The 70,976-nt window shown below is 44.8% G+C and overlaps 6 protein-coding genes and 1 pseudogene across 6 annotated transcripts; 3 read left to right on the forward strand and 4 right to left on the reverse strand.

Moving 5' to 3' along the window:
• Positions 4,399–6,243, forward strand: LOC110432284. The gene is made up of 4 exons (XM_021452380.1): positions 4,399–4,422; positions 4,808–5,274; positions 5,362–5,510; positions 6,200–6,243. Exons 1-4 carry the CDS (start codon positions 4,399–4,401, stop codon positions 6,241–6,243), a joined length of 684 nt encoding a protein of 227 aa, XP_021308055.1.
• Positions 18,940–20,784, reverse strand: LOC8058796. Its single transcript, XM_002467524.2, has one exon. It carries the CDS (start codon positions 20,286–20,288, stop codon positions 19,347–19,349), a length of 942 nt encoding a protein of 313 aa, XP_002467569.1. The 5' UTR covers positions 20,289–20,784; the 3' UTR covers positions 18,940–19,346.
• On the reverse strand, positions 27,035–28,084 carry LOC110432286 (ATP-dependent DNA helicase PIF1-like). Its single transcript, XM_021452384.1, has one exon. It carries the CDS (start codon positions 28,082–28,084, stop codon positions 27,035–27,037), a length of 1,050 nt encoding a protein of 349 aa, XP_021308059.1.
• LOC8058798 lies at positions 29,504–45,462 on the reverse strand. Its single transcript, XM_002467526.2, has 8 exons — positions 45,338–45,462; positions 44,033–44,125; positions 43,232–43,352; positions 32,446–32,526; positions 31,218–32,350; positions 31,065–31,130; positions 30,903–30,971; positions 29,504–30,818 (listed from the first exon to the last, which is right to left on the reverse strand). Exons 5-8 carry the CDS (start codon positions 31,813–31,815, stop codon positions 29,815–29,817), a joined length of 1,737 nt encoding a protein of 578 aa, XP_002467571.2. The 5' UTR covers positions 31,816–32,350; positions 32,446–32,526; positions 43,232–43,352; positions 44,033–44,125; positions 45,338–45,462; the 3' UTR covers positions 29,504–29,814.
• LOC8058800 lies at positions 33,425–42,723 on the forward strand (annotated as a pseudogene).
• Positions 45,021–46,183, forward strand: LOC110432288. Its single transcript, XM_021452396.1, has 2 exons — positions 45,021–45,146; positions 45,343–46,183. The coding sequence occupies exons 1-2, from the start codon at positions 45,021–45,023 to the stop codon at positions 46,063–46,065; spliced, it is 849 nt and encodes a 282-aa protein (XP_021308071.1). The 3' UTR covers positions 46,066–46,183.
• LOC110433475 (expansin-like A2) lies at positions 55,838–58,059 on the reverse strand. The gene is made up of 5 exons (XM_021455689.1): positions 57,280–58,059; positions 57,031–57,140; positions 56,708–56,898; positions 56,437–56,572; positions 55,838–56,241 (listed from the first exon to the last, which is right to left on the reverse strand). Exons 1-5 carry the CDS (start codon positions 57,440–57,442, stop codon positions 55,993–55,995), a joined length of 849 nt encoding a protein of 282 aa, XP_021311364.1. The 5' UTR covers positions 57,443–58,059; the 3' UTR covers positions 55,838–55,992.

Consider the following 70,976-nt stretch of genomic DNA (forward strand, 5'->3'; position numbering starts at 1 on the left):
TAATAAAAAGATGCATAATCATAAAAAACCCAAATAAAGATTTTGTGCATATATATATATATATATATATATATATATATATATATATATATATATATATATATATATATATATATATATATATATCTTTGCTTAGTTTGCTAAATAAATAAATAAATAAAGTTTGCTATGAACCCTCATGATAAACTCTCACATGGAAATGATGAATAGTTGCTCTGCCATGACTAGTTCTTAAAATTGAAATCTCTCTCAAGTTTAGGCATGACTGTTATGAAGTAAGATTTGCTCTAAACGTGAGCTTGTGGGAAGAGTACTTGATCTAAAGTCTAAGTCGTTAACGGATATGATATGGGAAGGTTGAGCTGCTATTTATCTGTTCCTAGAGATGCTAGAATTCTGGAGAATTTTATCTTTGAAAAATCTTTAAAATAACACATGATGAGTTCCTATATGATGAGAGTTTAAATTTCTACCACAGCCATATATACATGCTTGCTAGACTTTGAGCCACATATTTACTTTTTTTCTGCTTATGAGCATTGAGTGTGGTCAAGCTGTGTAGACCCTAAGGAGCTTGTCATGCGGTTAAAATCAAGATTCACTTGCACGTTCACTCATACATGCTACTTCTACTCCGGAAGTACCATCCACATATATCCACTCATTTCCATCTCCAGATTCACCCAAAATTATTCTACTCCTAATCTGGGAGAGAATAGCCAAAAACATTATCCTATCCCTGTTATTCCCTGTGAAATAAATGCTCGAGTTATCTTGATTACTACCACTTGCTATATTATTTAAGGAGATGAGTGCTCTAAAAAAAGAAAAAGAAATAATAATAATAATAATAATAATAATAATAATAATAATAATAATAATAATAATAATAATAATAATAATAATAATAATAATAATAATAATATACGAGGAAATAAAAAGGGGCAAGTGCCCAGAACCTCGAAGAAAAGAAAAAGGTGAGACGAGAGGTAAAAATGGACAAGTGTCCGACAGTAGAATTAGGGGTACAAGATACCCACCTGAGAGGAAAGAAAAAGAAAATATAGAGCATCTCATTCTCTCCAAAAAGCTTCAAGTGCAAGAAAGGTATGTATCCCCTCAAAAGAACAAAAGTAGAATTAGACTTTCACCATTATTATCACCATCATCACCATACACCATTCATTCGCCACACATGCACATCTTGATTTGACTTATTGACTTCTTTCTCTGGATCCATGGTTTGACTATGCAATAAATGTCTTGTAACTATGTATTAGCTGTCTCCCACCTATGAGCTCCAGATATCAAAACCTTATTAGAGTAGGGTGAGAGAGAATGTAATATCACTATGCATTATAGCAAAAATACCACATACTTTGAGAGAAGGCATATACCATTACTGCCTTAGTAAGGATCCAGAAATACCACAAAAGAGAGATTTGAGAGAGTCATATAAGGAATCTCTGAGTTTTATTTGAAAATCTACAAAAACTCCAAAGCTATAGCTGATCAAGAATAAGAGACATGGCGCTTGACTTGACCGTTCTATCTTTTAACTGCTCAAGACACAAGTGACGGTTACAAGCCCCATGGTGAAAGGTAAAATAAGTAAGTTTTAAGTCTTAACAGTTTATTCTAACTCAGAGATGAGATCTTGCTTGAATGCGTGTGTACTTTTAAGGCATGAAACCAATGCAGAAACTCTTGAGTTCATCCTTGCTCAGGGACGAGCAAGAGGTAAGCTTGGGGGAGTTTGTTGACGGTCCTTAAGTATCAAATTTAATTATCAAATAAACAAAGAAAAGGATCCAAATGAAATCAACATCTAGACTTAGGGTTTTATCTGACAAAATTCCACGAGTTTTGGTGTTTGTCTATTTCTGTTGGGGGTTATCAGGAAATAAGGAAGAAAGGCCCACATGTCAGGATTACATAGAGATATCAACGCACCGCGTAATTTTCTACCATCTAGAAGACTCCAGAAGCCACGGGAAGGAAGCGGAGGCCGAAAGGGGCCAGGCCCAGGGCGCCCGCCCTGGTGACCTGGGCGCCCGCCCCCTGCTGGATTGCAATCGGGACTCTCTTCGCACGGGATGTTCCACTGACCTATTGGATCAAGGAAAATATAGTACCACCTCGCCTACCAACCCAAAAATGCATAGAGGAGGAGTACTATATAAGGAGACCCCCTGGCCCCTAGAGGAGAACAAGAAATTATCATAGAGATTGAGGGGTGCCCTCAAAGGAAAACCTCTTCTCTAAATAATATTTCTTTTTAGGTTTAGCAACCAATGTAAGTAGAAATAGATCTTCTAGTTTCTACTAGATTGAGAGAGATAGAGTGGAGGTGTAGATCGAAGAAAGGCCAGCCTGTCGGTGTCTACTCCGAGTTGTACCTGCGGGATCAAGTCTCCTAACCCGAGGCTTGCTTCTAAGATTCTTGAGTAATTCAACTTCAAATTCTAGTAAGTTCTTGTTTTATTGTTCTTTGGTTTATGAGTTTACTTTAATCCTCTTCCGGTTGAGTATTAGAGTAATCATTGCTAGCGTAAACGTGGTGTTTAGGCTAGGGTACTCATAGATATCCCCTGACTAGCTGGACCGTGGTAGTAGCGAGGAACGTGACATTTCCGAGTTACCTTTGTATCCCATATCTTGTTAGCAGGACGGGTAGGTTTATAGGTGCGGGTCGAACATCTTTTGTGTTGTCTAGATTCCGTGAGCCTCCCCAATAGAACAGTAGATCATCCTTACCAAGGTTAGAACAAGACTACGGTTGCAGTCTTCTCTATACATCACTCACATCGAGAAACATTCTTTGTAGCCTAAAGGGGTAGTAGCAATAGATTTGGTTAGTCAGATGCACCCTTTCTCCCAGTGGTAAAAATATAAATACGATAACTCTGGATAACCTCCCGGGTGAAATGCTCACCGATATCCGTGCGCTTGCGGATCATTTCCTTATTGCGTTACCAAATATCAACAATCATGGAAAAGGGCTTATATGCAACCAACACTTAGACTTAGGGTTTTATCCGACAGAATTCCACGAGTTTTGGTGTTTGTCTATTTCTACAGGGGGTTATCAGGAAATACGGAGGAAAGGCCCACACGTCGGGTTTACATAGAGATATTAACGTGCCGCACAATTTTCTATCATCTAGAAGACTCTAGAAGCCACGGGACCGAAGCGGAGGCCGAGAGGAATCAGGGACAGGGCGCCCGCCCAAGTCCTGAGAGCGCCCGCCCTGGAGTTCTGCCCATTCACGTCCAAACTCGCGGATCGTGCTCCACCGACCTAAGGGATCAAGGATAACCGTTCAATCAATGTCGGTTTGATCCAACGGCCCATATTCACTTGAAGGGACTATAAAACCAGACCCCCTGGCCCCTGGAGATCATACCTCTTCTACAGAATCAAAGCTAGGGTTTCAATTCTTCATCCAAGTAGAGAGGATCCCTCTAGTTCTTCTAGTTCTACCTCTAGTTCATCTAGATCTAGTTCTAGTTCATCTAGTTCTAGTTCTAGTTCTTCTAGTTCTAGTTCTAGTTAGTTCTAGTTGTAATCTAGAAAATAGGGAGAGAGAAGAGGAGAGCGGAGGAGGAGCCGGATCTGTCGGATCTTCCTCAACATTATACTTTTGCAGCAACTGGTTCGTTCTTCATCGTTCTCCAAGTTCTTCAATTCATAATTCCTGAGTTCTTTAATTACTTTTATTTACATTCAAGTTATTTATTGGATTCCCGCTTGCATCAAGTGCTCTAGTCTTTATAACGCTAGAGTAGTAATTAATAGATTAGACGTGGTGTTTAGTCTTGCAATTACCTGGAATTGCACCCAATCCTACGGATTGTTGTGGTAGCCCTAGGGTAGTGACAGCCCTAACGGTCGACGTATTCCACCACGTTCGGATCGGTGTTTGTAGGACCGTAGTCAGACCTTCCTAGCCCCCTTCTCATCTCTTTGTGTGGTTAGTGCTCTGATGTCCCGAAATAGATAATCTTGAAGTAATTCTTGATTCTTAGAGCAACTAGAGAACTCTTAGGAAACTTCCTCTCTTCCCACCAAAAATAATTATATAGTTATCCTTGGGCGATCTTAGATCTTAATTAGTACGCTCACGTTCCCTATGGAAAATCGATACTCTGGAATACTCCCAGGTGAAGGCTACATCGGTATCCGTGCACTTGCGGATTTTTCTGTTTGCGTTTAAAATACCCAACAGGAAGAAGGGAGCGGTCGGAGGCTCCAAGATTGCAGGTGGAGTATGCCTCAATCTTCGTGACGGGATGAAGAACCGGTATCTCAACTGCCCGTGAAATACTTCTCTCACCGAATGGTACAAGAAGTGGTTCTACGTCAGGGAAGAGCCAGGCAGTTCCACATTCTGCGACATGGGCTACATTCCCGAGAAGAGGGTCAGTTGGACAGACCGCCCAGAGTTCGCCGGTCAGGTAGAAGACCTGATGAAGCTTCGACTGGTCGCGTTTAGACGGGCTAGGAGTGGTCGGCAACTTCATCTGTCGTCGGGTGATGCCCTGTCAGAAGAGGGTGCACTCGGCGTATGAGTACGCTGGGAGCCAGGACCCGACCAGGATGAGTCCTAAGGTCTTGGAGAAGGCAGAAGAGCAACAGCTGTTGAACGAGCTGTTCAACTTTGCAGACAACAGCTTCGTTCGAAGCGGTGATCGGGTGCAGGCCTTCAAACTGGGGCGACCAGTTCCTAAGGTAATGTTACTGACTGATGTTACCTCCTTAGTTCTTGTTCTTCTAGTTGTTGACTTGTCTTTGATTGTGTTGCAGATTGGAGACGTTGACCGGTGCGCGGTGTACATATCGCTGGCACCTGGCATGGAGAATCCTGCGGGGGTAGACCCGCCGGAAGACGACGCTGCTCGGTGTGCTCGATACACCAGCAGCGAAGAGGAGCAGAACGATCCTGCCCCGACCACCGAAGACAGAGTGGCGAGGAAAAGGCCACTAGCAGCAGACCCCTCCCCTGCAGAAGCGCTGCCGGCAGAGAGCAGCCAGGCGCCGAAACGCCGTCGGCTCATCCGGATTACCGACGACGATGAGGAGGAGGAGGCCGCGCCTTCTTTGGTCCGGAGGCCACGCAGTCGTCCGGAAGTTGCGCCGGCCACCACTGGTCAGGTGACCAGCGACCCGCCTGCACCGCACGCCGGGCCGACGCGCCTCGTAGAGGCGGGAGCGCAGGCACCGACCGGTAGGACCAGGAGGAGGTTCACCGCGACACACAGGCACTCTGACCTGTAAGTTTTCAATCTTACTTTCGTACTGCAATAGTCTGCATTTTGTTGTTGTTTCTGACATCGTTTAAATGTCGTCTTGTTGTTTAGTGTAGCCTCGGACGTCGACCCTGACCACGTTGCTGGTCAGAGGGCGGCCGAGCCTGTAGCTGCTGTTGGGGACGCCGCGCCACAGACCACGGAGCGGCCTGCGGCGACAACCGCTGCTACGAGCGCCGAGGAGCAACCGGCCCCGGCAAGTGCCACAGCGAGCACCCCAACGAGGAACGAGGAGGCTGCGAGGACACCTCCCCCACATAACGTTGTGGAGGACGAGAGCAGAGCCCCGACTCCTCCACCGGTCGAAGAAAGGGGAGTCCCAACACCGCCCCGAGCAGGAGCCTCGTCGCCCGTAGGCTCCCCTGGCCTGGACCAGGGGCCAATGATGCCTGCGACCACAGCCGGTGGCAGTACGGCGAACGAGGAGACCCGGGCGGCCTCTGACTATGACGTGGAGGAGATCCAAGGTCGTCCCCGTGATGGCCGCCAGCACGTCTATGTGTGGCGCCAACGCGGGGACCACTTCATCGGGCATGAGGAGCTTGCGGAGACAGAGGAGGCCACGAGGGTGGAGCGCGCGGCAAAACGTCTCGTGGACGAGGTTAAGGCAAGTGGTCCTTTGTGCTGCTCGACACTTATGTGTTGTGTTCCTGGGTTCAACATGTGTTCTTCTTTGCAGGGCGCAATGAAAACGGCGAAGTACTTGAAAAGGTGCTTCGACCAAATTGAGGGATAAGGTGGCCGAGATGAGTGCCCAGGGAGAGCGCCTTCTCGACCTCACGCGGTGTTTGGCCGACCAGTATCGGCAAATGACAGGTCGGTCGCGTACTCCGAGCAGCTGTATGTAGCTGCGTGGTTAGTTTTGTTGACCGGGGGATTGTTCCTGTAGACTTGGAGGAGGAGGTTGCACGCCTCCGGCAAGAGAAGGAGTAGCTCGGCCAGGAGCTTGCCGGGGCGCTGGAGACCGGGCGTCGAGCTGGCGAGGAGCTAAGCAACAGGAATCGGGAGTTGTCTGGTAATAACCGTGCCACCCCTTTTTTTATTTGGTTGCTCAACGTTCCTTTCCTTATTCTTGAACTGACCTCCCGCTTGGTTTGTAGTGCTCAAGGTGAATACCAAAAAGCATTTAGACGAGCTGATCAAGGACCGGGACTCCTGGAAGACCAACTACATTAAGCTTTGGAAAGGAGTAGCCCCGGTTCTGGACTTGATCAGCCCCGAGCTCCCTGAAGACCAGCCTCGCGCGCCGAGACTGACGCCAGTTGAGAAGGCGCAGCGGGCGTGGGACTGGCTCCAGCAGTTCGTGAAGGACACCGGGGAATTCGCCGGCGCGCACGTCCTCAGCATGGTGCGCGCCCACTATTCTCTGGTCGACCTGTCCAGGCTGGAGAGAGGGTACCCCAAGGAGGTTGGTCCGCAGGAGGCAGACGACCTTCGTGCTAGCCTGCTTGACTTGTCGTCGACAGTGATCGGCGACATCAACCTTTGCCGGACGGCCACTCCCCCCGACCAGCCGGGATCAGACAGGTCGGCCAGGGAGTTGTCGGGAGCGTCCATTGCCGGAGATGGGCGGTCGACGCCTGCGGTCTCGACCAGCCAGGCGCCGGTGGCCCCGACCCCTTCGTCTAAGCAGCAAGGCCGAGCGAGTGATCAGCCCGAGCAGTATGCCTGTAGGATTGTCTGTAGTAGACTAGGAACCGCCCAGCGGGGTGTTTATTGTAAACTCTGTATGTAAAGTTTGTAATAAAGTTTGATTTTGTCATGGTCATGATTTTTGAGCGCTGTAATGTTATCTGAGTGATGTATCACTGTGTTTGATTGATAGTCGTTAAGAATCTTTGCCGCAGAGGGAGATTGTTGTGCTCGTCGAAAGCTCTGCGTGTAAACAATATATAGCAAAAAGGGAAAACTTTTATGATTTCTAATTATAAGAAACTTACAAGCAAAAGGTGCTGGAACTTATGGATAGAAACGGCGCAGTTTGTCTATGTGCCAAGAATTAGGCACGCGTGTTCCATCTGGATACGCGAGTCTGTAGGATGTAGGACGTGTGACTTCGACGACCACAAAGGGACCTTCCCAAGGTGTGGATAACTTGTGCGCTCCTTCCTGGCTTGTTTTCCACTTGAGTACCAGATCACCGACCACGAAGGAACGGTCTTTAACGTTCCTGTTGTGGTATCGCCTGATGGCTTCGAGATACTTTGCTGTTTGGAGACATGAGGTTAGACGCCTTTCCTCCATGCAGTTGATTTCAAGTTCCCTGGCGATGTCGGCTGTTGACTGGTTGAAGTTTTCGACTCTTGGAGATCCAAAGGTTACATCAGATGGGAGCACTGCCTCGGAGCCATAGACCATGAAGTAGGGTGACACGCCTGTATTGCGACTAGCCTGTGTCCGGAGACCCCAGACCACAGTCGGTAACTCTTTCATCCATCGTCTAGGTGCTCTGTCGTTCTCGGTGTACAACCTTTTCTTTAGGGCACCAATGATCATTCCATTCGCGCGCTCGACTTGGTCGTTTGCTCGTGGATGAGCTACTGACACATACTTTATGACTATGCCCCTGTCATCGCAGAAGTCCCAAAACGTAGTGCCAGTGAACTGAGTGCCCAAGTCAGTGATTATACTATTGGGGATCCCGAATCTGTGTATGATTTGATTAAGGAACTCCATAGCCTTCTTGGAGGTTGCTTTGACCAGTGGCATGTATTCGATCCACTTTGAGAATTTGTCGATTAGCACGAAGACGAACTTGAAGTTGCCGAGAGCCGGCTTAAATAGTCCGATCATATCGAGGCCCCAGCAAGCGAAGGGCCAGGACGAGGGGATAGTTTGAATCTCATGAGCAGGTACGTGGGTCCTCTTAGCGAAGAACTGGCATCCTTCACAATGTCGGACCAGTTTCTCGGCATCGGCGACCGCGGTTGGCCAGTAAAAACCTGCTCGGAAGGCCTTCCCGACCAGTGCTTGAGGCCGCGTGGTTGCCGCAGGATCCGTCGTGTATGTCATCCAAGAGCTTGATGCCGTCATCTTGGGATATACATTTGAGCGGCACTTCGGAACTTGCGTTCTTTCGCATAAGTTTGCCATCCACCAGTATGTAATTCTTGGATCGTCGAATGAGGCGCTCGTTCTCCGTTTTATCCTGATAGCCCAACCCGTCCGATATATACCTGATGAAAGGGGTGCGCCAGTCACGGCCTGTGGTTGTCGGAGTAGCGTCGTCTATGAGCATTGCCTCATTAGGTTGCTTTTCGACCAGGTCTGTGCCCACACTTGGCTCATGGATGTCCTAGACGAAAACACCTCGCGGGATCTGGGCCCGAGATGACCCTAACTTTAACAGCGCATCCGCTGCCTGGTTCTTATCCCGGACCACGTGGATGTACTCTATGCCATAGAAGTTGGATTTCCATTTGCGGATTTCTTTGCAGTAGAGGTCCATCTTCTCGTGGGTTGCGTCCCATTCCTTGTTGAGCTGGTTGATAACTAAAGCAGAGTCGCCGTGGACATAGAGGCGTTTGACTCCCAGTTCGACGGCTAGTCGTATGCCGTGTAAGCATGCTTCGTACTCGACGACGTTGTTTGACACCGGAAAGAGGATTCGAAGGACGTAACATAGTTTGTCCTTGTTAGGCGACACGAAAAGTATCCCAGCGCCGGCGCCGTTGATGTTCAAGGACCCGTCGAAGAACATTGACCAGTGGTCGGAGACGTCGGAAACGAGAGGCTCGTTGAGGTCCGTCCACTCTGTGATGAAATCGACCAGGGCCTGAGACTTGACTGTGGTACGGCTCTGGAAATCTAGGGAGAATGGGCATAATTCCATTGCCCATTTTACAATTCTGTCGTTGGCATCTTTATTGCGCAGAATGTCCCCTAGAGGGAAGCTAGTGGTTACCAAGACCCGATGGCCGTCGAAGTAGTGCTTTAGCTTCCTTGACGTTATTAGGATGGCGTATATGAGCTTCTGTATTTGTGGGTATCTGGCCTTGGACTTGTTTAAGACTTCGCTTATGAAATAAACGGGTCTCTGGACCTTGTAGACGTGACCTGGGTCATCTCGCTCGACCACTATTGCCGTGGAGACAACCCTGTCGGTTGCTGCAATGTAAAGGAGTAGGTCTTCATTGGGCTAAGGTGCTGTGAGAACAGGCGATGAGGTGAGGAAAGTCTTGAGCTGGGTGAACGCAGCGTCAGCTTCCTCTGTCTAGGAGAATTTTTCCGACGCCTTCAAGAGTTTGAAGAAAGGGAGGCCTTTTTCTCCTAGTCTTGAGATGAAGCGGCTGAGGGCGGCCATACATCCGGTGAGCTTCTGAATATCCTTGACATTCTTAGGTGGTCGCATGTCGAGCACTGCTTTTACTTTTGAAGGATTCGGTCGTATGCCGTCGCGGCTGACGACGTTGCCGAGTAGTAGACCAGAAGGGACACCAAAGATGCACTTTTTGGGGTTAAGCTTCCACTTGTATTTGTTTAGTGCCTTAAAGGTTCGGTCTAAGTCGTCAATTAGAGTGCTTGCATCCCTTGTTTTGACGACGACGTTGTCTACATAAGCCTCTACGAGGTCATCACGAATCTCGTCGTGGAGGCATTGCTGGATGGCTCGTTGATAGGTGGCTCCAGCGTTTTTGAGTCCAAAGGACATGGTCGTGTAGCAGTATGCGCCGAAAAGGAGTAATGAAAGACGTTTTGATCTGATCCTCTTCCTTTAGCGAGATCTGGTGATAACCAGAGTAGCAGTTGAGAAAAGAGAGGAGTTCGCATCCGGCCTTTGAGTCGACCACCTCGTCGATGCGAGGGAGACCGAAAGGATCTTTAGGACAGTGTTTATTGAGATTAGTGTAGTCAATGCACATTCTCCATTCATTATTCTTTTTGCGTACAAGAACCGGATTGGCGAGCCAATCGGGGTGATACACCTCTTTTATAAATCCGGCTGCTAGAAGCTGTGTTATTTCTGTCCTAATAGCCTCCTTTTTGTCACGAGCGAACCGTTGTAGCTTTTGCTTGATGGGTCTTGCGGTCTTCGAGATGTTTAAGGAGTGCTCGATCAGGTTTCGTGGGACGCTGGGCATGTCTGCGGGTTTCCATGCGAAAACGCTCACGTTGTCCTTTAGAAACCTCACGAGCGTGTCTTCCTATTTAGGGTCCAGATTGACCCCGATGAGGGCCGTCTTCTCGTGGCTGCCGTCGACCAGCTGTACTTCCTTGTGCTCTTTGGATTTTGAATTTTTCCTTGGATTCTCCTGCTCGGGTAGTCGAAGCTGGTCGGGTGGAAGCTGCATGGCTTGGGCCACGGTTTCTGCCATGCGGATTGAGAGGTCGATTGCCTCGGTGATCTTGAAACTTTCCTCCTCGCAAGTGTATGCGGTATAAACGTTGCCTCTGACAGTTAGGACGCCTTTTTCTATTGGCATTTTAAGGACCAGGTATGAGTAGTGCAGAATGGCCATGAACTTTGTCAGCGATGGTCGCCCCAGTATAGCATGGTAAGTTCCATCAAAGTCGGCGGCCACAAAGTTGACGAACTCTGTTCGAAAGTGGTCAGATGTTTCGAACTGGACAGACATTGTTATCTGTCCGAGGGGTACTGAACTTTGACCCGGCAGGACTCCCCAGAATTGAGCGTCGTAGGGTTTTAGCTGTGCCGGAGCTATCTTGAGGGCAGGCAAGCTGTTGCGAAAGAGGATGTCAATGGAGCTTCCTCCATCGACGAGCACGCGCTCGAACCTGATGCTATTGATGCAGGGATCCAAGATTAGAGGGAAACATCCTGGCTCCGAGATGGCGGCCCACTGATCCTTCCTACTAAAGGAGATCTCCCTGTGCGACCAGGGGGAAAATTTGGGATCGGCGATCAGGCCATCCGTGTTGTCTATGTTGAGGCAGGCTCTCTTTAAGAGCTTTCTTTCTCGCTTAGACTCGATGGAGACCTTACCCCAGAAGATAGAGTGGACCACGTCGGTGGGACTGACATACTGGTGTCGTGGGTCCCTATCCTGGTCCTCGTCCTCGTCTTCGTGATCGCGCCCGTTCTGTTTCCCGTTTTTCTTGGCGGAGTCTTCTTGAGCAGCCCGCCGCGTATAGATGTTTTTGAGGACGCGACACTCCTCCATTGTGTGGTTGGACTTTGGATGTAGTTGGCATGGTCCCTTCAATGTCTTGTTGTAGTCTTCTTGGTAGTCTCGCCGCCCGTTTGGACGCTTGACCGTATTCACCTCGTGGTCGTGGTCACGAGGGTGCTTGCCTCTGAAGTCATCACGATTGTCACGCCGCCTATCCCAACCTTCTCTGTGGTCACGGTTGTCGGGGCGACGATGGTTCCTGTTGTCGAAACGACCACAAGTGTCGTCTCGGCGAGGAAGCTGGTCGGGACCTCTTGCATCGTCCCGGATGAGCTTTTCTGCATCGTCGGCGTTGGCATAATTTTTAGCCGTGGCAAGGAGTTCGGCCATTGTCGTTGGCCTTTTGCGCAGTAGCTTGTTCCTCAGTGCTTCGTGGAAGCGTAGCCCTTTAATGAAAGCAGATATGGCCTCGTCGTGGGAAATTTTCGAGATTTTGAGGCGCATATCCGAGAATCGTCGGATGTAGTCGCGCAGAGGCTCATTTTTCCTGTCCCTTATCCTCTCGAGGTCATACTTGTTCCCGGGCTGCTCGCAGGTAGCGATGAAGTTGTCGATAAACGCTTGGCGGAGTTCTTCCCAAGAGTCGAAAGAGTCCTCGGGCAGGCCCAGGAGCCACTGATGACCGGCCTGGTCGAGGATGACCGGGAAGTAGTTGGCCATGACGTGCTCATCTCCTGCTGCTGAACGAACTGCGATCTCATAGAGAGTGATCCAGTTTTCTGGGTTCTCCTTGCCGACGTATTTTTTGAGTTTCTCGAGCTTGACGTTTCGGGGCCACACGACCTGGTGGAGGTGTGAGGAAAATTGTCTCAGGCCGGGGGACCGTGCGTGGCGTCGTACTCAATGCGACGTAGGTTTTCGTGCGCTGCTCTTTTCGTGGCGCGCCTGTTGATGCGGTCCCGGGCGTCCTTGGGAGGGATGTTGTGTCGTAAATCCCTATCCTGGTTCACTTCCTGGCCGCGGCCACGATTCTGCTCGCGGTAGCCGCCAGCGTCCCGACCACCGTTATCGCGTCGTGAACCCCTCCGGCGATTATTAGGGGAGCGGCTATGGTGGCGCTCGCTGGGTTGTGGTGAGGTTTGGCTGCGATGAGTGTGATCGGAGGAGACATCCGCGTAGGAGATAGCTTGGACTCTTTTGAGCAAGATGGTTGTCTATCCCATCGCGGCAATCAGATGCGCACGTACGCTGGATCGGACACCCTGGCACTCGGGAGTATCAGGGAGTCGGTCTAAGTTTGCCATAGCGACGGCCACGTTAGCGCTTGGCGTTTTGTAGACTTGTTGATCCCCAACCACGTCGAAAGCGTCGCTGAGGTTGTGCGGTGGAAGTTGTCGTTCCTCGTCCGCGCCTCGTCGGGCGCGGTCGGCATTGCGCTGCTCGCGGAGCTGCCTCTGCTCGTCGGTCTCTCCATCGACGGCCGGTTCATTGCCGCTAACGTTGAAGACGAGGTCTCCTCGCCGGGGTGGAAAGACCGGGAAGCGAGAGAAACTCGGAGGATACGGTGGTAAATCCAGGTCGTAGTCTTCGTCCTCGGAGTTTATAACTTCAGTGGGAACGGATCCAGTGCTGGAGTTTGTGCTGGAGGCCTGGCCGTCCCGTAGTTCTGGGATCGTCACCATGTTGACGTAGTGATGGGCTAGCTGACCGCTCCGTTTTGGCGACCAACCTGCCCTGTTGAAAAGGGATTGGACGTGCCGCGAATAGTGAACGGCTGAGTTGTTTAGCCCGTAAGGGGAACCTTGATCTGGATTAGCCTTGAGTTTGACGGACCGTCCTGAGAGGGTGGAAGTTATCGTCAGAGACGTACCCAGCCGTTCGTGTGTGATGACACGAGTTGGCCGGCAGGAGTTGAAAAAATCCGTTGGTGCGACTTGATCAGACTGGCGCGAGATCCCATCTACTAGTCGGGAAACTTCGAGAAGCTTGAGATCGGCGCGATCAAGGGCTCGGAAGAGGTCCGAGCCGTCGACCTTCTTTCCCTCGTAGCGAGGAAGCGGTGGTCGAGTGCTCGTTGTCAGTGTGGTCGGAGCCGATGCCGCCGTCATCCCAGATCAGATCTGGGTTTCTGCCGAAGCCGTGGTCGTGAGACCGTCGCCGTGAGTCGTCCACGTAATCTGGCCGACGGTGAACGTGAGGCCTTCAGGCACGGCCGCGGAGGCTGGAACGATGACCATCTTGTTCGCTGGAAGAGCTGTACGCACACCCCCTACCTCGCGCGCCACTGTCGACGAAAGCTAGTCGGCAGTCTACCTTGGGGTATACCCACGGTAGTAGTTTATCGGTAGATGGTGCGCAAGCTACGAACTCGATGGTGACGCAAGACACAGACAAGGTTTTTATCCAGGTTCGGCCGCCGTGTGGGCGTAATACCTACGTCCTGCGTCTGATTGTATTGGATTGTGTCGAGAGATAATGTGTCCTAGGGGGGTCCCTTGCCCCTCCTTATATAGTCCGGAGGGCAGGGTTACAGGTCTGAAAACTAATCCTAGTCGGTTACAATTGCCATAGATAGTTTGATATCAATTCCTATTCTAACCGACTAGAATCCTACTTGATCTCCACGTCTTGTTTCCTTGCACGAAACTCCGAGCGGTCGGATCAAGCCTCGAACTTGTCTCGTAATGGGTCAAGCCTCCTGGCCCAAGTCTAACCGTAAGGGTATAGGGGTTTATACCCCCACACAAGATGCGCACAAGTTTGGTTCACTCTCTTGTGCTGCACCGATGACATATGGTTCTGCTCTCCTCAACACCCATTCATGAGGAGTATTTCCCAATATATCCCTAGTCACTTCACCTCAAAGTCACTTGTGCCTAAGGAGTAAATATATTCTTTTGTATTCACTTTGCCAAATACTAGATATAATGAGTACCGTTTGAGTTTGTTCTCAACTTCCTTGATTACTCTCTAGTGTATATTAATAGAGTTTGTAATTGAGTAGGCCGTACTCTGCAAAGCAAGTCTCAGATGGTAACAGGGTGGGTGAGGGTGGGTGAGTTGCAGTTAGCCTCATCGTATATTGCTAATCTGTTAGCTGAAGATTGTAATCATGTTTTTCCCTGATTAATTAAAGTATGAAGCGGTAAAAAAAATCATTTTTTGCCCAGGCCTAACCGTTATTTTAAGTGTCTGTTAGAATAATGGCCGAAAATAATACAAAATTGAAAAACACAATAAATAAATAAATAAATAAATAAATAAATAAATAAATAAATAAATAAATAAATAAATATCGGGTGTTCGTAAATTGAGACAGTTGGTGCGCATTTTGATTTGTAGACTCGGGAGGGCCAGATCGCCGAGCCAGGCCTAGGCCAGCCATGGCCTGGCTGCCATGGGCCAAGGCCCTTGTTTGATTGTATTTTAGGAAAAACAGCCGACGTAGATGATTATTTGTTTGATTCCTATTTAGAAGCCTGGTTAGCAACACACTACTACCTGCGCGCGAGCTCGAGCTCAGCCTTGCTCTAATAAAACAAAGAAGAGAAGCGTTTCTGGGAGGAAGAAGTTCATTTTAGGTCCCTCAACTTTCGCGAAAGTCTATTTTTCATCCTTGAACTTTAAAACCGGGTAAAATACATCCCTCAACTTTCGAAACCGTGCATATTACGTCCTTGACATGGTTATGAACGGTTTTGAAGGCTGTTTTGTCTTTTTCATTTTTATTTATTTCGGCTAAATATTTGTAAAATTATAGTAAATCACATAAAATTCATAAAATAGTAAATCTGATTTTGTTAGACTCCAGATAAGTAGATCTACACAATGAACATATAATATGGTATGCTTTAGTAGAAAATTTTTATTGTATCTTTAAATCTGTGTTTTTCTATAATTAATTAGAATAGTTCATAGTTATAGTTTATATGGTCCAATTATGATGAATTTTTTTATTTTTGGCTAATTATTATATGTTTAAATTTTGGTAAAATTCTAATACTCATTAGATAATGTATAACTTAGTTATAGATTTATTAAGATTTAACAAGCATAAACCTAAATAAATCTATAACTAAGTAATACATGATCCAATGAGTATGAAATTTTTACTACAACTCAATCATAGAATAATTAGCCCACCATATAAATTTCATCACAATTGGACCGTAGAAACTATAGTTATAATTAGCCTAATTAATTATAGAAAAGCATAGATCTAAAGCTGCATCAAAAAAATTTATACTAAAATATACTATATTATATATTTCATGTGTAGATCTACTCATCTGAAGTTCAAAAAATTGAGTTTTCTATTTTATGATTTTTATGTGATTTACTGTGATTTTTCAAAAAATTCAGCCAAAATAAATAAAAAGAAAAAGACAAAACCGCTTTCAAAACCAGGTCAAGGATGTAATGTGCATGGTTTTAAAAGTTGAGGGATGTATTTTGTCTGGTTTTAGAGTTCAGGGATGAAAATTAGACTTTCGTAAAAGTTAAGGGACCTGAAGTAGACTTTTTCCTTTCTGGGAGACAAGAGAAAGAAGGCTACACCTTGCGGCTTCAGGGCCTGGCCCGGGAAATCTTGACCCATATCGAATGCGCCCTTGTTGTCAGGCACACCGGCAGCGTAGCGTGCTTCAACCAACAGCCTGCTCATGCGTGAGAGCGAGTCGGCTTTCGCCCGCAAGCCCGCAGGCGACAACAGCCCATATAAGGGCTCCCCAACCCCCACCCAAGGTGCTCAGCTCAGCCCACCAGCAAAAAAAAGCATTGGAACACATGGGACTGAAAATGCCTGGGCCTCTACGGCCTATTGGACCGACTGACTGGACATAGCGGCCTATTCTGAGCGGTTCACAGTTTCACGAGGGAGGATCGCAGGACCTCTCGGTCTGAAAGTGTGTGCGAGTGTGACCATGTGCCATGTCCGTTTCCGTCTGCACGAGCTGCGCCTGCATCCGGCACGACTACGTACAATTCACATGCCGCGCGCACTGCTCGGGATCCAAGCTATCGTGCTCGTCGAGTCGGAGTCCTCGCATCCACTTGCCACCACAAGTTCCACCGCTAACGTTCATCACGTGCCGAACGCCATCGACTTTGGACGACGGATCGATGCATCATCCGGCGCAGTGCGGATCGCGCCATCGCGGTGGGCTCTTTTTGCATCAAAAGCCCCGGAAAAGTTGGAGGGTGACACCCGATCCAGGCCCGTCCATTCGCGTTGGGGCCCAAGCACCACGAAGCAGAGAAAAGCGAAGGGATATCATCGATTCGATGCTTGCTAATAAAAAAAAGGTGGCGGTTCTCCTTTTCAAAAAAAATGTAATCTTCCCTTTTCTATCCATCATTTTGTGTCTCTTCGCACTCATAACTGAACGAGTGATTGGCCAACAACTTCAAAGAATGATCCTTAGCTTCTCCACATTATTTATTTTACTATACACACTGGTCACTAGATAAGGGCAATGAAATCACAGGCCATATATTGATTCCACCAAACACACAGTATTATACTCTGGGCAGGCGCGTCGCGATCGAAGCCCTCGCACTCACAGTACTTGCACTGAATCCACGCCAAGCTCACCACCGTCCGTCCTCCTCATCGATCGTGGTCCTCGTCGTCCTCAACACCGATTCCCAGGTGGGTTGAGACGTTGAGTTGGACGCACGCACGCGGGCGTCGGATCGGTCGAAATCCTGGCCGAATCTCATGCATTGCAGCAGTGGTCGTCTTCCAGCCCAACCACCGATCTATCTATCCATCGGCACTAGATCATTCAGTGATTCGGTCCAACTCCAACACGCGCTCTCGCAACTACTGTCCTCCTCCTCGATCGTCGTCATAGATTCAGTTATTTCTGCCCCCCTGGATGACCGGATCGGAGCCCCGGCGGCCATCCGCGCGCCGTACGTCCGCCGGGAACATGGGAGAGGTCGGTCGATCCATCGATCGATCGACAGATATATATATGCGTCCAAAGCCGCCGACCTATATAACTGTCCGACTGCAACATCCCATCTAGTAGCCATTAGCCATATCATATGAATCATCATCTTCCCAAGTCCCAATTATTGTTATCACTTAGGAGAGGAGCTCAATTATTTTCTCTCTCTCTTTTTTGTGACTTGAGCTCAATTATCTTCTCAGACCACATTGACGACTGACTGTACCACTAGATAATTGGTTGTTGGGTTGGGTAGCTCGATCACGGCTTGGGGATTAGAGAAGGGAGACCCTAGTACTTCAAAAGTGAGCTGCTGCCACTTTTTTTTTCTTGTTGAGCTAGTGTTCAAACTTCATTATTTGAAACTGACGAGCCCGGTCATGGGTACCTTTCGCCTTTCCTAGTTTGTACGGTGAACTGATAGTTTGAAACTAGGTACAGATCGGTTGGCTCATGTACTTGTACTATATGTAACTTAATTTTTTTTTCTTCAATGAATGAATACTAACTTAATTGTGTATGCATTCACCATTCAGAAAACCTTTTTGAATACAAAACAAGCTAAGTTCTCCACGTATGATACTTGTTCAGTCCCTTTAGACTTTTTAGAATTCAACAGGAACTTTTTTTATGAAACCCTTTGGAACAAATTATTTAAGTTCTTATAACTTTTTTTTTTAAAAAAAATTCCTATTAAAATGGCTTGCTTTACATGAATTTTAGAGGAACTTTACTGAGATGCTGCATCTGATGGGAATTTTTCTTTCTTTCTCTACGTCTCTCTCATCAATTTCTTATGGTTTTTTTTTCATACACTTCCTCCAAATTAACATTACCCTACAATCCGTGTTTTCTCAATTCATTGGATTTAAGGTATTACTCCGTACTTCATTCTATTTCTAAGTTTTTTATTCTTGTATTTATACAATATTCAAGACACTCATTCATTCTATTTCTTTTTTTTCCCTGTTCCTCATGAGTTACATTACATGCAGCCAGACCGGTACCAGATGTGGGCATGTAATGTACCATCTCATCCCTGAGGTCCACATAACCAGCATCAGTTTCAGGATGGTTTTGGTTTTCTGGAAACTCGCTGGCACGGGCAAGGCGGGGTGAGCTTGCACGGCAGAAATGCAAGCGAAGCGAGGCTTTTTTAAACTGGGGGGGGGTCCTCCGGGGCTGGATAGACGTCGACCTCAGTCGCTACAGGGAGAGGTTGGCGGCTGCATTACTGGAAAAAAGGGTTGGGTCACTCCCAGCGTGGCACATTAAACTCCGCAGATACAAGTCCATGTGACGCCTCAACCGACCGAAAAGACCACAGCACCCAAAGATTTGATTTCCGCCGAATCAATGCCTCCGCATGGCATTGTTCCATTTGCAATCGCATGCATGCTGCGCAAGCTTCAAATCCCTGCCGATTCCCATGCAGGCATGCATGCATGAATACATCGGTCGCCTGGAAAGGGAAACGGCAAGACAGATAGATATGGCTCGCTCGTGACAGTAGTATCAATCAACCGTCGTTCTGTTGTACAAGAGACAAGAGGTTTCACAGTGGCTACTAGCAGTATCTTTCACGATTCTTAGGGCCGTGGAAGGGACCAACAATCTTTTATCTTCACAATCCAGAAAATCTGAACAATTTTCTTCTCTGCACAATGCAGTAATACATTATTGTGCAATTGAAACTAACTTTTGCTTCGCTCGCCTGCTAATTTTGCTGGAAAACAATCAAGACAGATGGCTCGCGCTTTGGGCAGGAGCAGAGGAGAGGGCCACGGGAATTGGACACAAGCGCAAAATCCACAGGCTTGTCTGGAACTAGTTCCCTTTACAATCCCGAAGTACTACGTATTTACATCATTTACACACCGAAAAAAAAAGAACCAAAATGGAATGCCTCACAGTCATCATCACAGCAAAAACGTTTGATCCGCCAAGAGTTTCTCTGTCGAGGAAGGAAGGCGAAGAGGAGATCGAGAGGGCGTCAGAATGAATGAATGAATCAGAATGTGGGCGTGAGCAGGTTGAGCAGGGAGACTCTGGCGTTGACGAGCGCGCGGTACACCTCCTCGCAGCCTGCCTCGGCGGCGTCGACGCACTCCTCGAGCCCGCGGACCCTGCCCATGGCCGCCTTCCGCTCCTCCTCCTCCTCGTTGCACGAGTCCTCGAACGACACGGTCCGCCGCCGCCGGAGCAGGTCGGTGACCAGCCACATCGGGCTTCCGGGGGTCCGCGCGGGGGAGTAGGGCGTCGGCGTCCTCGGCGACGGCGCGGCGCTGGCCGCGGACTCGGCGGAGGCGGCCGACACGCCGGCGAAGACCGCGGACGAGGCGGCGGACACGGCGGCCGTGGCGGCCGCGAAGGCGTCGGCGAGCGTGGCCTCGTCGGGCTCGTCGCCGGGCGCGGCGCGGTGGGAGAGGTCGCGCGCGGCGGAGGCCAGGCGGGACACCTCCCGCGCCGACCGCCGCTGCGCGCGCAGCGCGGCGCCGAGGCGGGCGCCGTAGTCGCGCCTGCGCAGCGCCGCGTGCGTCTCGGCGAGGAGCTGCTTGAGCGCCACGAGCGACTCGCGGAAGGAGCCGTGGAGGTCGGCGAGCAGGAGGAGGTCGTCGAGGAGCTGCTCCGTCCAGGGGTGCCGCCGCAGCGCGTCGCGGGCCTGCGGGTGGTCCAGGAGGTCCGCGAGGCCCGACAGGACGCGGCCCGCGCGCCGGGATCCGTCGGCGACCCACGCGGGCCCCGTCTGCGCGGGCGCGTCCGCCCACGCCAGCAGCGCGCGCGCCGAGTCGTGCAGCGCCGCCGCCAGAGGGTGGAGGCGCACGGGGAGGCTGGTGGACCGCACCCGCGCGTACGACAGCTTCTTGGGGCGGGCGCAGTCGAGAAGGAACGACGGCGCCACCGACTTGGAAGACGCCAGCGAGGTGAGCGTCCGACGGAACCCCACTGCCATCTGCACTGCTTCTGATGGCTTGCTCTGCTTTGGCCGGGAAGAGGAGAGGAGGCTTGGACTTGGATGCGGGCGGTGGTGGTGAGCGGGGGAGGCGCGAGGTGTTTTATAAGAGCATCCTGGCGCGATGGTGACGTGGTAAGAGAGCCCGCACGGGTGGGCGTTGGCTGGGTGAAGTTTGACCCGTTTGACCCAAGCGGCCAAGCGGTGATGGAGCTTGGTTGGCTTGTGTCCGAAGAAATATGCTTGCAAAGCCCCAGTTATCTTGCTGGGGAAGATAGTGATACTCCCTCGGTCTTGCTGGAACTGGAAAAGACAGCAGACTTTACTGTTTGTGGTTTGTCATGTGCAGAGAAGAATGTTGTACTGATGGATTGGTGACCAAGTAAAGTCATATAATATCAGTCCTAATAAAAATGTCTTATAATATACCAAGAATTGTCAAATTAAAACACAAATGGTAGCCCCCTCGGTCTTATAAATATCAATCATTTTAACCTTTTACACTTCTCATGTTAACGTTTTTATCTCTCTCCTTGTTTCTTATGTATCATACATTTTGCAATTCTCAATTACCGTACCCATATGTATAGGCCTTGTTTAGTTCATCCCAAAATCCTTAAATTTTTTAAGATTCTCTATCACATCAAATCTTTGAACGTATACATAAAACATTACATATAGATAAAAAATAATTAATTGTACAGTTTATCTGTAATTTGTAAGATAAATCTTTTGAACCTAGTTAGTCTATAATTGAACAATAATTGTTAAATACAAATAAAAGTGCTACAATAGGTAAATTCAAACTTTTTCACCAACTAAACAAGGCCATCGAATGATAACTGATATGATGGGATGAAAGGAGTACATTTTTTATCTCTCTATGGCGCGCCTTGTTTAGTTCACCCAAAAACTAAAAAGTTTTCAAGATTCCCTGTCACATCGAATCTTTCGCCACATGCATAAAGCATTAAATATAGACAAAAATAAAAACTAATTGCATAGTTTAATTGTAAATCGCGAGACGAATCTTTTGATCCTAGTTAGTCTATGATTAGACAATATTCGCCGCAAACAAACGAAAGTGCTACAGTAGCGAAAATCCAAAATCTTTTCGCATCTAAACAAGGCCATTAGTTTCAAAAAAGTAGCCAAATTTTTAAGATTCCCTGTCACATCGAATCTTACGGCACATGTATGGAGCATTAAATATAGATAAAAATAAAAACTAATTACACAGCTTTGTCTGTAATTTACAAGACGAATCTTTTAAGCTTAGTTAGTTCATAATTTGACAACATTTATTAAATACAAACGAATGTGCTACAGTAACTGAAACTAAAAAATTTTGCCAACTGAACAAGGCCTATATTAGCGGATATATAGTCAGCAAGACTTTAAGCATGTTTGGCTCTCCACCACACCACACCACAGACAAAGCTAAATTTTTAGGGTTATGTTTACTTCTATCAAAAAGCAGAATTTATTGCTCTCATGAGGGCCTCTTGGGACTCTTTTGTACTTTTTTTTTGCCACTTGAGACTAAAATCCAAAATGGAGAATAACTATCTTTTTGCTAAAAATTTTGCATGATATTAAATTTTATTATACAAAATGATAGACCAAAACTTAAAATTTTTCAGGTAAAAAGGAAACTAAACACCCCCTAAAGTTGCCATACCTGCTGGAATACGTGCTAAAATTTGATACGCCACAATTTTTTCTATTAATTTACAGCATGCAAACTCGACACGAGTGCGCATTGGCGTCCAAACATGGATTTTTTTTCTCTTTAAGGACCTATGCTCTTACTTTCTCCACTACTAAATTTGTATTGAGATATATATTTATATACTTCTCAATGCAAATTTAATGGGAGCACATGTCTTGAAGGGCAAAAATAACTTAACACATCATCTCATGCATGGTTGGAAGGTTCTCTCTTTTGGGAGCTTCTTTGTAACTTGTTTTTGCTGTCTCGGTATAATATAATGTATATTTCTGTATATTAAAAAAAACACAATCTAGATGATTGAATCGGATAACTAGAATGGTGTGGCGGCAATTGGGGTCCAATACTCCAGGAAATCTCTACTCCCTACGTGCTTTCCCAGCAGATAGGAGTACTCTACCGATAAAACATCATAATAATTCATAAATACGCCAGCTGGGCATCGAAATGTGTTGGCCAAATTTCTTCTCCAGGGCCGCGCTGCATCAGTGTCCTTCTATAATCCCATCCCTTGCGACGACACGTGGCTTAGGTATTAGGGTTAGGGATGCATTGCGCTGGTGCCCGGCGTCGGAGCTGGCCATGTCCGTCACATGGGCACGTCCGGCCGTCGGGCCCCGCCGCGCGCCACCCGCCGTGGCCCGTGCCCACCTCACTGATTATTGGCGCCCCTAGTTGGGATCGACGATCGGTACGCCCCTGGCCTGCGCGCATTGAATGTGCGGCGCGATGCTCCCGTCCCCCGTTGGTTCCTTGCCATTGCCTCCTTCGGTCGATTATTCACTTTTGGCAGGTTCAGGTTCACTCGTCCGGTTCGGCGACGGGTGCGCTGCACCCAACGAACACAAAATGATTGATTCGCTCGGCTCGGCTCGGCTCGGGTTCCAGATCCAGGGATGGATGGAGCCGATCAGCCCATGGGACCCGTGGCCACTTTACTCCGGCGTCCGGCGAGCGATGGCGACGCGAGTGCGCGCCCGGCGGGCCGCTTTATGTACGTGCTTATTATTATTATTATTATTAGGCCTGACAATCCATCGTTAGGCGGCAATGCCATACATCCGACCCGTGGATGGATCCGTCACGTGTTTCCGGTGCGCGTTTGTGATTCGCTCGTCGTGCATCTGCGGCAGCAGCATCTTTGCTGGGCCAGAGCCCAGAGGGCATCATCGTTTTTTTTGCCGTACGGATCCATGCACGAACCGCTGGAGGCTGGGTGCATGCATGTTAGCGGCCTGTGTTTCAGTGAACGCAAGCACGCACGCACGCACGCAATGAGACCAGCGGGGGCACGTAGGAGTAGGAACGAACCGGTCGCCCCTCTCTGGCGAGACGACCGCCAGAGTAGTCTACTGCGTGCGAGACCGCGGTTCAGCCACGGTACGTAGCAGATCAAACTGCAGAAGCCACCATCGATCGGTCGCTGCCGCCTAGCTAACGTCCAACAGCAGACAGAGCAGTGAACATCAAAACAGGTCAAATCCGGCAGCCTCAGCAGTTACATAACGTCGTCTAACAATGCAAAACTCTATCATAAAGTCCAAGACAATTAAATACATATTATTTATGATATTTTGCTGATGTAAAAACATATTTATTAAAGAAAAAGGTAGAAAAAATAAGACTCCAAGTCTTATTTAGACTCTAAAATCTACATTGTTCGAGTTAATAAATAACTTTAGATTTTATAATAAAGTCTGCATTGTGAGTGCTCTAATGGTAAGCCATGCATAGGGTGCCATTGTGTTTAAATTGACCAGCCGGTGGTCCAGCCTTTTGTCAGCCGCCGGGAGCATTGTTTAAGCGCCGAGACGATGCGTAGTAGACATTTGGTAATCAAGAAAGACTTGAACGTACTTACATGTCACTCCAGAAAGACTGAGCATCTAGACGTTTATCCCAAGCAGTCCAAAGTCCAAATCGGCATGGACAACGTACGCCGGCATGCGCGCATCGATTGCTTTCCTGGGTCAATACGCTAGACCGATCCATGCACAATCACCGGTCCTGCAGTCGGTGAAACACACAGTGATGTCGTCATGGATTAGTTCAGGATGTTCCAGATTTCCGTACGTTATCGCCCGCCCTTATCGATACTACACACTAAGGCCTTGTTTAGTTCATCCGAAAACCAAAAAGTTTTCAAGATTCTCCGTCACATCGAATCTTTCGACACATGCATAAAACATTAAATATAGACGAAAATAAAAACTAATTGCACAGTTTACCTGTAAATCGCGAGACAAATCTTTTAATCCTAGTTAGTCCATAATTGGACAATATTTGCCACAAACAAACGAAATAGCTACAGTAGCGAAATTCAAAATCTTTTCGCATCTAAACAAGGCCTACACACACAAGATCAGTACGTACGTTGTTATCAAATTAGTGGCTCAGAGTTAAAGCATGCATGCTCATGTCCCCTACAAGAACAAGCAAGTCACTGGAGCGCCATACCACCTAGAATTATTTATGTACAGAACAGAAGTACTTATGACTGTATCAGCCGGGGCGTGCATGTCACGTTCACAATGTTCATGCCACACCGATCGCTCGAATTCAAGTTTCAACATGGCCTTGTTTAGTTCACCCCAAAACCAAAAAATATAGACGAAAATAAAAACTAATTATACCGTTTGCATGTAAATCGCGAGATGAATCTTTTGACCCTAGTTAGTTTATAATTAGACAATATTTGTCACAAACAAACAAAAGTATTACACTAGCGAAATCCAAAAAATTTTACATCAGGCCTTGTTTAGTTCCCAAAAAATTTTGCAAAATTTTTCAGATTCTCCGTCACATCGAATCTTTAGACGCATGCATGAAGTACTAAATATAGATGAAAATAAAAACTAATTGCACAGTTTGGTCGAAATAGACGAGACGAATCTTTTGAGCCTAATTAGTCCATGATTGGATATTTTTTGTCAAATACAAACGAAAGTGCTACAGTGTCGATTTTGCAAAAAGTTTTGGAACTAAACAAGGCCTAAACAAGACCATACGTGTGACAGTCAACGGCGGCAGATATCTGCAGAGCGCGGAGCGTCTACACCAACAGTTCGGTTTCTGACCATTGCGGACTGACTCCCCGCATCCAGCGAGGATGATCCTACAAAGTCAAACCTTTTTCAACTATTCCATGAACGAGGAGCTTACGTCTCTGCCGCCTCGTCTCGTTTGCAGTGACGCACGAGTGTTTGCCGGACAACGTATGTACACAGGTCAGGGCTGACATATACTTAAACTGCTAATAGTTTCTGTAATGTTTAGTCCCAGAATTTGCATTTGGGGACTGAGAATCAATTGAGCAAGGATATATAAAGTCCAAAGTTGGAATCTCGGGCAATTAAACTTGACGCGCCGGCAACATCAATCGTAGCTACGTATTGACGTCATGGATTAGTTCAGGGCGTTCCAGTACTGCTGCCCTCACAGAGACGCAGAGGAAAGACCCCGGGGGCCGGGGCAGGTCACGTAGTCACGGGTGCGTTCGCGAGCGTGGACTCTCTTGCAGTCATGTGCATGCAGGAAGACCGATCTCGTGGACCTTTGGACGGATGCCGTTGACGCAGAGAAGGTCAAGTTGCACTTGCAGCGCGTTCATACTACTTGTAGCACGTATCCATGCACGATTTGTGTCCTACAGCGCCCACTTTGTCTTTTGTCTTGCAGCCTGCTAGCACAAGTCAACCGTCCTTGTCCTGTGCTTCACGAGACCCAGCTTGCTGGTGTGCTGTCTTTCTGCCAGTCGAGACAGCAATGGCATTGGCACCGCACAGTGGGGGCGACGAACATCGGCGGTATTCAATGCGACGGCGAGGACAGTCAACCGATTCCGGCAAGCAAAGACTTTTTTCCTTCCCAGACGGAGGCGAGCGAGTCAAGGAAAAAGTCAAAGTCGTCCTTCACCACCATAATAACTGCGTGGATTTCTCCAAAGCCAGAGCACAGCAGAAAACGCCGGAAATGAAATGGTGCAGAGCAGAGGGCCGGCCCGGACGAAGAGGACGAACCGAAGAGGGTTGTTGGGCCTTGCGTTTGCGCAGAGCAGGGGCTCCCTTCCCTCGCTCGATTGATGTCCACGGGCCGGAAATTACTGTGTGTGTGTGGGTTATGGACACACAGTACTGGGCCGCAAGTGCCACGTTCGTAGCCCAGAGACAATCTGGCCCCCTGTCATAGTTACTAGTTGAGTGCCCGTGCGTTGCTACGGGTAACACACCGCACAACAAATTATACGTAAAGTCGCTACGGATAACACATCGCACAACAAATTATACGTAAATTTCCATATCATCACAATCAACATAATAATAATTAATATTATTCAGTTTGATATGACACAAAAAATGTCACTAATTAAGGGCATAATGTAAGAATATAATAGTAGACCAAAACAGAAGACTACCTTTTTTATAGAGTGAGGACCTCTTTATAGACAATATTTTTTGTGTATGTACCATTTATTCTTGTATTTTTTTTTCTTATCATTATCACTCTTATCTTTGGGCGGGACTGCAAGGATCCTAATATTTGATCTGGCAGTGGCTCTAGATAGTGCAACATACAGCTGACCATGAGAGAACACTGGTTCAGGCAAATACACACCAACATTGGGAAGAGTCTGCCCCTGTGCTTTGTTAATCGTCATGGAAAAACTGAGTCTAATAGGAAACTGCATCCTCTTGAACTGAAACGGGAACATCTCGTCATCCGAGGGGCATAATGGAATTCGTGGAAGGAAGATTCGCTTTCCGGCATGATCTCCAACCATAATTTCTGCATCGATAATATTTCTTTGGAACCCTCGAACCACCAACCTGGTTCCATTACAAAGTCCACCCGCAGGGTCGATGTTCCGTAGCAATATGACCGGGCATCCAATCTTAAGCTTTAACACATGTGGAGGGAGACCATTGGGGGTCAAAGTGTTAAGGAATTCAGATGGGTAGTAGTTATGTGGATCATCCACTGCACTGTCAAAGCTATGGTACACCATCTCATTCCCTTAGAAACGACTTATCATTTTCATGTTAATCATATCAACCGAGTCGTTCCGTGCAGATAATATTGCTCGTGTCGTGATATAGCTCTTGTTTGACATATTGACATTGAGGGCAGGAAATATGCAGTCAATTAACGTATCAAGATCACTGTCTTTCCCAGTCTGTGGTATGCATATTTCATCAGGAAGACGAATTTCACCATCACCATTAGCCTCCTCAGAGCCCCCCCCAATGCGTAGCAAGTATTCTGCAAACCATGGATCGTTCTTTGCCCTCATGTTTCGCACCAATTTGAGATGTCGCATGGAATTCCAAAGGTATGACATCCGTAGTGATGCACCAACTATTTGAGTCCTAGACCCTCTTCGAACAACTGGAAGAACTTGCCTGAAATCTCCACCAAACACCATAGTCTTCCCCCCAAATGGCAGGTTAGGACGGTCCATGATATCACGGAGACTGTTGTCTAGCGCCTCGACACCTTGCCTCTTCATCATCGTCACTTCATCCCAAATAATAAGGGATGCAGTCCGAAGCAGCTTAGCAGTACCACTCTGTTTTGTGAAGGTGCAAAATGCCCCATCATCAAGGGTGAGGGGAATCTTGAAGCGCGAGTGGGCGGTTCTGCCACCGGGCATTATTGATGCAGCAACACCAGATGTTGCTGTTGCCACGGCAATCTTGTTCTGACTACGTATAGTAGCAAGCAGAGCCCTATATAGATAAGTCTTTCCGGTGCCACCAGGTCCATCCACAAAGAACAAACCCCCATCATCGCTATCAATAGCAAACATAATCTCATTGTAGGCTGCCTGCTGCTCCTCGTTAAGGGTCTTTGATAGTGCCATGTCATCAATGCTTGCCTCAACGCTGGCCTCCTCAAAAATCTCCCTTGGAATATCGCCAGATGGATCATATGTGTCATCGATATCAGGAAGTGGGTACATCTTTATGTCCTTCTGCATTAATTCTAACAACTTCCGAATATCTATAAGGACCATCTGCTCCACTGCAAAGCTGGATTGGTTATTGCGCCTGTAGTCCTCTGACATTGCCTCCTTATGCTTTTCCCAGAGTTCTAATACATCACTCGGCTCATAGAAAACCAAGATTGTTGCAAAGAGCCTTCGTAGTGCACATGGCATCATCCACAGAGTAGCTTCAGCAAGGCCCTCATGCAGCGTGTTGTCCGCTTCAATGAGGCCCCTTCTTTCTGCAGCTTCACGGAAAGTCGGTAGTAGTTCGCCAGACACTATCCTTAGATCAGTGAATGAGGTAGCACCAGCCACGTGGTTTAGAAGCACCCTAAGATAATAACTCTCCCCTTCAGCCGGATTAGCACATACAACTCTTCCAATCTGTCTTAAATGATTCTTTTGTGCCCTCCTAATCCATTGTTTTCCCTGTGAGTCCCACTTATAGTATTCAGGAAAGTCTCGATACAATATACCTCGAGCATGCTCAGATGTGTTGTTCTTCTCAAAGTAGGCTGTGAGCATCGACCTTTCAACACCTGGACGATTAAGCACACGTCGAACACCCTCACGTTGATAAAATGACACCATGTGCATGTTAGGAAGATGGAGCTGCAAGGACAACACCGAAGGGGACCTATCACTTATATCAAAACCATATATCCTCCACAAGGCTTCTGGTGGAGTTACCCATCTAGCATCCCTGTACTGTTTGATCTCATCGACATTTCCTTCATTGTCCTCCTTGTCAGCCTCTCTTACAGCCACAGACGCGCGGTCATGACCCTTGTAAATGTACTTAAATAAATACTTTACAGCCTTGATGCTCCCACACGCCTCAACATTGATGTGGCAATTGAACAAACGTAGGAGGTATGGGTTATAAGGTACAACCCATCTATTATCAAGCTTGTGTCCGCGAACTTTTTCTTTTCTGCCATTGTCTCGTCGTCTATAAACTGGGTATGAATCCTTGCCCTGTAATGTGGCATCACAGAAAGGTCGTGGGTAACGGTTCTTGCATGATTCACGGCCCTTTGTGCACGGACAATTGCGATTAAGTATTCCACAAGGTCCATGCATCATATGCTTTGTAACCATTTTATACAAATCTGGATACTTCTTCTTGTTTGGGAGTTCGGCAGAGATGAGAAGGTCATACTGCTCTGGGCACGTGATCTTGTAGCGTCTGTCCATGATTAGCAAAAAATGTGCATGCGGAAGACCCCTCTTCTAGAACTCCACAACATACACGTGTGCACGAACCTTTCCAAGGATATCCTTTTTTAACAACACGTGCTTAAGCTCTTCTAGTTTTGCCCTAAAAACCCGATCAATAAGGTCCGGACGATCCTGTGGTGTTTGTCCAGGGTACAACTCACGTGTGATCTCATCCCACTTTGGATTACATGTCGTAGTCAGGAATATATCTGGTTTTCCAAACCTTCGCACCAGTGCCATGGCATCCATGTATCTACGCCTCATGTCCCTCGGGCCTCCGATAAACGATGAAGGCATCACTGTTCGCTTTCCAACAGCTTCTGATCTACCCTCACCAGCATGCAGGCTATCAGCCAATCCTTGGTAGCGATCGGCCGTAATCTCCGTTTGATGATTGCGTATGTAATCCAATCGAGAACTCTCGATTTTGATGTACGTGTCCACTGCAAATTGTTGGAAAAGACGCTTGCCATAAAGTATGGGATTAAATATTCCTGGCCGTATCTGGAACTTGTAGCAGTAGTAGTCACGCACAGAAACACATAAATTTCCCGGAGAGTCTGTCAAAACTATGATATTAGAAGTGTTCATGTGATAAGGTTTGATATGCATGAAAAGTACAAGGAGATAAACAAACCTGTTTCTTCTTCTTCAGTACCACTACGAGCCTTACGTAGGGCACGAGCCGTGTTGACATCCTCCATGGTAACACCTTTCTTTGGGATATCCATATGCCATCCAAGCTCACCTCTAGGGAAGAAGAGTGGGTATGAAAGAGCATCATAGCATCCATGGTATGATCGGATACCATGCCTGCTCCTATCTTTCCCATGTAGGACAACACTATTCTGAAATTGACCAAGGAGTTCACTACCTTCGATCCAAACAGCAGCCACCTCTGAAGCCATCGGCACATTGTATGTCCTTTGGTCCAATCGCTGATCAAGGTTAAGTGTAAGACGATAGTCCTCGAGATGTTCAGCGTGCCCCAGACTCCTCAAATGTTGTGAGTACGGGTTATCATGAAGGATGGCCACCAGTCTGTCTATAACTTCTTTATCTTTTTGATACTGCTCTTCACGACACCTTCGGTAGCGGTACTCAAGGCTTGGATCGTCATCATAGAAGTAAAGCTCAAGATGCCTAGGCTCCTTACCATCTTCTCTGCCAAATGACCTTATGTTGTGATAGATCATGCCATGTGCACGAAAAGTATATATGCCGCTGTTTCTAATGTTAGCAGTAGCACTGTCGAGGCGACAATATAGGGAAGTGAAAGAGAAGTGGCCATTGAAAAACCTGATATTGTTACGAAAGTGCCTAGCATCCGCGTCAGAGCTTGTCCAAAGCCTCATGAGCTGGTTTGGTATGACAGGCGCATGCAGCTCAACCTTTCCGCTGCGACAACAAAACTCAGGAGGTTCTTTTGGAAATCTCTTTGCTCCACAATGTTTGCAATCTGGTACAGGTTTTAGCATGTGTGTCTCCCTAGGCATGTAACTATACACCACTTCATACGGGTCAGGTCCTTCAAAGTTAGAAGTCGTGTCTTCCTCAGTAGTATCACTTTGGACATCATCATCTGATTCTTCTGTTAAAATGATTTGAACAAAAAAATGAAGGTTAGATAAAAGAGCGGATAATTAAAAAGGTAATAGGTATTTGGTACAAATACCTTGCCCAGCAAACAAGTATCCCTCATCCTCTTCCTCATCATCTTCAAATATATCACCCTCATCATCATCTGAGATTATCACAATGTCATGAGATATTACAACTCACATAACATTAAAGGAACGCAAATATTGTACACAATGTTCAAAGTAGTGCAAATTACCTGTATCATCAAATAATGGTTGTCCAGGTGTAGCTGATGCATTTTGATTGTTTGATCTAGCGCTTCCTGTCAATCACATAAAGGACATAGTTAAGGTAGGAATAAAGTTTGTTTCATGTGAATGAACATGGATACGAAGGCCTCATTATTTACCGTTGTTGGTCACGGTTGACTGAGGTAATGGCGTATTTTCTTCCACGTTGTCTTCACCCTCTTTATTAGTTTTTCCCGTGTTCTGACCGATGAGGCGCTCAAACACATTGTTACGGCGGGTTAACAATGCATGCCTTTGCCCACATGGTATATTTTGTCTATGTGTCATATGACCTGGCGATATATCACTGCGTCCATCATCATCTTCATTTGTCTCATCAGGAGCTTGTGGGAAGCAAATAGGTGTTGCAGTGGATTCTGGGATAGCCCAATCGCTAGGGTTTACTGTGGGTCCATGAGCTGGCATAGATGAGTTTGCAGTGGGCCACTCCATAATTGGATTAAAGAGTGGATTTTCCATTGCGATGGACTCATTGTTTAAAGTGTGTGTCCGCACCTCCCTGGAGCATTTTTTAGCCACTTTCATTGCCTCTTTATGAGATGGAACTTGATTATAAAGCCTCTGTCGCTTGCGCCTTTGGTCCCGTTGCTCAGGTGTCTTGTTTGCATGTTGCATCCTACACTTTGCACGATGAGCCATGACTTGCTCATTTGTTAACTCTCTCTTACGTGAAGCATCAGTGCATTGTGATCGCATTGCCTGATTAATTATGCTGCGAGCAGTAACTACATCACCAGCATCACCTACATAGTCGTGTTTGAGTTAAGATAGTAGGAAGGCAAACAATACACACCAAATATCCATCAATGATCCTCTCGTTGTATATAAAACTACTCAACACAATAATGTAGGTGTTGATTCCATACTAACAATAATTTTATTACCAGACATCGGGGATATAAGTATTTCATCAATATTGTTTGCATGGAGTGAATCATTCCTATGCAACCAATCATCTGTTTTATTAGGATCCACATTTTCCTTGTTTGATGAATCCTGAGCATCTATCAATTATGATACAACGAATATGAGAAACAACAATAGTATCTTATATTATTATTCACCAACATTTATAATATACAACCATCGGTAGTTCCGATACATAGTTGTTGCTCCTTTCTTCTTTTATATGCTTCTCGACGTTTTTTATTTTTTTCGTCTTTTTTCTCTTGCGACATTGCGTGCCATCGAGCCTTATCCCTTTCTTTCCTGCGTTGTGCAACATCGCTTCCTGCATTGTTACATCCATATATTATTGATTATCATTTATATAATATAAACAATACACTGAATAATATATAATAATTCCTCTTCTATTTTGGTTACCTCTATTAGTAGTGTTAGTCTTGTCACCCAATGGTGTATGAGAGGCACTATTTTCCATCGAGTGTACCCACAATTCAACCACTTGTATAATACGGTAACCATTAGTTGAAGAATATGAAAGATAGCTATGCAAGTAACTACAGAAACCAAAAGACTAACATGTGAAGTAAAACTGGCACCTAAACCTGGCAGGTGCGAACCATAAAATTACAGCAAATCAATCACTTGGTAGCAACAATTCAAAATTTGCGGGGTTCAATCGAACCTCCAGCTGACAGATCCTTTTCTGATTTTGCTTACCCAGCTGGCTGTTTTGCCTTGTTCATATTTGAGTTGGATGCTGAAAGGCATGCCAATCGATATTTGGAGAAGTAAATTATTATGCTGTTGTTTTAGGGAAAATATAAATTCATACGAAGTAGCTATTAATGGACCATTTTTTATTTTTGCAGCAATAGATGTAAGAAATGTGTGCATCTGTTCTGTGAATTTGTATTCGATGTACCATATTTAGATGAGAGTTGGCACAGGTTCCAATTTCTCTGTCTTTCTTGGAAGTATTGAGATCAATCTGTGAATTTGTTGCCTCATGCTTTTGCTATGCGAGAAAGCTGTCAATTTTATAATAAAAACCCACCATATGGTGGCTGGCGAATTATGACTTGTTAAGTAGTTTTCTTCTAAAGCCTTCATCTAAAATCTTATTGCACATTTCATAATCTGCTTCATTGTTTGTGGGATTCCTACTTATCTATATGATATTTCTGGAAGATGATTTTTTTTCATGATTCCATAGTACCAGAAGTTTATCTGTAAAATTGTTTTATTCAATGTATACTTTCAGGAGCTCATGCAAGGTGTAAGTCTTACTGCAAGAAGGGCAGTTGTGCATGCTATTAAGACCCAAATATAGCCTCACTTGATTACACTGCACAGGGGGTTGAAAACGTGAGATACAGTTAATCTTCTGGTTAAGAGTATGGCTTCAAGGTTATCACATCAGCTGAGCAATGGCCTGTATGTTTCTGGTCGACCTGAGCAACCTAAGGAGAAGGCCCCAACCATTTGTTCCACTGCGATGCCATATACTGGGGGTGACATCAAGAAATCTGGAGAGCTGGGGAAGATGTTTGATCTTCATGTTGAGAAGTCAAGAAAATCTGGTCCTCTAGGAAATGCTCCTTCAAGAAATACTTCATTTGGTGGTGCTGCTTCCAACTCTGGACCTGTCTCCAATGCTGGTGGTCGTTCCAACTACTCTGGTTCTCATTCATCTTCAGTTCTTGGTGCTGGCGGATCAGCCAGAGCAAAATCAAACTCCAGACCGCTTGTTGGTATTCTTAACATCATTACCAAAAGTAGACTAAGTTCTAAATCTAGCAACGGTGCCAAAAATGCCAAACCTATCCCTCACACCACTTAAGCCAAGTTGTCATCCCCAGCATGACATGAGAGACGCGGTATTGAAATATGCAATTGCTCTTCTAAATAAATAATGAATGGGATCTGCAAGCGCACAGATTAATACCGATGTAGCATTTTAACCGGAAAGTATTCCAGGTATCGTTATTTATATTTTTACCACTGGGAAGGGATTAATCAATCATCACTATTGATTACAGAATAGAATATGAGATTGAGCATCTATCATTGCATGTATAATTGAGAACATTATATCTAACTCTTCATACAGGGATAAGTGTCACATAATAGATATATGAAATGATAATAGTGACAAGGATAACTAATCTGATCTAGCCACATAATAAATATGATAAGCACCTCAATTAGATACTCTAGAAAGTCATTAGCATGGTATTAGAACGAACTACAAGAATATTCTCTAAGTTATTCTTAACTATATAGTCTAGCATATCATAGTTAGTGCAAGCATACTTAGCAATCATTGCGAGACAAGACTACGCCCATGCATAGTGATATTAGCAAGGAATATGAGAAACATAGCAATCACTTCCCTGTAATAATGTTGCTCTGCCAGCCCAATACACGAGAGGGGGACTATATAAGAATCAATAAAGCTGTCACTATCACGAACCACCCCACGATCTGGCATATTGGGTACAATCGCAGATAAATACGGTATAAGCACCACGCCTACACAATATCTATCATTTACCCATGGATCCGATGGATAAACGCTATACGATCCTAAGCATGTATATAGATCGTATCTAACTAAGCCAAGTACATAACTATGATAAACTAAGAACAATATAATCTTGAATATAAGCAAATAGAGCAAAGTCATAAGCAATATATTGAAGTAGAACAAAGTCATATTCATAATATTGAAGAACAAAGATAATTAGAAAGCAATTAGAAGCACAATTAGAGAATTACCAAGAATCCTCCTGACAGATCCGGAAACCAATCGAAGATTGACTCCTTCTAGTTCTCATCCTATGTAGCTATGCTAATCTAGATGTCTAATTGATGTGGTGGCTCTAATCTTGATCAGAGGCTTCTTCTCCCTTGATGGAACAATGAATTAGGGTTGAGAGGCTCCCTCCTCCAGGGGCCAGGGGGTCTGGTTTTATAGTCCCTTCAAGTGAATATGGGCCCTTGGATCAAACCGACATAGATTGTATGGTTTAGATTCATCCTTTAGGTCGGTGGAGACTTCCCGCAAAGCAGAGTCCTGATTGGACTTAGGGGCAGGGCGGGCGCCCAGTTGGACAGGGCGGGCGCCCTGTCTCTGGCCCCGATTCGCCTCCACTTCGGTCTCGTGGCTTCTGGAGTTTTCTAGATGTAAGATAATTGCGCAGCACGTTAATATCTTTACGTAATCCTGACATGTGGGCCTTTCTTCCATATTTCCTGATAACCCCCTGCAGAAATAGACAAACACCAAAACTTGTGGAATTCTGTCAGATAAAACCCTAGGTCTAGATCTTTATTTCATTTGGATCCTTTTCTTTTTTTATTTGATAATTAAATTTGATACTTAAGGACCGTCAACAAACTCCCCCAAGCTTACCTCTTGCTCGTCCCTGAGCAAGGATAGACTCAGCTATGGATCAGAAGTTGCTGCAATATCTTTAAAAATTTGACGGTACACATGCTCTTAAATAAGATCTCATCTCTGAGTTAGAGTAAACTGTCAAGACTTAAAACTTACTTACTTTACCTTCACTATGGGACTTGTAACTGTCACTTCTGTCTTGAGTGGTTAAAAGATAGAACAGTCTAGCCAAGTGCCATGTCTCTTATTCTTGATCAGCTATAGCTCTGGGGTTTTTGCAGATTTTCAAATAAAACTCAGAATTCCTTGTATGATTCTCTCAGGTCTCTCTTTTGTGGTATTTTTGGATCCTTACCAAGGCATTGATGGTATATGCCTTCTCTCAAGATATATGGTATTTGTGGTATGAGGCATAGTAATATTGTCTTCTCTCTCATCCTACTCTAATAAAGCTTTAATATCTGGAGCTCATAGGTGGGAGATAAAGTATACATACTTACAAGACATGTATTGCATAGTCAAACCATGGATCCAAAGTAACAAGTCAATAAGTTTAATCAAGATGTGCATGTGTGGCGAATGAATGGTATATGGTGATGATGGTGATAACAATGGTGAAAACAATGGTGAAAACAATGGTGGTGAAAGTCTAATTCTACTTTGCTCTTCTGAGGGGATACATACCTTCCTTGCTTTTGAAACTTTATGAGGAGAATGAGATGCTCTTCTTTTTCTTTTCTCTCAGGTGGGTATCTTGCACCCCTAATTCTACTGTCGGACACTTGTCCATTTTTACCTCTCGTCTCACTTTTTCTTTTCTTTCGAGGTTCCGAGCACTTGCTCCTTTTTATTTCATCGTATTATTCTTCTCTCTCTCTTTTTTTAGAGCATTCATCTCTTGAGATAATATGGCAAGTGGTAGTAACAAGATAACTTGAGCATTTATTTCACAAGGGGAAAACAGAAATATTTTTGGTTATTCTCTCCCGGATTAGGAGTAGAATATTTTTAGGTGGTTCTGGAGATGGAAATGAGTGGATGTATGTGGATGGTACTTTCGGAGTAGAAGTAGCATATATGAGTGAACGTGCAAGTGAAATCTTGATTTAACCACATGACAAGCTCCTCAGGGTCTACACAGCTTGACCATACTCAATGCTCATAAGCAGTAAATAGTAAATGTGTGGCTCAAAGTCTAGCAAGCATGTATATATGGCTGTGGTAGGAATTTAAGCTCTCATCATACAGGAACTCATCATGCAACATTTTAAAGATTTTCAAAGATAAATTCTCCAGAATTCTAGCATCTCTAGGAACAGATAAATAGCAGCTCAACCTTCCTATATCGTATCCGTTAACAACTTAGACTTCAGATCAAGTTTTCATCCCACAAGTTTAGGTCTAGGGCAAGCTTTAAATTATAACAGTTATGTCTAAACTTGAGAGAGAACTTAAAATGTGCAAATTAGGCAGAGCAACTATTCATCATATCCATGCTTAAGTTTTATTATATACAGATTAGCATAGCCACTTTATTTATTAATTAAACACACTAAGTAATATATATATAAGCATAAAATCTTTACTTGGTTTTCCCATAGTTTATGTGTATTAATATTCTAAAATAATATAAATATAAAGATAGATAGATAGAAATACTTATCGAGATAAATGGGGGTGCTCTCCCCCAAGCTGAATTTTGACGTAATTTCTCTTGATGTAGCTAGCAGGTGGCAGAGGTGTATTTGAAAACAGCATTCTGACAGCGATTAGAATGTCCTCCGTCTGCTAGTCTTCTTGATTCTTAAATTCTGTGGAGCTCAAATAGACAACAAAGCTTGTGGAACTGATTAAGTGTTAGCATAAATATCTAGCCTTTATCATCTTGAGACTCCTTAATAATTATTACTTCCTGTTTTTATATTTTTATTTTATAAAGCAGAAAAAATATTTATTTTATTTTTATGCCACCACAGTGAATGTACGTATGGGTTTTATGCCACTCGTCTATTCACATGGGGCTTACTATTTTTCACATTTTTATTTTTCTCTTTAAGACAGTATGAGCATGTTTAACTAAGTAAACTATTTAAAATAACTGAAAGGGAAAGGGTAACTACCAAGTTTACCTCTTGGCAAGGCGTTCGGTGTTTTTAAGTCCTCCGAACGGGACTCTCCAATTTCTTAATCGTCCTGAGGTTCGTTGGGTGGCGTAGTCGGTACTTCCGGCAGCGCCTCCTCTTCTTGTATAGTTATCTTCATTTTCCACACCTGACTCGGTGCTTCAATCTCCTCTGGATAATTCTGTTTAAACTCTACGTCTTCTGACCTTACAACTTCTCCTTCATAGTCTGCCCATCCGTCCTTAATGATCTGCCTCCTCTGGTTGCGGTTGCGTCGTTTTCTTACCTGCTTAGATTCTTCAATGATATAGTTAGGGTCAGTAAAATAACAGCGTACCTTCTCTGAGGGGAAGTGCATATGGACTTCTCCGGTTCCAATGTAGATAATGGCTTTAACGGTGCTGAGGAACGGTCTTCCAAGGATGATGGGTGGATCATACTCGTCTTCTCCCATGTCAACAACTTGAAAGTCTGTGTAGACAAAATGATCGTCTATTTTGACTGGGACATCAGATACTATTCCTTGAACTTCTCGAAATGTCTGATCTGCCATCTGGAGCTGAATGTATGTTGGTCTTAGTGGCATGGTCCCGAACAAAAGCCGATAGGTGACTGCGGCCATTATGTTGACGCCCGATCCGGTGTCACAAATTGTCTTGTAGAAGTTGTATCCATTTATGGAGCAGTAAATGCTTGGCATTCCTGGGTCGTCCTTCTTGGTCAAGCACGGTGACTTAAGTTGGTGATCTTGGCCTCCATGGACTACAGTGACCATCTTAGTTGACTCGGTCCACACTTGCTTGTTCCTGTTCCTCCTGTTGGTCCTCTTCCTTGATTGACGTCTGGATTGATTTGGAATTTGTGTAGTCTTGTTTTTGAAGAAAAATGTTTCCTTCTTCCCTTTGACGTAGAAACTGATCTTAGCAGCACTGGCGTAGATGATAGCTCCCGTGGTGTTCAAAAATGGCCTCCCTAGGATGATAGGTGCTCTCTCATCATTTCCGGTCTCTACCACTACGAAGTCTGCTGGTGCATACAAGGTACCAACTCGGACACAAAGGTTCCTCACTATTCCTTTTGGAAAAGTTATCGTCTGATCTGCAAACTGCAAACACATGGTTGTCTCTAATAAAGGATATGTAAAGAATTTCTCATAGAGTACCCTAGGTATAATGTTGACACTGGAGCCAAAGTCGCAGAGTGCTTCTGGGAAGTCCACCATGCCGATGGAGATCGGGATGACGGGGCGTCCTGGATCGCCTCTCTTGACCGGCACACGGTCAGTAGAAAATTCATTGACGGGGTTACTCCAATTACCTGCATCAAACATGTCTACAAGATTTGCAGATTCTAATCCTTCCGGTTGTGATGGTATACCGGGGTTAGTAGTAGGAACAGCAGCAGCTATCTGATTTAACTGAGATTCAATCATTTTATTAAAGCTAATTTGATTCTTGATGGCAGTAGAGAAATTATCCATTCTATTATTTATATTTTCTAGCATTTTATCATTAGATGCCAATTTCTTAGATAGGTTATCCATTAGCTTTCCTCGATTAGACACTAACTCTCTCAAAGGTGGAAAATTATTATTATTGTTGTAAGAATTGTTACCTTGATAATTACCTGAGTAGTTAGGCCTCTGTTGATTCCAACCTTGATTTTGTTGAGGACGGTTGTAGTAGTTGTTGTTGTTGATGTAGTTCACATCCTCAAGTATCTCAGGGCAGTGGTTGCCTGAGTGTCCAGTGTCTCCACACTCCTCACAAGTCATGTGAGAGTCGTAGATGTGCATAACTTCTTTCTTGTCTCCAGCTTTATCATCGAGCTTCTTCATGAGCAGGTCTAGCTTTGCAGACAGCATGTCTACCTCCTTCAGCTGATGCATACCTCCACCTCTCTTGCGTGTCTGGGTCCTCTCTTCATTCCAGCTTTGATTGGACGCCATCTTCTCCACAAGAGCTGTGGCTTGTGGTATAGTAAGTGATAAGAATGCTCCTCCAGCTGCAGCATCCATGGTCTCTCGGGCACTGTTGCTGAGCCCATGATAGAATGTCTGCATCAATAGCCAACTCTCCATTCCATGATGGGGATATTCTAGGATGTAGTCTTGAAAGCGCTCCCATGCTTCTGGAACAGATTCATCATTTTGTTGCTGAAAACTTGTAATCTTCCCACGGAGAGCATTGGTCTTACCCATGGGAAAGAACTTTGCCAGGAAGTTTGTTGAGCAGAGTGCCCACGTAGTATTCTTCTCCTTTGTAGCGTAGAACCACTGCTTCGCTCTTCCTAACAGTGAGAATGGGAAGAGGCGAAGTAGTATAGCGTCTTTGGAAACTCCTGCTATGGTGAATGTGTTGCAAATCTCCAGGAAGTGTTGTAAATGAGCACTAGCATCTTCGTGTGCCTTCCCACAGAACTGGTTGGATTGCACCATGTTGATAAGTCCAGGCTTGACCTCAAAGTTGCCATCGATCTCTGCAGCAGGTCCAGTGCGGATGTTGTCCGTAGTGGGAGCTGAGAACTCGCGGATCGATTTGTTCGCCATGGCTTCGAACTCTGAAGACAAGTTCCGGTGATCTTCTTGATTGGATGAAGCTTCTTGCTGAAGTGTTGATGATCTCTTCTTGAGCTTGGCTCTTGTCTTCTTGAATAATGCTTCAGGATTGTCAACAAAATTTCCTGGAAGATGTCTTCTATTCATACATTCCCCTGCATAAGATAAAATAGAAAAATATCGGGGTAAAACTGTATGAGAGAATAGATAAGCTCAATCATATTAGTGATGCGAATGATAACTCAAAATCTTTTATTCCATTCCTGATTGGTAATCAACCTTCCCCGGCAACGCCGCCAAAAATGCTTGTTGGGTATTCTTAACATCATTACCAAAAGTAGACTAAGTTCTAAATCTAGCAACGGTGCCAAAAATGCCAAACCTATCCTTCACACCACTTAAGCCAAGTTGTCATCCCCAGCATGACATGAGAGACGCGGTATTGAAATATGCAATTGCTCTTCTAAATAAATAATGAATGGGATCCGCAAGCGCACAGATTAATACCGATGTAGCATTTTAACCGGGAAGTATTCCAGGTATCGTTATTTATATTTTTACCACTGGGAAGGGATTAATCAATCATCACTATTGATTACAGAATAGAATATGAGATTGAGCATCTATCATTGCATGTATAATTGAGAACATTATATCTAACTCTTCATACAGGGATAAGTGTCACATAATAGATATATGAAATGATAATAGTGACAAGGATAACTAATCTGATCTAGCCACATAATAAATATGATAAGCACCTCAATTAGATACTCTAGAAAGTCATTAGCATGGTATTAGAATGAACTACAAGAATATTCCCTAAGTTATTCTTAACTATATAGTCTAGCATATCATAGTTAGTGCAAGCATACTTAGCAATCATTGCGAGACAAGACTACGCCCATGCATAGTGATATTAGCAAGGAATATGAGAAACATAGCAATCACTTCCCTGTAATAATGTTGCTCTGCCAGCCCAATACACGAGAGGGGGACTATATAAGAATCAATGAAGCTGTCACTATCACGAACTACCCCACGATCTGGCATATTGGGTACAATCGCAGATAAATACGGTATAAGCACCACGCCTACACAATATCTATCATTTACCCATGGATCCGATGGATAAACGCTATACGATCCTAAGCATGTATATAGATCGTATCTAACTAAGCCAAGTACATAACTATGATAAACTAAGAACAATATAATCTTGAATATAAGCAAATAGAACAAAGTCATAAGCAATATATTGAAGTAGAACAAAGTCATATTCATAATATTGAAGAACAAAGATAATTAGAAAGCAATTAGAAGCACAATTAGAGAATTACCAAGAATCCTCCTGACAGATCCGGAAACCAATCGAAGATTGACTCCTTCTAGTTCTAATCCTATGTAGCTATGCTAATCTAGATATCTAATTGATGTGGTGGCTCTAATCTTGATCAGAGGCTTCTTCTCCCTTGATGGAACAATGAATTATGGTTGAGAGGCTCCCTCCTCCAGGGCCAGGGGGTCTGGTTTTATAGTCCCTTCAAGTGAATATGGGCCCTTGGATCAAACCGACATAGATTGTATGGTTTAGATTCATCCTTTAGGTCGGTGGAGACTTCCCGCAAAGCAGAGTCCTGATTGGACTTAGGGGCAGGGCGGGCGCCCAGTTGGACAGGGCGGGCGCCCTGTCTCTGGCCCCGATTCGCCTCCGCTTCGGTCTCGTGGCTTCTGGAGTTTTCTAGATGTAAGATAATTGCGCAGCACGTTAATATCTTTACGTAATCCTGACATGTGGGCCTTTCTTCCATATTTCCTGATAACCCCCTGCAGAAATAGACAAACACCAAAACTCGTGGAATTCTGTCAGATAAAACCCTAAGTCTAGATCTTTATTTCATTTGGATCCTTTTCTTTATTTATTTGATAATTAAATTTGATACTTAAGGACCGTCAACACCGCTCAATAAACATGGAGAGCCAACAAAGAGGTCATCTGGTCCCAGTCTAGAGGAGTGACCCCAATGGCACGCCAGAACTCTGGCCCCCTTCCACCTGTGCTTCCGACAACTGGGCTTATCACATCTGGGCCTATCTCTTCAGGGCCACTTAACTCGTCTGGTGCTCCAAGGAAAGTATCTGGGCCACTTGATTCTGCTGCATCGTTGAAAATGCGGGCTACTTCCTTTGCTCACAATCAAGCTGTTTCTAATCTCAACACTGAAGATGGTTACTCAATTCAGGGAAGCTTTCCGAAGCCAATACTCTGGGCTGTGATTCTGCTCTTTGTGATGGGTTTTATAGCAGGTGGCTTCATTCTGGGTGCAGTTCACAATGCAATTTTGCTGATAGTTGTTGTGGTGATATTTGGTTTTGTTGCTGCACTTCTTATCTGGAATGCTTGCTGGGGTAGGAGAGGCGCAATTGGGTTTGTTAATCGCTATCCTGATACTGATCTCAGGACTGCCAAAGATGGACAGTATGTAAAGGTTACAGGGGTATGTACAATGTTCACAAAAATGTTTGATATGTTCTTATTTTCTTCCTTGAATCAGTTGATGTGTGGTGTCTTTATTCATCCTATATGTTCTCTAAGTTTTATTTCATTGTCGTAAATAACACTATCCTGAAATGCTCCATTATTATACTGTTTTTAAGATTGTGGTCCTCTCTCTTCAATTGGGTCTGAAAGGCAGCAGGCCAACAAATGGCTGCATTTTTCTTGTATTAGCATAACTAAGAAACTATGGATTGACATTGCATTTAGGCCTCTCAGTTTTCAATATAGTGACAGGCAATTAAAAGAGTAATCATCTATTGTCCAACCAATCCTCATCTTCTAACTGGACATCATCTATCTATTTTCCAACCAGATAAGCCAAGTAGGGGGATTGCACACATTACAGGTTATCAAAATTTTGACTAATTAATAAAGCAAAATGCTTACTTCTTAGCTGCATAGTGTGCATAGTAGTACCATCCAAGACAAACTACATCTATTTCTATTCATGTATAGCTATGGCCCTGGAAATCAGCTTTTCATCAAGACATATAGATGTACTTCATAAACAGGTGAGCCCACCTTGCACCGTAAAATTCTATGTATGACGAAGGGAGAAATACCTAGGTTGCCAAATGTCTTCCCAAGAACAAGAATTGCAGAATATAGTCCTCTGTCTCTTGGGTTGATATGCAGCTTTTCTGTCACTACCCAGTTCCAAATAGTGCGTAAATCTTCTAAAACCTGCAAATAATGTTTATAAAAGAAAATATAGAAACATGACACATACACAAGAATTACTTGCAAAGCCAAAACACTCCTACTCAGCCATTATAGAACTACCAAAAGTACAGTGATTTTATAAAAGACATTGCCGCAAGTGAATTTCAATTCAGTACATTTCCAAGGCTCACATCACTTCGAGATGACCAAGCGAAACAGGCTGAGATCAATAAGAAGTCAAGTAGGAAGGGTGATGCATTGGTACTGGTTCTAAAGAGCTTAGCAAATTAGGTTGCCGGCTTGGTATTGCTTTTGTATCAAATAGGGAGCTCTCTCTTATCATATTGGGTCACATGTGGGTCTTATCAGAAATATGCATATGACTGCACGAGTAAAAATCAGTCCTCAGCTAACTCATTATTGAGTTAATAAATTATTTCAATGGTGCTTTAGTCCTGTGTTCAGTTAGCTCTAATAGATGTGATGCAATCCTGAAGTATTTTACTGTTTTAGCTGAAAATTAGCTATTTGACATTGAGCTTCATGTATCTCAATGCTTCACATAGTTCTAAATTTACTATCAATGTGTCATGGTTCAGTCTTTAGGTTGTGACTATTTTTCCGTTGCAACACACGCACGACACTCATTCAATTCAAATCTTGAGAATATAGGGAGGAATAAAAGAGCAAAACAAGGTAACCTGGAAGTGGCAAGCAGTCGATGATGGCAGTGCAGGACCGTTGCCCTGTCCTCCGCGCTCCTGCTCTGGCAAAGGCTTAGCGAGATTGTCCCACTGCACATTACAGATGTAAATTTTAGTAGAACAAATTACAACTGATATGTGAGCATCCTTAAAAATAGATATTTTTAAAGATGCTGCCATGCTGATAGCCTATTACTTTGTAATGGGAGAACTTCAGCATTCAGAAGCTCGTAATTAATGACACTATTGTAGTAATTCTTAAACAAGGAAAATATGTAGTTTTACAATACTCAGAGCAACAAATAATGTATCCTATTTTTAGTTAGTGTTGTCCATTAGAGATTTATTTGTTTCCATATAGTTAGTGGACTATTTCAAGCATGTATGACTAAGACACAAATATGCACTCCGAGCCATAGTATTATGCTTCTGAAGTGCTGTAAGCTACTGTTAGCATTGTGAAGTCTACCTAAATTCAGGAAAATGAGCAGTTTAATTGCATGTTATTAATGCTGCCTTTTTGTTTATGTGAAGTCCAAGGTTTATGATTAGCTTACTCTGTAACTTGCAAAACTGTTAGACTCTAATTTTATGGCATTTCTTTTTTATGTATCACAGTACTTTAGTAGGACTTGAGCTGACTGCCTAAAGGTTATTATGAAGACTCAACTTGGTAGCGCAGAGAGAGGTCAGGATTATTTGATCTCATAAATATTGTTTAAAGGAAATGTCAGCTACAAAATATAACTGGGATCACACGCAGGTAGGATTCTGATTATCAAAGTATTTTTTTCATCATGCGATTAAACTCTTCAGTATCAAGTAGGATTCTGTGATAGGCTGAACAAATTTCAAAGAGCTGTTGCTGCCATGCTGTACAAGAGTCATCTGGAGAACTGCTATTATTTATATCTGAATACTTTCGAGATGACCAAGCGAGATGAGAACTGCTATTACAGTGAGGACACTACTACTGCCTTTCGAGATGACCAATCTGAATACTTTCGAGATGACCAAGCGAGATGAGAACTGCTATTACAGTGAGGACACTACTACTGCCTTTCGAGATGACCAAGCGAAAATGCAGGTTCGGATCAATACGAAAATGCAGGTACTGAAACGATTCTATCTATCCAGGATTCAGAAATAAAACACTACCAAAATCAGGTGCTGAAACAAAACAAATCAATAACAAAGTGCTGAAACGATTCTATCTATCCAGGATTCAGAAACAAATCACTACCAAAATCAGGTGCTGAAACAAAACAAATCAGTAAGGGTAGGGGAGGAACTGTTTCTGACCGCAGGTTGACCACGGGAGAGACGAGACGCGGCGTCGGGCTGGGGAGGCCGACGCTGCCACGAGGAAGCGGAGCCTCGAGGCCGGGGAGCTGCTCGTGGCGCGCAAGCACGGCGCCCCGTCGGTGGCCGGCCGCAGGAGGGAGATGGAAGACACCGTGTCCGTGCGCGAGGCGTTCGCGCTGGCGGAGGGCTGGGCTGGGGAGGCCGACGCTGCCACGAGGAAGCGGAGCCTCGAGGCCGGGGAGCTGCTCCTCGAGGCCGGGGAGCTGCTCGTGGCGCGCAAGCACGGCGCCGCGTCGGTGGCCGGCCGCAGGATGGAGATGGAAGACGCCGTGTCCGTGCGCGAGACGTTCGCGCTGGCGGAGGGCTCCCACGGCGGGAGGCGCGACTTCTACGGGATGCACGAGCTGCTCGCCGAGGAGCTCGCTGTCGCCGCCGCCGACGTCTCCTGGACCGCGCGAGGCGTTCGCGCTGGCGGAGGGCTCCCACAGCGGGAGGCGCGACTTCTACGGGATGCACGAGCTGCTCGCCGAGGAGCTCGCTGTCGCCGCCGCCGATGTCTCCTGGACCGCGCGAGGCGTTCGCGCTGGCGGAGGGCTCCCACGGCGGGAGGCGCGACTTCTACGGGATGCACGAGCTGCTCGCCGAGGAGCTCGTTGTCGCCGCCGACGACGTCTCCTGGACCGCGGCGATGGAGCGCAGCTCCGCGCGGATGGACAGCGAGGTGAGGGATGCGGCGTGGGAGGAACGGGACCGCAGGTTGACCACGACGGTTGCGTGTGGAGGGAGGGCGATGGGTCGCGAGAGGTGGGGCGATTAGCGCGGGGTGATTACCGCGAGGGGGCGGTTGCGTGTGGAGGGAGGGCGATGGGTCGCGAGAGGTGGGGCGATTAGCGCGGGGTGATTACCGCGAGGGGGGCGATCAGGGAGGGCTGACGATGACTTCCGACTCTTTTTAGTTGTAGATAGAGATTGGGACCAGACCGGACCGGCGGTTCGACCGGTAAAAAACCGAACCAGAGAATATAGCGGTCCGGTTCATTTAAAAGACCGTCTCTGCAATCGGACCGGTAAAAACCGGGTGAACCGGCCGGTGGTGCGCGAGTGCGCGTCCTGCTGCCTCCTGCTTGTGCAACTGGTGCTGGGCCCGGTCTATCTGCAACTGTCGCCTGCGTGTTTGTCAAAATGTCAACGGGGAACCGATCCCCGATTCCCCGCGGGGAATTCTCCTATTTGGTATGGGTTTGGGGCAAAATCTCTCCCCACGGGGAGCTAAATGGGGGCAAAATCTGTCCCCGTCGGGTTTCGCGGGGGCGGGTCTGGTGTGCCTCCCCCCGTCCCCGTTTCCCGTGGAGACCCGATAATAATAAACCTATGCTCGATGTTTGGATTCTTAGTTGCTATTTCTAATTGATGAATCACTTGTGGTGAATGTATGAACAATGTGATTGTTTCTGTGTTGTTATGAACTATGCAGTAGGCAATTATGGATAAATGGCTGTTATTTGCATGCGAATTATTGGATCTTTGCTGTTGAGTGTTTGGGCCCACCAACACCTATCATTGTCCCAAGGACCTCTGACGGTGATGCCGGGGATCCTCCCACTCTAGAAGTCCGATGAGCATCTCAGGACGCTCATTCCACCGCTACCTGGGGCGTATCAAACAAGCTCGTCTTGACCACCAGCGGTGGTCAATTAACGAAAATTTCTTCTTCTCGCCCTTACAGGATAGCAAGTGGCCACCTTAACACCAGGATCACTCGTTGCGAAGACATTGCAGTATCACAGACGACACAAGACCAAAATAATATTTCAGAGTAAAACACGAGTATTACATAACTTAATTTACAAAAGGAGTTCTTCCAAATAGTAGAGTGTTATTACAAGCCAGGTCCAGCGGAGCAACTTAAACTTTAGTACACAAATTACAAATTTACAGACCCTGTCCATGGGTCACGCTCACTCTTCCTCGTCGTCAACCTCGATAACGGACACACAACAGGGTCCAAAACATGTCGGCTCCTGAGCTTCACCTACAACAGGGGTTATAAAACCCTGAGTACGGGAGTACTCAACAAGACTTACCCGGCGGAAAAAGAGGAGAAAGTAGGAATGCAGGCTTGGGGTAGACAAGGAGTGGCTGAGCAAGGAGCCAAAGTGTTTTGCTAAAAAGCTTACTAATAGTGCATCCTTACTTTCAAGTTTTACCCGCGAATTCCTCTCCTTAAGAGGTCGAGGAGTTCGAGGAGAGTCTATCTAGTTGCCTCTCACAGACAAGTCTGTGAGTTCCTAGTCCTTAATCAAAGTATTATCTATCCAACGGCCATAGCTTCATGTCACTCTGAGTCCCGGAATTGGGATTCGAACCTCATGAGACATTTCCCCCTTTCTTATTTTACCACTTAGTTGCATATTTAACTACGATGAGGGTCAGTGGATTGAGCCTCCCAATCGGAGAGCAACGATGATTCGAACCGCTTAGCAATCCAGCTGGAGTTCCTAACCACCCGACATATGTAGAATCAAATCTTGCATATGTCAACCCAAATCAAGCTCTCCCCAAATTTGACTAGGTTCGCGGCACCCGAGAGCACAGTACTCCACCATCCTACAGCCGATCTATATGTTTTCCGGTCATCTCAGATCCGTAAGGTGGGTACACACTACTCTCGCCATCGCTCCACGCCCAGTGCGCGAGTAGCTGTTCGCATCGAGGGATCACAAGACCAGGCTTACCGAGGGCAAGTGGCTAGTACTATAAATTCTCAACCCATCAGGCCACCAACGGACCGGTCCTTAACCGACACAGTTGGAGACACTACTTTAAGACTCCATTCTTAAAGCAAGTCCACCGACCGGTCTCAAATTGAAACATCATTGATCATAAGTGTATTCCACAACAACCCTTCAAACTTTCGTGTTTGAAAACCAATCTAGTAGCAGGGCTAAGCATCACTACGCGATTTTAAAATAAAACAGGTGCCAAGGACAAGATATCAAATATCAAGGTAGTAAATGCAGCAAGTAGGTTAATCCAATTCTCAACTACCTAATGCAGCATTTTCAATTCATAAGTGATAAAAGATTTAAAACATTCAAGGAGAGTTAATGCATCCGGGGCTTGCCTTGGTTGCAGAGCTGAGAGGGACCCTCAGAGACTTCCCAAGTCTCGGATCCTACTTCCTCGAACGGAGCACCGACCTCGGGGTTCGGTTCAACGGTCGCTCCTTCGGTCACGTGCACTATACGTAAAATGATGGATGCTCATGATATGCGTATGACAAATATTTAAGGAGGCTAAACAGTAATTAAAGTTGTTTATCATCTTAGTGTCTTTACCCAAGAGGTTGCATTTGTAAACTAAGATTCCTCTTAATTCGTAATTAATCTTAATTAACTGACTATTAACCCTTTTTTATCTTAATTAATTCTTAATTAAGTATTAATGGCAGTAATTAAGCATTAATACCAAACAATAATTAAATGCCAAAGGTCATTAAGGTTAATGACCTCAGGTCATCACACAATACCAAAATCACTCAAATCCTAATATTGAGAATTTAAACTAATTATCATCTAATTATTCTAGAATTATTATTTAATTACTAATTAAGGGTTTAATAATATTTTATTAAAACATTATCCAAATGCCACCAAATTTTGGGTGAAGCCAGAGAATAATATTCAGAGGCATCCCACAAATTTTGGTAATTTTTGGACATATCAATAAATTATTAAAATTCATAGAAGTTTTATTTACTAATTAAAAGAGGCAATTTTTATACACATGCAAACTACTAGAAAATAGAACCTAATATTTTTCCTGTGTTCGACTTATTTCATAGAACCTATACAAAAATTCTCATGATTTTTGAATCAATACACAATTTTCTACACAAAATCAAACATAAATCAAATTTGCACAAAAAAGAAAAAAAGAAACGACACTATGCCGTGGACGGCCCAGCAGCTCGGCCCGCAGGCCGGCCCAGCAACTCGGCCCACGCGCTGCGCGCGCCTGTCCCCTCTCACGACGTCGCTGACAGTGGGCCCCCGCTGTCAGCTTCGTCTCCTACCCCGCCGGCAGCTCGGCCGTGCTTCCGGCCGCCGTTGGCGGGGTCCCAGCCCGCGCTGAGGTGCACAGCGGCTCCGCTTCAACTTCACGCCTCCATTGCTACCACCCACGAACGCTCTACCTATCTCTCTCTACCTCAGCCACACAAATGGCGGACGGCCGCGTCGGTCGCCCGTAGACCGGCCACGAGGGCTCGGTAGAGTGCAAATTGACGCGCTAGGGAGCTTCCATGGAGGGTAAGGAACATGGTGCTCACGTTGCAGGACGCAAAGAGGTGTCCTAAGCCGCTGGCGGCGGTAGCGGGTCTTCTGGGTGGGCGCTCTGGGCTCGGCGGAGTTATTCCGGTGAACCTGCTCGCGTCCGAAGAAAAACAACAAGCGCATGAGCTTCTGGGTGACAAGGAGAAGTAGGAACACCCGCTAGTATGGCGTGCTACCTTCAAGAACGGCTTGGCCACGGAGAGGGTTCACGGCGGCGGTCCCGGCCGGAGTTGGAGAAGAACAGAGAGTCCGAGCGATTGGGCGGGTTAGAGGAAGAGCTAGGGGGTGCACTGAGCTCGCAAGGGTGTGGCGAACGTTGTGGAGTGCTCAATTGAGTTGGAGAGGGATCGAGTGCGGTGAATTTGAGGGCGCAACAGGGTCGTCGGCGTTGGGCGGAAAAGGGAAAAACGAGGCGGCCGAGCAGTGGGATCACCGAGGGGAGTGGATGAGCACGCTGAGGGCTCGTCCACATCACGGCGGGCTCACGCAGCCAAGCAGCTGCGTGGCCAGGCGCGTGGCGGCGCTGGACGCAGCGGCTCTGCCCCGGCGGCAGAGCATCCCCCCGCTCGAGCACTATAGCGAGCTCTATCCAACCAGTTTTGTGGTTTTGCAAAATTCGCCCAAATTGTGAACTGAAGACAAAATTCCACCAAAATGAAAGTTGTGCAGAATTTTACAAGCTACAAAACTCCTTTTGGTGGCCAAAGCTAAATCTGAGTGGAAATTGGTGATTTTAACAAAACAGTTTGAAATTCAAAACTCAATTCAAGGAAATTCAAATTTTTGAATTGGGGCAGATCAGAATTTCCAAAATTACTTTTGATTTTCCATAACAACTTGAAAAACTCCCAACATGAAAGTTGTTCAACGTTTTGAGCTCTACAACTTTCATGTTGGTCACTTTTCAAAATTCCAAATAGATTTTGAATTGGAGATTCAAATTGGAAAAGGGGACACTTTGTGGAAATCTGTATTTTCAAAATTACTTTGAATTTTGTATTGAAAATTCAAAAACTCAAAACACCAAAGTTGTACATATTGACAAGATCTACAACTTCGCTTTTGAACTCAACTTCAAATTTTGCTTAGTTTTTAAATTGCACAAAAGGGGGCAATTCTAGGGTTCTAAAATCAGGGTTTTTCCCCCCTAATCTCTCGGAAATCTTCCACCCTAGGAATTAAACAACCAACACAAGCATCACTTCACAACATAAGCACACTTTACTTTCCTAAGCACAAGCATTCAAAATAAACTTGTTTTAATTTGATGCATAATAATGTGCTTAACAAATATGCAATGCAATGCTCATGATGACATGATCCAGTTTTAGTAACCGTAACATCGGGGATGTTACAGTAAGTGATTTGTTGTTGTTTATATAATTGACGCGGAGACGTGAATGGGGCAGAAGTTCTCTCCGTGACCCTTCACGGCGATGGGGATGGGGGACAGATTTGGGGCAGTAACCTCCGACGGGAATTTCCCCTTGACACTCCTGCGTGTTTGAGTGTGGCATGTGCATGCGTACGGTACAGTACTTGCTGGTGGCTTGCTGCTAGGCTCGCTGCTCGATGCTTTTGCTTTCCTTGTTTGACTTTGGATGTTTTTTTTTTGTTTTAAAATTTAATACCTTTTTCATTCCATCTCCAAAATACATAAATAATACACTAGTGTCTATTTTGACGATCCCTTCATACTGGTCACTTTATCTCAGCATTTGAGATTATTTTTATGAGTAAATATTTGAATTACTATTTAAGTTCTTTTTAGAACATGTTAATTCTTTTAAGGGTATAACTCGTTAAATTAAAGTATCTTGTATTTATTGCTTTTCTATAGTCAGGTTATTTGAGTTAAGTTTTCGTAAAAAAAAAGATTATTTGAGTTGAATCATTAACATACACATATTGATTTTGGATTTTGGAGTAGCTGTTGTGGAACGGTGACTAGATTATTTTGAAGATGGTTTTATAAATATGTTCTTTAGCTTATTTGTATATATGATCAACCATGTGTTGCTAATAACTTAATGTATATATAACATTATATTATACCGGTTCAAAGTATTTGTGGCCGGTTCAATTCATCCGGTCCAAAATAATCGAACCGGCGGTTCCACCGGTTCTTAACGGTTGAACCAGTGAACCAGTGGACCGAGAGTCTCACCGGTTCGATATCCGGTCCGGTCCTAGTAACTTGGCCCCCTGTCCGTTCCGAGTCTTTCTTTCACTCCTCTCGCTTCTGTGTTGCTCAAAAAAAGAAAAGTCCTCTCGCTTCTGTTGTTCTTCTAGTCTTCTTCCCTGCAATGTTGGTGACACTGGAACCTCAAAAGAAAAAATGCTGGTGAAACTGGTTGCGTGACGTCTCCGCGGCTCCGCCGTACGGTCTAGAGGACACATTCCATCGTGCGTAGCCGCGACGAGGAGCGGTGACGCACACCCGCGGCCCCCGTTGATGTGGAGCGGCAGGGGAAGATAGAAGAGTCAAATGCAGGTCATGGATTCCAGAAGAAGAGTCAATTCTAAGGTTGCAAAAATGTGGCTTGGCAAAATAGTAGCTTAGCATGTAGATTCAGTCTATTTGAAATCCGCCTATCGTTAGCTTGCTAACTTTTTTATATTTATGTGACAGAAAGTATTATTCGCTGATTTATTATGTTGATTTACTGTGAAAGAAAAACACTACGAAATAAATGACATATTCGATGATAAGATTAAGCAAATGTGCTACCGTTTATTTAAACTACATGACTAATTCTTTATTATAGTAGATCTAGTACACGAAAAGGCCATTCTTTTTCGCTTATTATTACTTTTCAATAACTTGGTATAACTAAAAATTAGCAGCTAAAATTTATAATGGTGAATCCAAACAAAGCTGCTAATTATTAATTGAAGACTGCTAACTATTAGGGTATGCTTGGCATCCATTAGAGTAGCTAAAAAGTGCTACTGGATCTAATCGGACCTACCTAATAAATCTGGTAATTATTAGCTGGAGATCCGCTAACTATTAGTTCAATTAGCAAGTTCAGAGTTGCTAATAAGCGCTAATAGTTCATATGCATCTTTAACTCACTATCCATCCACCTATTAGCAGGTGAATTCAAATAACCCATTGCAAAAATTAGCAGCTATTAACTATTAGCAAGCTAATTTTTAGTCCTAATGGACCCAAACATGATCTCAGTTCCATTAGCAGGTTTGGATTTGTTAATACATTCTAATAGTTCATATGCATCTTTAACTCATTGTCTAGCCATCTATTAGCAGGTGGTGGGTCAAAACAATCTTCTGTTAAAAACTAGTCAGCTAAAATTAGTAGCTATTAACTAGCTAATCTTTTAATACTAATGGATGCAAACAAATCCTAAGGTTTTATTTAAATGTAATCGGATTCGCATCAATAAACATGTGTTTAGTGGATTGGAGTAAAATTTAAACTAAAGTTCTACCTAATCCACGCCAACGCATGCTTTTTGAGCGACAACATCCAAAAATTGCCTAAGATGAAATGATCTCTCAAGCCAAACACTCTATTCAGAACACCATTAACGACGTCACTCGGTGGGATGGTGCCACCAAAAGGCACCAAACATGCATGCTCCGTCACACGTTCCCAAATCCCAATCAGAGAACTCACGCGATCGATCGATGTGCCTCCTCCGGACGAGGAACCATCAGGTTTGGTACTTTGGTTTATGCTTCGTATCCAAATCAGGGAGGTAGCCAACTTCCAGTCTGGATCATTTCAACGTCCATCGTCATATATATAGACGGAATAACCGATGATGCATGCATGGCACGTAACCGGCCCAACACGGCATCGCAAACTGTTGCTTCCAGAGCCATGCATGCATGGTTCAGTTGAAGCTAGCGCGCCATCTCGTGCACAGCAGACGGCGCATGCCATCTCGTGCGTTCGGCGACCGGTTTTAAGTGAGGTGCACCGCCGTGCTCTGCTGATGTGCAGCGGCGACGAAGCCGATAGAAGAGTCATACTATGTTTATGCTTATAATTACGGATTACCACTGTCCGCTGGTTCCCAAACGAGACGGAATTCGTGGACCAGGAAGACGAGAGGATAGTGCCGCTACGATTGCTCTGATTGGAAAGGGCCACCTCGGACTGCAGCTCCAGGTCCAGGATCCGCTGTTAGCCTGTTACACGCCGGCCGCTTCAAGTTTCTCTTTGCTTTTTGTGAAACAAAAAAATTACAGCCAGGCAGTCAGAGCCGATGTCACTCATCGAGACAGAGAGGCACAGAGCTGCAAATGGACTATTGATGGTCTCAAGTTTGAGCTTGGTATAATATAAAGGTCGAGTCCAGAGCACAGCTAGGCTCGAACTTTCATTTGTAAATTTGATGAAATGTGGTAGTGACACACGAGCCTCTACTCATGCTTGAGCGTGGGTCGTTTACAGTTTGGCCTGATCATGGAACAAGTCCAAGACAAGCTAACGGGAATGGATCACGGGCCTTAAAAGCTTTCGTTACACCAGAAGGCCTACCTGAACGGTTTTCTCTGTTCGTACGCAACGGATGAAAGGATGCAAAATTGTGGCCTGGGAGCCTCAAGGCCCATGTCGAAATTAAGGATTCTCTTGGGAATCCTTGAAAGGAAAAAGTTTATTTTTCCTCTTTCAACTTTTTTGAAAAACTCTTTTTAATTCCTTAACTCCAAAATAGACAAACCACCTTACTCAACTTTTGAAACCATACATTTTACCTCCCTGGCCCGGTTATAAGCGGTTTTGAAGGAGGTTTTATCTTTATCTTTTTTATTTATTTTGGCTAAATCTTTGAAAACTCATAGTAAGTCAAAAAAATCATTAAATAAAAATCTAATTTTGTTAGACTCCACATGAGCATATCTACATAATGAACAAATAATATAGTATGCTTTAATATAAAATTTTTGTTGTAGATTTTGATTTATTATTCTTTGTAATTAATTAGAATAATTTATAATTGTATTTTCTATAGTCCAATTGCGGTAATTTTTTTTATTATGGCCTAACTATTATATGCTTGAACAGAAGCAAAAATTTTATACTCATTGGATCCTGTATAACTTAGTTATAGAATTATTTAAGGTTTATGCTTGTCAAATCTAAATAAATCTATAAATAAGTTGTACATTATTGAATGAGTATAAAATTTTTAGTACAGTTCAAGCATATAATATTTAGGCCACTAAAATTTTTTTACCACAATTGGACTAGAGAAACTACAGTTATGAATTATTCTAATTAATTATAGAAAAGAATATATTAAAATCTATAGCAAAAATTTTATACTAAAGCGTACCATATTATATGTTCACTGTATAGATATAGATATATAGACTTAAACAAAATTAGATTTTCTATTTTATGATTTTTATGTGATTTTTCAAATATTTAGCCAAAATAAATAAAAAAAGATAAAGATAAAATCGTCTTCAAAACCGCTTATAATCGGGCTATGGAGGTAGAACGCACCGTTCTAAAAGTTTAAGAAGGTAATTTATCTGATTTTGAAGTTCATAAAGAAAAAACAGAATTTCTTAAAAATTAGGAAAGAAAAAATAGACTTCTTTTTGTCGACAAGACTAGCTCTGAGGCCTGATCTTGTTTAGTTCCAAATTTTTTTGTAAAATAAACACTATAATATTTTCGTTTATATTTGATAAGAGCTAACTAAGTTCAAAAGAATCGTCTCATAATTACATTAACTGTACAGCACCCAGACACAGACAACGTCACAAGATCAATATATGTGTGCCGTGCTTACACAAGCGCTTTCGGAGCCGTTGCTCGTGCTTGCTTGGCATGGAAATGTAACGGCGCGGCAGGTTTGCTGAATCTGCCGAACATTCCGGTTCGACACCGCCCGTGTGAGGTCCGATGACTCTGACCTCACCTCCTCGTCATAACGACGGCATCTGCTCTGCCCGTTCAGTTCGGAACGAGTGGTCCTGAGGGAGCGGTCGCGGAGCTCAACTGGAAAACACTCCACATCGTTGACGAGGGACGACCAAAAGCCATTCATCCATCATGCACACAGCACACGCATCGTGCGCTCCAACTCCGCTGCTCACCCAACAAAGTGAGTGGGGGAGCAGCAACACGGCCGAACCGAACCAAGTCGCAACGGCACGTTTGTTTGGGATTTGATTTGATTTGATTTCACTCTCCGATTCCGCTCATCATTTTCATATATTTCGTCCATCCATCCGAAAATGGACGGAAAGCAAAAACAAACCAAAAAGGAAAAAAAAAAGAAAGAGCTGTACAAACAATGTATACAATCCACAGTGAGCCCGTGCGGCGTCTTACTGCCACTGGTGCGTGTCGCAGGGGTAGCACCCTTCCTGCGCGACGTCGGATACCTGCACCCCGGTGTCGTAGACGCGGCCGGCCTCCCACCGTCGCGGCAGCACCTCCGACTCCGCCCACACCCACTTGCCGTCGTACCCGCCGGTCACCACCAGCCGCAGCTGCAGCGGCCCCGCCGGCGCCTGCGCCGTGCTCCACGCCGGCCCGTGGTCCCGCGTCATGAACCGCCAGTTGGACGACCCGACCTGCCCCCCCCAAAAAAAAAACAAACCACACCACGTCACGTCGCGCCGGTGCGTTCGTTCGAACCGTTGCTTGCTGACGACCTCCCCTTTCAAAACCCGTTGGGAAACACAACAAACAAACAGCCAAACAGGGGTCAAATGTCCCTGTTTGGTAGTACAGTACTACTAGAGTATACTAGGAAGAAGTTAACTTACGGTGGCGACGTCGACGGCGACGATGTCGGTCTGGCCGCCCTGGTACAGGAACCTGATGGAGAGGTCGCTCGGCGGCCGGCTCTTCTCCTCCACGCGTATCGACAGGTTGCGGTCCTTGGCGTACTCGCAGGGTATCCTGCGCGGGCGTACAAAAAATCCATCTCATTTTCCTCGTCGGCTCGTGTCGTGGGGACCGAAAGCTGAGATGATGACCCTACGCACGCACGGACGGACGGACACCGTGCTGGCAGAGCAAACTACTAGTAGGTACCTCTTGTACTCGACGTCGACGACGCGGCGGTCCCTGAGGCGCGCGGCCTTGCCGGCGCGGGCGGTGGCCATGGCCGCGTACGCCGCGGCGCTCAGCACCAGGCCCGTGCGGTTCGACGACGTCCGCGCCTGGTCCGTCACCACCACCTTCGCGCCCGCCGCGCTGCACAGCTCGCTGTCCCTGCACCGCACCTGGCAAATGCCAGCCGTTCGTTACTTCGTTGCTTTATTACTACAGACAAATCCAACAGATTTGCTCACCAAGAAAAAAAAAAACAGAGGAATTGCTGCCGACAGCTCCGGCGAAGTAAAAGAAGGTACTACCTGGAAGCAGGCACCGCAGGCGACGCCGCCCCTGTAGAGCTCGGGGCTGGCGGCGGCGAGGAAGCCGCCGTTGAAGGACGCGGCGAGGGAGCCGTACCCGCACGAACCGGCTGCGCAATTCATCCAGCAACCGAAAGATCCGATCAAATTAATTAATCGTGCACGCCACATGAAGAAACAGACGACGAGATCATCCGAAACGCAGAAGAAGGCAGCGGCGGGACGCCTGCGTGCAGCGTGCGTGCGTACCGTTGAGGGCTAGCGACGAAGCCTGGTAGGTGGCCTTGGACCGGCGCACGCAGCGGTCGCAGCCGTTGGCCGGCGACGGGGCCGCGAAGACGACGACGACGACTAGGACTGGGAGCAGCAAGACGAAGGGCAGGGACGCGGCGCCTCTGGTGACGACAGCCATGGACGGGACCGATCGAGCCCGGCCGAGGTCGAAGAAGGCTGGACGAAAGCAGTTTTGTTTCCTAGTTGGGAGAACAGAAGAGGGGATTGCTGGGCACAGCAGGATCGCCGGCTCTGGCTTTATGCGGCGACGGCCGACTCCACTTCCACGCGGACGCCGCAAGGTTTTGCCTGCCGCTGTGGTTTCCGATTCTGGCCACCGCGGGGCAGAAAAGAAGCTTGCTGGTGCCAGGTCGGGGCTAGACTGATACTTGGTGCTGCCCTGCCCTCCAACAGGCCGCAGAATGTTTTGGACACGAGGACGCGGTTGGGACTTTGGCAGCGAAGCACGGCGCCGTGGGACGGATATAGCGAGAGAGGCTTCTGGGACACAGGGGCCAGCGGGAGGGGGGCGGCCACCGACCTCCGGGACACGCGTGCCGCAGCGCGGGGGCGCGTCAGCGAGTCGTCGGAGAAACTCCTGGTCCTGGTACTACTCGTAGTACATGGCCGTTCCCGGCAGCCTGGCACGTGGCCGTTCGTTGGTAAGTACGTACTCCAGCCTGGTGGTGCTGATGATAGTAACTAAATGCCGTTCATTATCGATGTAATCCTGCTGCTTTTTTTAGTAGCATTCGATTTCCTGGGTAGACAGATGGGAGTAGCACTGCATTTTTATATGGAAATGATTGAATATATGGCAGCTGACGGCGCTTGCTGGAATTGAGGGGGTCCGACGATGAGGGGGAGGAGGACAAAAAAGAAGAGAAAAGGGCAGGAGATGAGTCATGAGTGGGATTTGATTCGATGGGATAAGAACGGGAGTGGCCGAGGATTATTAGGAGACGGGTGCGACCACGGAGACGACAGGGCGTCAAGGCTTATCTATATCTATCGGCTAGTCTCGCGTGGCACCGGCACGGGCCACCACCGTCCGCGGCTTCCCTTTCCCTGTGCGTGGGGCGGGCGCGCGCGCGCCGCCGTCCCGTCGTTCATCACCCTTCAACGCACGGATTATATATTATATATATATGTCGGTCTCCTTCAGGCCCGCTGTTCCGGTGGATAGCGCCTTGTTTATTGCTAACCAAAGTCCACACCGCCCGATTCTGACTCGTGATCAAGACACGTCGGAGACCCCCAGGCGGATAACCACCGTCTTGCCTCTCGCCTGCGTGCATGGATGTGCTCAAGTTGGATCACAACTTCCCTGCCGTTTCATTCAATTCGATCAAGGGTTGCAGTAGGGCAGGCCGTGAAAGGCATGCGCGTACGCCGTACCCAACGAACTACTCTCATCGCAGCTCCTCGTCTCCAGTGGCGGAACCGGCGCGGGGGACCTAGCAGGGATATGACGATTTTAGTAAGAAATACTCCCTCCATTTCAAATTATAAGTTATTCCAAGAATCTTAAAAAGTCAAAATATTTTTACGTTTGATCAAAATTATATAAAGAAATATTAAGAATTATAACGTAAAGTGAGTATACTATGAAAATATAATTAAGAAAGAATTTAATGATACTTAGTTGGTATCATAAAAATATTAAAAATTTTAAATATATAAATTTGACCCCCTTAATTAAAATTACTAGTTCACTACTGGTCGTCTCGGAAGAGTCGTCCTTCCTACAGCTACATTCCTACCCTCGGCATGCTTCCCTTCCGGTTCCAACGCCCCTTTTTCAGAGGAAAAGGCTACTACCAGCACCAGGATCAGGACCAACAGAGCACGCGTCACGCGTGTTTGTGTGCTTATTACAAGATTTTCGGGAGCCCAAGATCGTTTATGCTTATACAGAGTTGACGGATCATCGCTCTATTTGCATAGCTCCATCCATCTAAACCCAAACCCCATCCGTCTGTGGAAGAGAGCACGAGTTAGGCCGTGGTATCATGTGTTTATTTTCATCATGGTTCTCGCAGCAGGCCAGTGGCCCTACAGTACAGGTTTGTGGATGCCATAATCTGTGCTCTCGCAATCATGATTGACTCGCACATCATCGTAGTTTGGGATCCCTTTCGAAATCTTATTGCGAATGTGACCAAATACGGACTGTAGTATCCCAGCATGATTGGATCGTCTCATTCGGGGGCTCATTAATTAATCATTAGGAGAAACTACTCCTCTAGTTATAAATTATAAGTCATTTGGATATTTTTAGAATCAAAATATCTTAAGTTTGTCTAAATTTTATATAGTAAAATAATAATATTTATGATACTAAATAAATATTATTAGATTCTTCATTAATTATATTTTCCAGTTACTCTATCTATTTTTGAAATCTTCAATTTCTAGAGTTATCTTAAGTCAAAAATTTTAAACTTTGACCGAATTTTTTTAAAAAAATCGTTACAATTTGCGGCACCAAATTACTACCATTAAATTTATTATAAAATATATTTTTAGAAGATACTTATTTTATATTATAGATATTGATGTTCTTTTATATAAGGTTGGTTAAACTTAAAAAAATTGACTGACATGGATTCTAGAAATTGAAATTTTTAGAGATTAAGGGAGTACCTATTTGATGTCACAAATCTTTATAATTGTCTCCATAATTTTGATAAAACTTGAAATAATTTGATTTTGTTAAAAAATAAAATAACCTATAATTTAGGACAGAAGGAGTAGTTTCATTTGACGAAAGATAGGGCCTTCCTTAGTTGGTGAAAAAGTTTACATTTTGCTATTGTAGCATTTTCGTTTTTATCTGGTGATTATGTCATCTTTAATGGGAGTTTCGTGACCCAGTTTCCAACACATTCATATTTGGGAAATAGTGCATAGAAATTTCATGGATGAAACTCTCTCTACTCCTATGAAACTTTTATCATCTCTATCTTCATTGATATAGCGTCACATTAATATATTTAATGTCCATAAAACTCTAATGAAAACCCATTGAGACTAGCTTTATTGTCCAACCATGAACTAATTAGGTCAAAAAATTTATCCTACAAATTACAAATAAACTGTGCAATTAGTTATATTTTTATTTATATTTAATGTTTTATGCATGTGTCTAAAATTTTGATGTGATGAAAAATCTTGAATTTTTTTAGAACTAAACAAGACCTAAGATGACGCGTGCGAAGGCAAACTGATGACAATGCTAGAGCTCTTTGGAATCGGTTTTTTTCTTTTTAATCAAACGCTTACTATACAGAATTCTAACAAACCCCATCTCAATACCTCATAAACGTTCGTTTAAGATTATCTACCGAATGTATCAATTATTTAATAATATTTTTTTTTATAATAAATCAGTAAATAATATTTTTAACCGGATTTATCATCTAAATAAACAGACCAAATATTCTCAAAAAAATTATATCCATCCATACCAGCGAAAACCGTTGACAGCAAGTAGCCGCGCGCTGTACGATTCTGATTTTTGACTCGCACAACAGCGGGATGGAGCCCAAGTGTCAACCACTTGCCGTTAATGCGTAGATGTAACGACTACCGACCTCTCCATTTACTCGTACAGTATCACAGTACGAGTGCTTGCATTGCATCGCCGAGCTGCAGAAGGACCAGCGGTCACCACCACCGAACACCGGCGTTGACTTGACCTAGTTGACCCTTTTTTTTAAAAAAAATGCGTTGACATAAAACACACAGCGATCAACTGTCCCACACCATACCACTGAAACTGAAGCCCATTCACTACATGTCTGACGACCTCGTCGTCTCCGTGGCCTCCGCGCTCCGGCAGCCGGCAGTTGAGCTTCCAACGCGGAGATACTACTGCTGCTCGCGGCGCGGCGCCTGCCGTTTTCTTTCGTGCAAAGCATCGGCCGCAACCCGCAACGTTGCTGTGCGGCGCCGACGGCGACGCGTACCCGCGCGCGGCCGGTGCGCCGTGCCGTGCCGTGCCTTGCGCGCGCGCATGACGGACGGCCTGCCTCGCGTCGGCGTCGCCGCCCGTCTGCGCCCCCCGGCGCGCGGCACGTCTGCTACAGAGCTTTCCTGTTGGCTCGCTGCATGTCCTGCAGCGCGGCAGTGGTGGGCCGTACGAGACAGCCCGTGCAGGCGGAGCGCGGGCCGTGGCCGGTGGGTCGGCAGCCGCGGTTGTTGCCACGTCCTCTCCGCTCCCTCCCCGGGTTGGCTTTGCGTTCGCCTTGAAGGCAGGCAAAAAACCTTCTGCCACTGAGACATGGACACGACGGTCAGAAAAGACCTAAGGCGGCTACCCCGTACAGTTATATTGTCGTGTGAGGAGTATCCTATCAGGATTAACAGTGATTGATTTAGGCTACTATCAAAAAACACCCTGTTTTGCTTAGGCCTTGTTTAGTTTCTAAAATTTTCTAAGATTTTCCGTCACATCGAATCTTACAGAACATATATAAGATATTAAATATAAATAAAAAATAACTAATTATATAGTTTATCTGTAATTTACTAGACGAATCTTTTAAGTCTAATTAGTTTATGATTGGATAATAGTTATCAAATAAAAATGAAATTACTACAGTAACAAAATCTAAAAATTTTCGTGAACTAAACAAAGCCTTACCACCACCGATCGGAGACCACCGTCTTTGCCGCTTGCGTGCGTGCATGGATGTGCTCAAGTTGGATCATCAACAGTTGCAGTAGGGCAAGGCTGTGAAAGGCATGTGCCTACCGAACTAGAAGCGATTTACGAGCCTTTTCGGTTGAGCTGGCTGAGCGGGGGACAGTAGTCGGCCAAACTTAGCTATAAAATAGCTCACCTATTGGTGCTCCTATTTGATATATTTGAGTTAATTTTTAATTAGCTAGCAATTAGCTATTGTATGGAAACGTAATCTAAATATCTTCTCGCTTCTCGAAGAACAAAAGTAAGTCTTATTTCGACAAAGGAAGAAGTAAGACTTACTTTTAGAAAAATAATACCTTTCGACAAAGGAAGAAAGTGATTCTTAGATGAAAATTGTAGCCCTCATGAGTTTTTCCATTTGAGAATGTTAAGATGCTAAAAAATATTTTAAAGTTTCAACAACATATTTGGCTTAGAAAAGTTATATCTTTAATTTCTTGTATAAGTGTAGAGTAAAGATATTTTGTATATGAAATTACAGCCCTTGATGGGATCTACATATTTATAATTTTGAATTTTATCATTTGAGGCCACTAATATGGTAAAAAGAAATCAGTAGCATATTAATTCCATAGCGGGACTAGGAGCTTATCGTCCACTACTACATAAAACCTTCCACACAATGTTTGGCAAAGGGCCTAGGAGGCGGCGGGCTGGTTGCCCACCTGTGTTACTTGGTGGCTAGCTAGACAGCCAGCCTAGCAACCATCTCGGTTAATGATTAATGGAGACAGACAACCTAAAGCGTTCGTCTCGGTTAATAACAATTATAAAAGAGGCGACTATCTTAATGCAACAGTCATGGTAAAAATCATTATGTGAAGTGGGCATTCTAACACAGCCGCTTTAGTAAATCAGGCCCAACCTACTACCATCTCCATTATAGAAACAAAATTAGAAACCCTACACACTCCACTCTGCCACTTTGTTCTCTCCCTCCGCGCAGCTCCTCGGTGCGCTCGCTAGCGCCATGACCTTCCCTCGTGACCTTGCTCTCCCTCTGAGACCGAGCCTGAGCAGTGCCCCTTCCCCATCCTCATGACCTCCCTCAATCTCTTCCATCTCTCAATGGCACGTTCTAGCAGTGGGGGTCGCGCGCCCTCGCGGCACGCTCTGCGAGCTCTGACCACGGATCAAGGCAGTACGAAGCAGAACGAGGTAGATTGAGGCGTATGCGACGACGTGTGGCCCGATTCGGTGGCGTGTAGTTGGATCCCTCCTTCTTCGACCAAATCTGGTTCAGGGCATTGGCGCTCCCCTCCTTGCCCGGGTAGATGCAATGCATGCTCCTTCTGATCGCCGACCACCGCGGATCTGACGTCCTTCTTATAGTTTTGTTACAAGCTATTAAAAATTTAAACATTTTCAAATGAAAAAACTCAAAATTAGAAACTTGTAAATCTCACCGAGTGCTACAAGTTTTGACTAGAAAATATCTTTGTCCAATATCGTAAAGCAACAAGCCCTGGTACACCAATAATATACCGCTGAAACTTTATATTTTTTTGACCATCTTAACAATCTCAAATGACAATTTTTGAATTTATGAATTTGTAGATCCCATTGAGAACTACAATTTTCATGTAAAAAGTATGCTTATCTAACATCATAGAAGAAAGATACAATTTTTAAGACAACAAGCTTGGCACGCGATCAATATGTTGCTAAAATTTTATATTACCTTTTGATCATCATAACATTCTCAAATAATTACGAATTTATAGATCTCATCGAGACCTACATTTTGGATATAAAAAATATTTTTATCTGGTTTGTTTTCTATAAAAGCAGGGTATTCCTCCGTAAAGGAAAGTACTTTTATCATTTATCAAACATGACTAATATGCCATTGAAATTTTATAATATTTTTTGAGTATCTTAACAATGCTAAAACTAGAAAGTTATAGATCTCATATCGAAAGCTATAATTTTCATATAGAATCATCTTAATTCAAGGTCTTATAAAAAAGATACATTTTTTCTAAGATTAAAGCTTGTCGCTGACACATGAGTCTGATCTATTATATCCATATAAGCGCGGAGTCAGCAATCAGCATACCACATCAGCTAACAGGTTGGGTAAACGTCCTCAGCCTAAATGAGACCCGAACTATAATTTCGTGAACCCAAAAATACACGTTGAAACTTTACAAACTTACATGACACTTACAGACAATTTCAGTAACCTACGGCGAATTTTACTCCTGATCTTTAAGATTTGCCGAAGCAACATTGTTCGTTTGGCTGATAAGGCATGACAGAAAATACTGTTGGCTGATTTATTATGAGAGAAAAACACTGCTGAATAGCTGATAGATTCGGCTGATAAGCTCAAACAAACAAGGAGACGTGTCTCATAGTATCCGAGTTAACGGTGATAGATTTGGGCTAGCTATAAAAAGTATGTATCAGACTACCTTGTTTTAACCGACGGAATATTTTAGTTGCATGTCATTAGCAAAACCAAAATATTAGTCGCATGTCATTAGCAGAACCAAAATATTAGTGGCATGTCAATAGCAAAAACAATTGTTTTAACCGAAGTAAGGAAGGAAATCGAGCAAGGTGCCCGGCGCCTGATTGGATTCACATTTTCCTTTTCTTTTTCAACGTGTGAACACCTCCCTCCTGCGTGGCTGGGCGCGATGCGCTGTTTGGCTGCTGCTATCCTGCCGCTCCACCGGCTGCTGGGGCGCGATGCACAGCGCTGCTGGGCTTCAGCCCTACCGTGCTTCTGCTTGCCTTCCACGTCTAAATCGCCAACGCTCGTCATACAGTCATGCGGTTCTTGCATATGCATGGGATTTCTCGTTTCAGTCATGAGGATATCGAGTTCGTTTCTTGCTGTACTGCAGCGTGTTGGCGTCGTCTTTTTTTTTTATAGGGTCAGGTCTGGATCAACCCAAGTCCCAAACTCTATCCCATCAAACTCGATCGGAATTGAATCGTCGTGCGTCCATCGGGATTGAATATCGTACGCTACGAAAATTGTAACATCATTGTCTATCGGATGATACCAAATCCCATCTATTTATATAACACCCGGTCCACTTGGCACATCAAACTCACAACTGGTTATAAGATTTAATCGGGACAGACATACCTTTTTTTTTCCAGTCAATAATATTTTTTTTCTCACAATAAATCAACGAGCGAATGGTACTATCAACCCAGCGAATAGGTTGCAATGCAAGCGTGTAACATGTAATGAAAATAGACCTTGTTGCTCCGGCACTCGCAGACATGGATGCAATGCAAGGCCCTGCTGCAGTGCTGCTGATTAGTTGAAACGGTGCGGCACGAGGAAGAAGATAACCATGACTGGAGTCGGGAGAATAGCAGGCCCCTATATTGGGCAGCGCAAGTGGCGCGACCACACCAGGCCCTAAAAAATTAAGGGCCCCTCATCAGTATTTAGTTATCAAGTCTAGTTAGTTTAAGCTTAGTTAGTCTAAGAACACTCACAATGCAAGACTTTATCACAGAATCTAAGACAATTAATTACATATTATTTATGGTATTTTACTGATGTAACAACATATTTATTGAATAAAGAGGTAGAAAAAATAAGACTCTAAGTCTTATTTAGACTCCACATTGTTCGAGGTAATAAATAATTTTAGACTTTATGATAGAGTATGCATTGTGAGTGCCCTAAGTGTTAGTTGCTTATTTAGTTTTTTTTTGACACAGCTCGCAAGAATCCGTGTAAATATTTATCGATCACTTAAGGAGAGATTTCATCATTCCTATTACTAATAATAGCAAGCAGTATCGATCGAGGTGATATAAATGTTATGACGAAGCTGCGGATCGTGACAATAAAAAAACGCAGACATACACAAACACGATCACCTTAGGCCATCCTCAATGCAGGTTTCATGGCTCAGTTTGCAACACATCCATACTTTGGAAATATTGCAAAAGATTTTCATCTCCGTGAAACTCTCTACTCCCATAAAACTCTTACCAGCTCTCTATTCATTAATATGGTGTAACACAGTGGCGAAGCCAGAAGATTTCACGAGCCCGGACAATTCTCATTAAGCAAAAATATTTAACTATAAAATCACATAATTTTATATAAATATAAAGAAGATTTCTTTTGCATTTTGGCGAGGAGCCCGGCCGGCCGCCCGGGGTGGCCGGGCGGTGGCTCCGCCAGTGGTGTAACATATTTAATGTCCATAAAACTTCAATAAAACTCCATTAAAACTAGGCTTAGCTGACAAACATAGAACCTTGGAGTATTTATTGTAGATCTTATTATTAAAAATTTGTAACCATTAGATAATGAAACCTAAGCTATTTTATGCCCTATCTCATGTTTTGCTCCAGGGCCACAAAATTCTAGGTACGGGCCTGGAGAATAGACGAACCGCTATTCAGCCTTTGGGCCTTGACTCCTTGTGGCTTGTGGGCTGCGGTCATATGGTCCATCGACGGCATATTGCCTGCCAATGTGCCACAAATTACAGGCTACAGCGCCCGTTCGTGTTCAAGAGTCCATGGACTGCATATGACTTCACTTGTATTTTTTTTCTATAATTCTATTTATGTTTTTACGTATATATTTTGTGCTTGGTGAATCACGATGTCTTGTGTATTTGGATGAGATATATTACTTTGTTATCTATGTTTTTATTTCGTCATATTTTAATTTTTTTCTGTCCTCCGCCACGGCCATAAGGCCGATCCCCCACAGCTATACGGATCCTAGGTAATCTCACGTGATTTCACCTTCAGCTCTCTACAAAAATGTTTCCTTCTCCAAATTATTTAGCACCAATCAAAACTTCGTAACTTTCATTCCGAAACCACTCACCATTAAATATTTGACTCGGGCCTTGTTTAGATGTGAAAAAATTTTAGATTTTGCTACTGTAGCAATTTCGTTTTTTTGACAAATATTGTCCAATCATAGACTAACTAGTGGTCAAAAGATCCGTCTCGCGATTTACAGGCAAACTGTGTAATTAGTTTTTGTTTTTATCTATATTTAATGCTTCATACATATGCCGTAAGATTCGATGTGATGGGGAATCTTGAAAATTTTTTGGATTTTGATTTTGATGGGAACTGAACAAGGCCTCAATCAAAAAGATTCATTTAACACGCAGGTCTATAGAAACTATGATGGTTTCTATATTGGGAGTGCCCTTACATTGTGTACTTGTGTGTGTCATTCATTGCCTGAATTCAAGTCACGAGTATCGGTCTACTAAATAAAAGTGCAACTCTAGTACTATTTGTTGATTATTTTTATTTAAAATAATGACGTTACGTGTGACTAAATCACTATGACAATCAAACACTGATAGGTTGTATGGACTTGGATAGGCTAACTTAAGTCTGACTTGTTTTTCTAACCAGACTTGTATGAGAGACTTAGATAAGACAAATATCTTACGCACGAGGGAAGACTTTGATAGAATGATGTCCAGATCGACAAAACTTATAGAGAAAGAGTTTAAAAAACTCACCTTTTTATAGCGTGGTTTTACATTTGTTTTAGTCTATGTTTGAATTTGAATGCAAATGTAGCTACAATATTTTTTAGACCTTGTTTAGTTCTAATTTTTTTTACAAAATAACGCTATAGCACTTTCGTTTGTATTTAAAAAATATTGTCCAATCATGGACTAATTAGACTCAAGAGATTCGTCTCACAAATTACAGGTGAACAGTGTAACTAGTTTTTATTTTCGTCTATATTTAATGCTCTATACATGCGTCTATAAATTTAGTGTGACGAAGAATCTGAAAAATTTTGTAAATTTTTTTAGAAACTAAACAAAGCTATAGTTGTAGCGCTGGTAAAAAGCTACCCAAGCATGTTCAATATATATAGAGAAAATTTCCTCGTTACCACTAAAAAATAAATACTATAATAATCTCTCATACACTTCCTTCACTGCCATCTATTTAGAATTTTTGATCCCTCGTATACCTAATTTTCGCATACCAAAACCGCTCTCTCGAGGCCACGTCGTCGGCTGTAAAGATGAGCAACGGGCCGGCCCGGCACGGCCCGGTGAAAGGTCCTTGTTTGGTTTTGGTAATTGAGTGACAACTTAGGTGGACTAATAGTGTTTATGTGAGATACACAGGAGATTAGTCCACAGGTGATGATGTGATGATGGAGGAGCTCATTGCATATGAGACATGACATGGAGTCATGTGACCAAGGTGGAGAAGATCAAGATGAGGCTTGGCTCGATGGACCGGTTGCAAGAGTGAAGGGCAAGTCGGAGGCTTTGAAGCGAGGGACCGCGTGTGACGGTGAAGCTTGAGCAAGACTTGGCACCGATGGACCGAGGCAATGGTGAAGAGCAAGTGAGGTCAAGATCAATGAACCAATACGGTCGCGTGATGATATGAAGTGGATCATATCATTTGGTGATTGGTTGGTGCATGTGTTGCATCAACATTGGAGGAGATGGAATGGAAAGCGCAAGGCAAAGGTATAACCTAGGGCTTTTCCATTTCACCGGTCATAGGTGTGTAGAGAAGTTTATGACCGGATTTAGGATAGATGGCCGTACTATCAAGAGGGGCAAACTTGTTTGCATATCGGTCATCTAGTGCCACTTGAGCGATCTAACTTTGCATACGCGTTAGGATCAAGTGGCGTGGCAAGTTGAGAGGCTAACTCCTTTGGGAAAATATTTGTAAAAATGCTAACACACTTACACATGGTGGTGTACACTTGGTGGTGTTGGCATATTTGCAAAGGAGAAGGTGTTGAAGTTGATTTTGTTCAACTTGGAGAAGAGAGAGAAGTCTTTCGGTGTTCTCCGGACATTAGGATGGCTTTTAGATTGGAATACTGCTTTGATCCATTTTGATTTGGATTGAGTATTCATATATATTGGATAGTACTCTAAGTAAGCTTTCCAAAATGTCCAAGATCATCGAATTTGGAGTTCGGAGCTAGAAGTTAGCAACCTAACAAGTTGAACTGCAGGCACAGGACACTGAGAGTCCGGTGCGCACAGGACAGTCCGGTGTCACAGGACGCTGAGAGTCCGGTGCTGCTGCAAGTTTGCGTTGCTCTCTGCGTGTGAGTCCGGTGCGCACAGGGAGCGTCCGGTGTGAAGCAGCAGAGCGTCCGGTGCTACTGTTCCAGACGCGCGTGCGTGTGCTAGCCGTTGGCGGCAACGGTCAAGTTCAAACGGCTAGTGATACGTGGCTGTTTTTGGAGCACAGGACGCACTGTTCCAGCGTCCGGTGCTACCTATAGTGAGTCCGGTGCTCACGTCTTTTGCCCAGTGAAGGGGCAACGGCTAGTTTAGCCCTTAGGGCTATAAATAGAAGTGGTGGCCGGCCTTGGCTGGTGCTGAGCACCCTTGGGACTTAGTGTCCATGCATGGGGAGTGCTAGTAAAGCCTCTAACTCACATATGCTTGATAGTGATCATCCGTTTGTGTGAGTGAGCGATTCTAGTGCGTTGCATTGAGAGATTGCATCGAGTGGCACTAGGTGTTCGTGTTGCAAGCCGGTGGTGCTTGTTACTCTTGGAGGTTGCCACCTCCTAGACGGCTTGGTGGCTTGTGACTCCGTCGAAGCACGCAAGGAGATTGTGCGGTGCTCCGGAGAAGAGATTGTGAGGGGTACGGTGCTCACCCCGCGGGGATCGCGAAGAGCAACTCTATTGGATCGTGCGTGTCATTGAGCTACCTCACTTGTGGGTAGGTTCTTGCGGTGTCCTAGTGGGGACAAGGTTCGTGTAACACCTCTTAGCCGCCGAACCACCAAGTGTTGGTCGACACAACGGGGACGTAGCTTGGTGGCAACCAAGTGAACCTCGGGAGAAAATCATCGTGTCAACATTTGTTCTTCCCGTTGGTTTGCAAGTCCCTAACACAAGCTTGTTCTTACATTCATATAATTGTGCTTGTGTAGTTGCTCTTGTAATTAGTTAGCTTGTGTAGCTTTCTAGTTACCTTCTTGCTTGTGTAGCTAGAAGTAGTTTCCCTTGCGTGACTAATTTGGTTTGTGTAACCTTGTTAGTCACATTGCTTGGTTTGTGTAGCTAAGTAAGTTGCGCTCTCTAATTTGGCATTAGTTGCCTTGTTATTGAGCTTGCTAGTGAGCTTAGGCTTTGTGCGCTTTGCCTCACTAGTTTGTGTAGGAGCTCCCCCGGTTTGCAAAGTACTAGTTGCATAGGTTTGTGTGACCTTGCTCCTAGAATTGATTAGGTGAGCTCTTGCTAAGGTAGCACCTTGCTTGCTTGTTTAGGATCTTTTCAAAGTGCTAGAGAACTTAGATAGAGGGGTGTAGTCTTGGCTAGACCGATAGTTTTAATTCCGCATTTGTTTCAGTTAGCCGGTGCGTTATTTTTTAGAAAGGACTATTCACCCCCCCTCTAGTCCGCCATCTCGACCCTTCAAGTGGTATCAGAGCTTGGTCTCTCATTTGTGGTCTTCACCGACCCGAGAGGATGGCGTCTAGTGGGATAGATGATTGTGAGACACACATTTTTGATGGTACAAACTTTGCACTTTGGAAAAATCACATGCTTGATCATTTTCGTGCAAAGGGACCTAAATTTTGGTAGATTGTCACTAATGGTCTCACACACAACTTGGACCATAAGAATCTCACCAAAGCTCAAAAGGTTCTCTTTGAACTTGATTGTGAAGCTTATTGTTATCTAATGAAATCTTTGAGCTTTAAGTTGTTTGATAGGATAAACTCCAAAGGAACCGCATATGAAATGTGGGAGTCTATCAAACACACCTTCGGTGATTTCTCCACATGGGATGATGGCAAGTTCAAAAAGGAGGAACCAAAGGTGGAGATACATGAGGATGTTGAGCATGACCACAACAAGGTGGTTGTGGAGGATTGCTCCACCTCATGGTCAAGTGAAGATGAAGATGATGGCTATGAGAGTGATGCTTCTACAAGCTCATCCATGTTGGGTATTCTTAACATCATTACTAAAAGTAGACTA

The sequence above is a fragment of the Sorghum bicolor genome, chromosome 1 (genome assembly GCF_000003195.3).
Source record: "Sorghum bicolor cultivar BTx623 chromosome 1, Sorghum_bicolor_NCBIv3, whole genome shotgun sequence".
NCBI lineage: Eukaryota > Viridiplantae > Streptophyta > Magnoliopsida > Poales > Poaceae > Sorghum > Sorghum bicolor.

What these genes read in the sequence shown, in the direction of transcription:
- LOC110433475 (XM_021455689.1), bottom strand. Translation starts at nt 57,442, where the DNA reads ATGGCTGTCGTCACCAGAGGCGCCGCGTCCCTGCCCTTCGTCTTGCTG. An exon ending in GTCGACGTCGAGTACAAGAG is followed by an intron (nt 56,573 to 56,707) that starts GTACCTACTAGT and finishes ACGCCCGCGCAG; the next exon opens with GATACCCTGCGAGTACGCCA. An exon ending in TCGCCGTCGACGTCGCCACC is followed by an intron (nt 56,242 to 56,436) that starts GTAAGTTAACTT and finishes TGGGGGGGGCAG; the next exon opens with GTCGGGTCGTCCAACTGGCG.
- LOC110432284 (XM_021452380.1), top strand. Translation starts at nt 4,399, where the DNA reads ATGGGCTACATTCCCGAGAAGAGG. An exon ending in ACACACAGGCACTCTGACCT is followed by an intron (nt 5,275 to 5,361) that starts GTAAGTTTTCAA and finishes CTTGTTGTTTAG; the next exon opens with TGTAGCCTCGGACGTCGACC. An exon ending in GGAGCAACCGGCCCCGGCAA is followed by an intron (nt 5,511 to 6,199) that starts GTGCCACAGCGA and finishes TTGTTCCTGTAG; the next exon opens with ACTTGGAGGAGGAGGTTGCA.
- LOC110432286 (XM_021452384.1), bottom strand. Translation starts at nt 28,084, where the DNA reads ATGTCAGAGGACTACAGGCGCAATAACCAATCCAGCTTTGCAGTGGAG.
- LOC8058796 (XM_002467524.2), bottom strand. Translation starts at nt 20,288, where the DNA reads ATGGCAGTGGGGTTCCGTCGGACGCTCACCTCGCTGGCGTCTTCCAAG.
- LOC110432288 (XM_021452396.1), top strand. Translation starts at nt 45,021, where the DNA reads ATGACCAATCTGAATACTTTCGAGATGACCAAGCGAGATGAGAACTGC. An exon ending in GGATCAATACGAAAATGCAG is followed by an intron (nt 45,147 to 45,342) that starts GTACTGAAACGA and finishes TTCTGACCGCAG; the next exon opens with GTTGACCACGGGAGAGACGA.
- LOC8058798 (XM_002467526.2), bottom strand. Translation starts at nt 31,815, where the DNA reads ATGCGATCACAATGCACTGATGCTTCACGTAAGAGAGAGTTAACAAAT. An exon ending in ACCATTATTTGATGATACAG is followed by an intron (nt 30,972 to 31,064) that starts GTAATTTGCACT and finishes TGATAATCTCAG; the next exon opens with ATGATGATGAGGGTGATATA. An exon ending in ATACTTGTTTGCTGGGCAAG is followed by an intron (nt 30,819 to 30,902) that starts GTATTTGTACCA and finishes TCATTTTAACAG; the next exon opens with AAGAATCAGATGATGATGTC.